The sequence below is a fragment of the Triticum aestivum genome, chromosome 1A, assembly GCF_018294505.1.
Source record: "Triticum aestivum cultivar Chinese Spring chromosome 1A, IWGSC CS RefSeq v2.1, whole genome shotgun sequence".
Lineage (NCBI taxonomy): Eukaryota > Viridiplantae > Streptophyta > Magnoliopsida > Poales > Poaceae > Triticum > Triticum aestivum.
In genome coordinates, this window is record NC_057794.1 from 239,454,579 (window position 1) to 239,526,667 (window position 72,089).

Here is a 72,089-nt window from a genome sequence, read left to right on the forward strand (position 1 = left end):
GAGAAAAACTTGTGTTGGAAGTTTCTATCCCTAAAAAACTTTATGATGAGTGGGAACCTACAATTAAAACAAAAATTAAATATCATGAATGCTATGCTTTGTGTGATTTGGGTGCTAGTGTTTCCACGATCCCAAAAACTTTGTGTGATTTGCTAGGTTTCCGCGAATTTGATGATTGTTCTTTAAACTTGCACCTTGCAGATTCCACCATTAAGAAACCTATGGGAAGAATTAATGATGTTCTTATTGTTGCAAATAGGAATTATGTGCCCGTAGATTTTATTGTTCTTGATATAGATTGCAATCCTTCATGTCCTATTATTCTTGGTAGACCTTTTCTTAGAACGATTGGTGCAATTATTGATATGAAGGAAGGGAATATTAGATTCCAATTTCCATTAAGGAAAGGCATGTAACACTTCCCTAGAAAGATAATTAAATTACCATATGAATCTATTATGAGAGCCACTTATGGATTACCTACCAAAGATGGCAATACCTAGATCTATCCTCACTTTTATGCCTAGCTAGGGGCGTTAAATGATAGCGCTTGTTGGGAGGCAACCCAATTTTATTTTTATTCCTTGCTTTTTGTTCCTGTTTAGTAATAATTATCTAGCCTCTATTTTGGTTGTGTTTTTTGTGTTTAATTAGTGTTTGTGCCAAGTAAAACCGTTGGGAAGACTTGGGGAAAGTCTTTTTGATCTTGCTGTAAAAAAAGAAACTTTAGCGCTCACGAGAGTTGCTGCCATTTTTTACTGGAGAGTTCTATTTAGTTAATTCTTTTTGAAGATGATTAATAGATAAATTCCTCACGTCCAGAAATTTATTTTAGAATTTTTGGGGTTCCAGAAGTATTCGAAACCTACAGATTACTACATACTGTTCTGTTTTTGACAGATTCTGTTTTTCGTGTGTTGTTTGTTTATTTTGATGAATCTATGGCTAGTAATAGAGTTTATGAACCATAGAAAAGTTGGAATACGGTAGGTTTAACACCAATATAAATAAAGAATGAGTTCATTACAGTACCTTGAAGTGGTGGTTTGTTTTCTTTTACTAACGGAGCTCACGAAGATTTTCTTTTAAGTTTTGTGTTGTGAAGTTTTCAAGTTTTGGGTAAAGATTTGATGGATTATGGAACAAGGAGTGGAAAGAGACTAAGCTTGGGGATGCCCAAGGCACCCCAAGGTAAAATCCAAGGACAACTGTCGGTGTCAAAACCGGCGGATCTCGAGTAGGGGGTCCCGAACTGTGCGTCTAGGCCGGATGGTAACATGAGGCAGGGGACACGATGTTTTACCCAGGTTCGGGCCCTCTTGATGGAGGTAAAACCCTACGTCCTGCTTGATTAATATTGGTGATGTGGGTAGTACAAGATTAGATCTACCACGAGATCGGAGAGGCTAAACCCTAGAAGCTAGCCTATGGTATGATTGTATGTTGTCGTTGTTGTCCTACGGACTAAAACCCTTCGGTTTATATAGACACCGGAGAGGGTTAGGGTTACACTAGGTCGGCTACAAAGGAGGAGATATCCATATCCGTATTGCCTAGCTTGCCTTCCACGCCAAGTAGAATCCCATCCGGACACGATACGAAGTCTTCAATCTTGTATCTTCATAGTCTAACAGTCCGGCTGTCTGGAGACCCCCTAATCCAGGACTCCCTCAGTAGCCCCTGAACTAGGCTTCAATGACGATGAGTCCAGCGTGCAGTATTGTCTTCGGCATTGCAAGGCGGGTTCCTTCTCCGACTACATCACAGAAGAATTTGAATACGAGGATAGTGTCCGACCCTGCAAAATAAGTTCCACATACCGCCATAGAGAGAATAATATTTTCGCAAATCCAATTTGCTGACTTGTTTTGGCAGCATGACGTTATGTCATGGCCCGGTGATTATTCGAACCGTTTTTCTTCAACCAGCTCCACACATAACGCGAGGCGGTTTCTTGACACGTCTTGCCAAAGCAGAGATCGTGTTCCCCCAATTACGGGATTCTCATTAATATGGTCGTGGGTAACCCAACCGTGTCTAGGACTCCTAGATTATAGGCAAGTCCTAAACGGCTACAGAGAGGACGCTTGATATTCATCCTCTTTATAAAGGGACAAGGTTTTCGCTTTTTCCCTCTCGTGCTCAATCGAACACCTCCCCCGCCTCGAGTTCTAGCACCCAAAGCCCAGGTTAGGTGCTCCGGATCTTCAATCATGTCCGGATCCAGCCTTCAAGGCCGATGGATGCCCTCCTCCATTACGGAAGAGGACATCAAGAAGTTGAGGGAGGCCAGATACCTGACCGCTGAGGTTTCGCATCGGCTGCCTGCTCAAGGGCAGGTCGTCCCTACTCCCGAACCCAACGAGAACGTCGTGTTTGTCTCCCACTTCCTCCGAGGCCTAGGCCTCACTCTGGATCCCTTCGTTAGGGGTTTGATGTTCTATTACAGGCTAGATTTTCACGATCTAGCTCCGGACTCCTTTCTCCACATCTCGACATTTATTGTCGTGTGTGAGGCCTTCCTCCGCATTACCCCTCACTTCGGCCTATGGCTCAAGACCTTTGAAGTGAAGCCGAAGATGATCGAGGGGCAACATGCAGCGTGCGGAGGCTCGTCAATAGGCAAGATGGCAGGAGCTCCATGGTCGAAAGGTTCCTTTCCAGAGGTGTCCGAATTATGGCAACGGGAGTGGTTTTCCGCGCGGGCCCCCCACCACAACTGATGTCATGGATTAGCAGAGGTCTGAGCTGGGGTCCAGCCAAGGACGTGCCTATACTGCAAAGCCGCATTCGAGATCTCTTCGAGGGAGAATTTAATTTGGTTGTGGTAATACAAGTTATGCTGGTTCGCCAAGTCCAGCCTTGCAAATGCCGGCCCCTTCGCTTGTGGGAGTTCAACCCAGAAGGACCGTGTGCCATTCGAAGTTTCCTCGGCCTGACGCACGAGGAGATGTACAAGTCATTCTTCGGACCTCAAATAGAGTGTCCGGATACTACCGAGGACGCGGGCCTGAGCAGTAACTGCGCCGCCGAACAAGTAAGAAATCCTCTAGCCGAACACACTGTCTTTTATTCATCATGAAGTTATTTCTGAGAGTTTGCTCTTTGACCAGGACTGGCTAACAAAGGCGAAGATGATTCGGTGTTTGGCCCCCCTCCCTGAGGGTTTGGAAAATCCGGTATTGGAAAAGATGCTCAAGCTCGCACCTTGCCCGGAGCCCTCGAAGGAAGATACAGGGGGGAATAATACGGGCGGACGCGGGCCCCCATCGCTGCCAGTTCCAAACTAGGGAATGAGCGCCTCCATGAAGGAGGCTAACCAGGGGAGGAAAAGGACTGCTTCCGAGGATCCGGAAGCCGAGGCCTCCAAACGGGAGAAGAAGTCTCCCACAGAGGGTCCTGCCTCGGGGGCTGCTCTTGCCGCACAAAGTACGCGGGGGGATCAGCCCTCCAACGAGTCATAAGTGATCCAAAAAAATACTTTAATAGTGAAGGTATACTATCTTTCTTCTGAGAAAATAACCGCTGCATATATCTTGCAGTTCGGGTCTTAGCCCTTATCAGCTGAGCTCGTCTTTGGGGGATCTTCTTCCGGAGATGATGGAGAGCGAAACGCCTCCCCTGGACTCCTCCACTCAAGAAGCGGGCGACCCCGAAGTGTCGTCATGGAGGGCCTCTCTGGATCCGGTGAGGCCAGAAGATAATCCCATAGACCCCCGAAGTCCCCAGCATCCGACTCTCGAAGAGAGCGAAGAAAAGATTCCGGCACCGTCTGGTATGCGGTCGGACGTTCTGAGGGAGCTGTTGGGGTGAGCGGCCATCTCAGAAGAACACCGTACACTGATGGGTACGGTGATGGAAAGAATTTCGTCCGCCGAAAGCGGATTACATGAAGCCTTTATGAGTCTACTGACAGGCTTTGAGGTACGTGAGATAATATGTGATAGTATAGCACATGTTAGGTGTGCCCTATGTAGATAGTAGCCCCTGAGACTCTGGTTGTCGTCGAGAACAGCGACGAACAGAGGATCATAGTCCCGGGCAATAACCAGACTGCCTTTATGTGCAGGTGGTGGAAGATCTGGTGCCTAGCCGAACTAGTGAGTTTGCCGAATTAAAACGGCAACTGGATGCGGCAGACGCCGACATCGAGCTTGTTAACAAGAGGCTTGACGAGGCACAGGGTAAGTGTTATTTTCTGGTGAATGCCACGTAGTAAGAACAACATGATGCCAGTATCTTTAATATGTTGTGACTGTAGATGGAGCTGCCACCGTGGGAACCTTGCGGGCAGAACTTGCCCGAGCCAAAGAACAAGCGAGGATTAGTAATGCGGCTGCTTTGAAGGCGACCGAAGAGTTGAAAGCCGAGAAGGCCGCACATTGCGAGAGCAAAGAGAAGATGGCCAAGATGGCCATAGAATTAAAAGACACTACCGACCGTTGCCGGCTCCTTGAAAGAGAAAATCGAGCGAAGGCAACGGACCTTGAGAAGTCCACGGTGGCGGACAAAGACACCTGCTCTGCTATGAGAGCGAAGGAGGAGCTGCGGGAAGCCGAGGATATTGCGGCTGGGAAGCCCTTCATGCTACGGAGGAAGTTCGGAGATCCACGGTATGCCCCTCTGGATCGGCTGTGGAGTTCAGCAGATGCATATATGGACTTGGCAGCGAGCGCTACCGATGCGGCCAAATACTTCCAAGGTCAAACAGATCGTGAGGTGGACAAGCTGTTCTGGTCGCAATTCAACGTTCCAGAGCATCTGCTTTCATTGACTGACCAGCTAGCCGAATGGGCTAAACTGAATAGGTTGTCCAGACTCGCCATGAGGTCTGTCGTGGATCAGCTATGGCCGGAAGATCCAAAGCCGAACAACTATTTCAGCTTAGTGCAGCAGGTCCTTGGTGCGGTGCCGCGCATTAATGCGATGAAGAGGTTGGCATGCATAGAAGGCGCGCGGATGGCCCTTGCCCGTGTTAAAGCATACTGGGCGGAGATGGACGCTACCATTGTTGCGGCGCAGGGTTCGGCCATAGACCGAGTGGCTGCCGAGCACTATTTCGAGGAGGTTCTCGAGGGTGCTCGTTTGATAGAGGCCCAGTGCTCGAAGAATATTATGTTTGAGTGACATGTATTCCCATTGTAAACACAATGTTTTTATGAAATTTTAAAATGCTGTGTTTATACTTTTGCCTGAAAGTAGTATGATGCCTCCTGTGCGGCCGTTTATGTATACATGTGTATAACCTGAAAGATTGCAGTCGCCGGCTTCAGCCCCCATGCATATAATGCGGAGGTGCTCGCAAAAAACGCGTGTTCACACTTAACCCAACGTCTTGGTCCTATTAAGGAGGTGATAGCGCAGCAAACGAGGCAACCGGACTATAATGCTTTAACACTTTCACTTAGCCATAGGAGTTTGACAGTGGGGCTACTAGATAGCCCCTGGTGGCTCCGCACTCTCCCGATCTCGGGGTGCGTACATGCCTGGCCGGAAAACGGCCCTTCGTTAAGGCGGAGGAATTCTAACATTCCGATAGGTCATCGAGTGGTTGACCAGTCTCACGCTATATCATGACAGTCAGTTTTCGGCTTTCTCTACTGAGGTGCTCGTCCGGATGAACCAGGGCACAATCGCAGTAGTTCTCCTGGTGCTGCCTTAGCCGATAAAGCGGAACGTAAGGCACCAAAACACAGGAGCCGGGCAAACCCAACATTTGACCAAAGACAATGATTCGGAGCTGATGCATATAAGGCCAAACTCGCGACGCCGAACACTCCCTAAGGTATTCGGTCTTTATGGTATAAACCGGGCCTAAATAGTGCCCTTTGTAAGAAGCCCCTTGTGTCCAGGTACGTGCATTATTCTGACGTGGCCACATGCCAAGACGTCAGCATCCTTCTCAATTGTGCTGAGAATTCGGTGGATGTGTATCAACAAGAGACAGTAAAAAAGGTTTACGCAGGGTCTTAATCTAAAAAGAATCCTTGGAGCGGGTCCCTGCTGCACGTCTGCGCCTGTGTCTCCGTTGTGCCGTATCCTGGACGGGTGTAGCACGATGGTCATCTGTAAAAGAGAGGAACTTAGGTGAAAAAGTTGTCGTGCAAAAAGATAGTTTTTTAAAGAAACCATGTATAACTAGAAATGAGTAGAAATTGCCACTTGTCTGCGCGCGTTGAGCCCCTTGTATTTGTAATAGGGGTGTGGCCATCAATCCGGTACAAATTACATATAGCAGCGCCGGACTCGTCTAACCGCGTCCGTGGTCTTGACGACCTATCAAATGCTTTAGTTGGTGAGGCCGTTTTTAGTGTGCGGCTACCAAGGCAGTCACATTCTCTTCGGCGCGCAAAGATCGCTTAATACTTCCGTTCACTGTAATGATGCCACGTGGACCGGGCATCTTGAGCGTGAGGGAAGCATAATGCGGTATTGCATTAAAGCGAGCAAAAGCTTCGCGTCCAAGTAGTGCTTGATAACCGCATTGGAACGGAGCAATGTGGAAGGTTAAATGTTCGCTACGGGAGTTATCGGGGAAGCCGAATATAACCTTTAGTAGCAGGGAGCCCGTGCAGTGAGCCCCTGGGCCTGGCGTTACTCCTTTAAAGGTAGTGTTGCTATGGCAAATTTTCGCTGGGTCTATCCCCATTTCACGGATTGTATCTTGGTATATCAGGTTTAAACTGCTGCCACTGTCCATCAGGACTTGTGCAAAGTGGTATCCATTAATTATTGGGTCTAATACCAGGGGAGCCCATCCTGCCCGCTGGATACTTGGTGAGTAATCACGATGGTCGAAAGTTGCTGGTCGAGACGACCAGTGGCAGGGTTTCACGGTGATAGGCCCTTGGGCATATTTATCTGGGAGGGCCGCTTTGCTTCCCTTGATCACGTGTAATACATTGACTGTTTTGACTTCTGATGGAAACTTCTTTTGTTCCCCAATGTCTTGCTTGAGAGGCTCATCCTCATCTTCGCTTGGTGTATCCTCCCCCTTGTGTACGGCGTTGAGCTTGCCAGACTGCTTGAAGACCCAACATTCTTTGTGGGTATGATCAGCGGGTTTACCAGGGGTGCTATGGATCTGACATACTTGGTCCAGAATTTTGTTCAGGCTGGACAGTTCATCTCTAGCGCCTTTAAAGGGCGGATTTTGCTGACCTGGCCGAGAGCTTCGGAATCCGGCGTGTACCGCCGTGCTCTTCGGGTTGTTTTCTTTATTTTGACGCTTATTATTTTTGCTGCGTCGGGATTTCCCGTTTTTGTCTCTAACTTCATATGTGCTTGGGTCACTGGTGCTGCATTTGGCTAGCCAGCTGTCCTCACCCGCGCAAAAGCGGGTCATGAGGCTTGTTAATGCTGCCATTGTTCTCGGCTTTTCTTGGTCGAGGTGTCTGGCAAGCCATTCGTCGCGGACGCTATGCTTAAAAGCTGCCAAGGCTTCAGCGTCCTGGCAGTCAACTATTTGGTTCTTCTTAATGAGAAACCTGTTCCAAAGCTTTCGGGCTGACTCTCCGGGTTGTTGAGTTATATGACTCAGATCGTCCGCATCCGAGGGTCGTACGTAAGTCCCTTGAAAATTTGCCCGAAAAGCGTCTTCGAGCTCTTCCCAGCTTCCAATGGAGTTTTCGGGGAGGCTTTTAAGCCAGTGCCGAGCTGGCCCTTTGAGCTTGAGGGGTAAGTACTTGATGGCATGGAGATCATCTCCTGAGCCATATGGATATGGAGGATATAGTCCTCAATCCAGACCCCAGGGTCTGTTGTTCCGTCGTATGCCTCTATGTTTACGGGTTTGAATCCCTCTAGAAATTCATGGTCCAGCACCTCATCGGTGAAACATAGGGGGTGTGCGGCACCCCTGTATCTGGGTGTACCGCGTTGTTCTGATGTTTGTTGTGTTACATCATATGCTGGGGCGCGCTTGCGTGGTCCATAGATGGATCTGGTTGCGCCGTCCTTTTGGTGCGAGCCCTCGTGTGGATCGCTTATTGGCTTGTGAGTGGAGTTGTTTGCCGCTCCATGTTGGCCGTGAGGTCGTCTATCCGGCCAGGTGGCCGTTTTGATTTTTGGTTGTGGGGGATCTAGGGCCTCCTCATCGAATTCGGGTAGCAACTTCCGCTTCGGGTAGCTCTTGGTGGGGCGATTACCACCATACTTTGCTGCTGTGTTGAGTACTTTACTCCATCTGATTTGGAGTGTGTCCTGCGCAGCCTTGAGCCTTTGCTTCTGCTTTTTCAGACTCCTCGCGGTGGCAACAAGCCTTTGACGGGCATTCTACTGCTCCGGGTGCCTGTCCGGCGTTATGTCATCCGGACTATTATCTTTGACAGAATTGGTTTGTTCGGTTTGATTCTCCGTATTGCCGTGGTCCGGCAGTGGTTCGCCCTGCTCCAACGCTGGGTCTGTATGATCATTATTTCTGCCGAGGCGGGATATGGGGCGGTGCTTACGTCACCGCTTTGACTGCTTCTTGAGGGGACTAGCCTTCGTTGCGTCCTTCCGTTCCTCGTCGTCTTCTTCTTTTGGTGTGTCCACCATGTATACGTCATATGATGAGGTGGACGTCCAGCGCCCTGTGGGTGGTGGTTCCTCTTTGCCTCCTACATCGTCGTCCATACCGTCGATGTTTTCGGAGTCGAAGTCGAGCATGCCGGTTGAGTCGCCGACAGTGGCTACCAAGTGGGTGGTGGGTGGGCCTCGAATTTCTTCGTCGTCCGCATCCCAGTCCTGCCGGACATAGTTCGGCCAGGATTCTCCTGACAAGGAGAGAGACCTTAATGAGTTCAGTATGTCACCAAAGAGCGAGCGCTGAAAAATATCCGCAGAGGTAAACTCCATGATCGGCGCCCAATCGGATTCGATAGGGACGGGCGCAGGCGGTTCGGAGTCCGTGGCCGGAGAAAGATCCAACAGTTTAACAACACGGCTCTCGTGCAAGGCAAGGTCGATGTTCGGCTCGATCGCCGCTGAGGGTAAGGCCTCCATGGCGGGGTCCATCCACCCGTCCGCGGTAGGCACGACTGGCTCCGAATTGAGGGTCGGAGCGGCTGCTGGTGCGATCTCCTTAACACTGTCCGATGGGAGAGCTAAGTCATGCTCATCACGACCGCGTGGCGCACGAGGCAGAGACTCGAATCTGTCGAAGATCAAATCTCCACGGATATCGGCCGTGTAGTTTAAGCTTCCAAACCTGACCAGGTGGCCAGGGGTGTAACTTTCCATCTGCTCCAGATGGCCAAGCGAATTGGCCCGCAGTGCAAAGCCGTCGAGCACGAAGATCTGTCTGGGGAGAAAAGTCTCACCCTGGACCACATCGCTAACGATGATAGTAGGAGCCATCAAGCCTAACAGCAGCGACACAGAGGAACTCTCAATGAAAGCACCAATGTCGGTGTCAAAACCGGCGGATCTCGGGTAGGGGGTCCCGAACTGTGCATCTAGGCCGGATGGTAACAGGAGGCAGGGGACACGATGTTTTACCCAGGTTCGTGCCCTCTTGATGGAGGTAAAACCCTACGTCCTACTTGATTAATATTGATGATATGGGTAGTACAAGAGTAGATCTACCACGAGATCGGAGAGGCTAAACCCTAGAAGCTAGCCTATGGTATGATTCTATGTTGTCGTTGTTGTCCTACGGACTAAAACCCTTCGGTTTATATAGACACCAGAGAGGGTTAGGGTTACACAAGGTCGGCTACAAAGGAGGAGATATCCATATCCGTATTTCCTAGCTTGCCTTCCACGCCAAGTAGAATCCCATCCGGACACGAGACGAAGTCTTCAATCTTGTATCTTCATAGTCTAACAGTCCGGCCAAAGGATATAGTCCGGCTGTCCGGAGACCCCCTAATCCAGGACTCCCTCAACAACCAAAAGCCTAAGCTTGGGGATGCCCTCGAAGGCATCCCTTCTTTCGTCTTCGTCCATCGGTAACTTTACTTGGAGCTATATTTTTATTCGCCACATGATATGTGTTTTGCTTGGAGCGCTTGTATGATTTGAGTCTTTGATTTTTAGTTTACCACAATCATCCTTGCTGTACACACCTTTTGGGAGAGACACACATGAATTGGAATTTATTAGAATACTCTATGTGCTTCACTTATATCTTTTGAGTTGGATAATTTTTGCTCTAGTGCTTCGCTTATATCTTTTAGAGCACGACGGTGGTTCTATTTTATAGAAATAGTTGATCTCTCATGCTTCACTTATATCATTTTGAGAGTCCTTTAGAACAGCATGGTAATTCACTTTGGTTATAAATTTTAAACGCTAAGAGAAGTTGGATGCTTGATAGATTATTTTGAGATGTAAAGGTGGTAATATTAGAGGTGTGCTAGTTGAGTAATTGTGAAATTGATGAATACTTGTGTTGAAGTTGGCAAGTCCCGTAGAATGCATGTATGGTAAACTTTATGTGACAAATTTGTAGCATGGGGTGTTCTTTGATTGCTTTCCTTATGAGTGGCGGTCGGGGACGAGTGATGGTCTTTTCCTACCAATCTATCCCCCTAGGAGCATGCACGTAGTGCTTGGTTTTGATGACTTGTAGATTTTTGCAATAAGTATGTGAGTTCTTTATGACTAATGTTGAGTCCATGGATTATACGCACTCTCACCCTTCCATCATTGCCAACCTCTTCGGTACCGTGCATTGCCCTTTCTCACCTTGAGAGTTGGTGCAAACTTCACCGGTGCATCCAAACCCCGTGATATGGTACGCTCTATCACACATAAGCCTCCTTATATCTTTCTCAAAACAGCCACCAAACCTACCAATTATGGCATTTCCATAGCCATTCCGAGATATATTGCCATGCAACTTTCCACCATTCCATTTATTATGACACGCATAATCATTGTCATATTGCCATGCATGATCATGTAGTTGACATCGTATTTGTGGCAAAGCCACCGTTCATAATCTTTTCATACATGTCACTCTTGATTCGTTGCATATCCCGGTACACCGCCGGAGGCATTCACATAGAGTCATATTTTGTTCTAAGTATTGAGTTGTAATTCTTGAGTTGTAAGTAAAAAGAAGTGTGATGATCATCATTATTAGAGCATTGTCCCAGTGAGTAAAGGATGATGGAGACTATGATTCCCCCACAAGTCGGGATGAGACTCCGGACGAAAAAAAGAAGAGAAAAGATGCCAAAATAAAAAAAGAAAGAAGGCCTAAATAAAAAAAGAGATAAAAAGAGAGAAGGGTCAATGTTACTATCCTTTTTGCACACTTGTGCTTCAAAGTAGCACCATGATCTTCATGATAGAGAGTCTCCTATGTTGTCACTCTCATAAACTAGTGGGAATTTTTCATTATAGAACTTGGCTTGTATATTCCAATGATGGGCTTCCTCAAATGCCCTAGGTCTTCGTGAGCAAGCGAGTTGGATGCACACCCACTTAGTTTCTTTGATGAGCTTTCATATATTTATAGCTCTAGTGCATCCGTTGCATGGAAATCCCTACTCCTTGCATTGACATCAATTGGTGGGCATCTCCATAGCCCATTGATTAGCTGCGTCAATGTGAGACTTTCTCCCTTTTTGTCTTCTCACACAAGCTCAATCATCATATTCTATTCCACCCATAGTGCTATTTCCATGGCTCGCGCTCATATATTGCGTAAAAGTTGAAAGAGTTTCAAAAGGCTAAGTATGAAACAATTGCTTGGCTTGTCATAGGGGTTGTGCATGATGAGAGCATTTTGTGTGACGAAAATGAAGCATGGCCAAACTATATGACTTTGTAGGGATAAGTTTTCTTTGGCTATGGTATTTTGGTAAGACATAATTGCTTGATTAGCATACTTGGAGTATTACTATTTTTATGTCAACAATAGACTTTTATCTTGAATCTTTCGGATCTGAACATTCATGCCATAATAGAGAAAAATACATTGAAGAATATTCTAGAAAGCATTCCACATCAAAAATTCTATTTTTATCATTTACCTACTCGAGGACGAGCCGGAATTAAGCTTGGGGATGCTTGATACGTCTCCAACGTATCTATAATTTTTGTTTGTTCCATGCTATTATATATTCTGTTTTGGATGCTTAATGGGCTTATTTATACACTTCTATATTATTTTTGGGACTAACCTATTAACCGGAGGCCCAACCCAAATTGCTGTTTTTTTGCCTATTTCAGTGTTTCGCAGAAAAGGAATATCAAACAGAGTCCAAACGGAATGAAACCTTCGGGAGTGTGATTTTTGGAACAAACATGATCCAGAGGACTTGGAGTGGACGTCAAGCAACCAACGAGGATGCCACGAGGCAGGGGGGGTGCCCCTCCACCCTCGTGGCTTCACCGACCTACTTCTTCCTCCTATATATACCTACGTACCCTGAAAACATCTAGGAGCACCACGAAACCCTATTTCCACCACCGCAACCTTCTATACCCAAGAGATCCCATATTGAGGCCTTTTCCGGAGCTCCGCCGGAGGGGGCATTGATCACGGAGGGCCTCTATATCAACTCCATGGCCCCTCTGATGATGTGTGAGTAGTTTACTTCAGACCTTCGAATTATCAGTTTGGTTTGGCCTACTAGATTGATCTTTCTTGCAATGGGAGAAGTGCTTAGGTTTGGGTTCAATCTTGCGGTGCTCGATCCCAGTGATAGTAGGGGAAATGACACGTATTGTATTGTTGCCATCGAGGATAAAAAGATGGGATTTATATTATATTGCGTGAGTTTATCCCTCTACATCATGTCATCTTGCTTAAATCGTTACTCCGTTCTTATGAACTTAATACTCTAGATGCATGCTGGATAGCGGTCGATGTGTGGAGTAATAGTAGTAGATGCAGGGAGGAGTCGGCCTACTTGTCACGGACGTGATGCCTATATACATGATCATACCTAGATATTCTCATAACTATGCTCAATTCTATCAATTGGTCGACAGTAATTTGTTCACCCACCATAATACTTATGCTATCTTGAGAGAAGCCACTAGTGAAACCTATGGCCCTCGGGTCTATTTTCCATCATACAAGTTTCCAATCTATTTTATTTTGCAATCTTTACTTTCAATTTATATCATAAAAATACCAAAAACATTTATCTTATTCTTATTATCTCTATCAGATCTCACTCTTGCAAGTGGCCGCGAAGGGATTGACAACCCCTTTATCGCATTGCTTGCGAGGTTCTTATTTGTTTGTGTAGGTACGAGGTGACTCGCGCGTGATCTCCTACTGGATTGATACCTTGGTTCCCAAAAACTGAGGGAAATACTTACGCTGCTTTGCTGCATCACCCTTTCTTCTTCAAGGGAAAACCAATGCATGCTCAAGAGGTAGCAGTCAACAAAAGTTATATTAGAACACCCAAACCCCCTGAGCAAATTAAAGTTGAACCTAGTATTGCTATGGTTAAAGATCTCTTGGTTGATAATATTGACGGGCATGTTATTTATTTCTATGATGAAGCTGCTAGAATTGCTAAACCCGATATGAAAGATTGTTAAAATAGGAGATCATTGTTATCATGGCTTATGTGATGTGGCTGCTAGTGTGAGTGCAATTCCTTATACCTTATATAAAGAAATTATGAATGATATTGCAGCTACTGAGATAGAAGATATTGATGTTACTATTAAGCTTGCTAATAGAGATACTATATCACCAATTGGGATTGTTAGAGATGTTGCAGTCTTGTGTGGGAAGATAAAATATCCTACTGACTTTCTTGTGCTTGCTTCCCCATAAGATAATTTTTGTCCCATTATATTTGGTAGACCCTTCTTGAATACTGTTAATTGTAAGATAGACTGCGAGAAAGATATTGTTACTGTTGGTTTAGGGGATATGTCTCATGATTTTAATTTCTCTAAATTTCGTAGACAACCCCATGATAAAGAATTGCCTGGTAAGGATGAAATTATTCGTCTTGCTTCTATTGTCGTGCCTCCTACAAATCCTGTAGAACAATATTTGCTAGACCATGAAAATGATATGTTTATGAATGAAAGAAGGGAAATAGATGAAGTATTCTTAATCAAGGGCCTATTTTGAAACACAATTTTCCTATTGAAATCCTTGGAGATCCTCCTCCACCTAAGGGTGATCCCGTGTTTGAGCTTAAACAATTACCTGATTCTCTGAAATATGCTTATCTTGATGAAAATAAGATATATCATGTTTGTCGGCATTCTGGGAATAGGGGTCCCCAGACTTGCCAGCCTGCGGCCTGCGGCGTGGCTCGAAAGGGGGCCCAGCACGGCCTATCTTCGTCAACACAGATCCAAGACCCTCGCGAGGGGCCAAACCTCGCGAGGCGGACAACACGAAGCTTCCTCAAGCACGGCCTCATCAGGCTGGCTCGCGAGGAGGCGGAGAGATCAAGGCGGGGTACCTCACGAGGTGCCCGTGATGCAAGCCATGACGACCAAAGGCGCCAGGAGGGCGCCACCCGCGCAGTGTCCTCCTTTCCCCTTTGGTGCAAAGGGGGCAAGCGCAGCCGCGGAGTACCGAGGCATCAGGCAAAGGTTGCCATTTCGGTGCAACAATACCAAAACCAGGAGGACTGCAAGATGGAGGTCATCGTGGAGCCCAAGATGGCGTCACCACCAGAGCTTTGTGCAGGCGAAGACTACTTTTGTCAGGATAGCTGGAACTAGCTGTCCCCCTTCAAATTAGCCCGCCATTGTTGGCTCCCTTCCCGCTCGATATTTGGGAAGAGGACCAGGGCCTCTATAAATAGGACCAGCCACCCACAGGGTAAGGGGGTTCGATCGATCGGCTAGAGATCGAAATCAGAGAGAGAATCAAGAAGAGAGAGAGAGAGAAGGGTGACTGAACTCCTCCTAGCAGTTCATCCCCCCAGTCAAGAACAGACCCTTGCAAGTCTGTTCTTCCTTGTATTGTTCATCATCATCAACCCAAGAGGCAATCCACCACACCACACACTGGAGTAGGGTATTACACCACAACGGTGGCCCGAACCAATATAAACCTTGTGTCTCTCGTGTTGTTCTTTCCATAGCTTAGATCTTAGCGAGGCGGAGGGGCGCAGGTAGGTAGAAGGCGAAATCTTCGCGCGCACCCCAGTGTTCGAACCTCAAGGGTCTGCCGGAACCCGAAATCCGACATTTGGCGCGCCAGGTAGGGGTGCGCCGGAATTCGTCTTCCACCGCCCCGTTCTCCTCCGACCATCGCGTCCATGTCTGATGCTCGTCGGGCCCGCGCCGAGCGCCGGGCCGCTCTCACTTCCCACGTCGCCCAAACGGCTCCTGTCGGCGGGCGTCCTCGCCGTTCCCCGTCACCTGCTGTCAACGCCGCCACCGGCCCGGCGGGGGACGAGCAGCAAGCGTCGTCTCAGCATCCGTCCGTGCGGCAAGACGGCCGCACCGCTACTCGCTCGCTCACCCCAGCTGGTTCTTCGTCCGGCGCGCTCCGCGCACCCATGGAGGCTCGAGCTGCGCTCATCGCGGCAAACGAGCTCATGTGCTACCGTCCCGTCGATGATGTCTACGAAGAATGGCTCGACCGCGTCGCCGAGCTCGTCCGCACCGCAGGGGGCTCTCCTGCGCCGTCCGTTCCGCTGCACCGCACCCCACCCCGCGCGGGCGACGAAGCTCCGGCGGCGCCCCGGCCGCCTCCTCCTCAAGAAGGCGCCATGGCTCCAAGGCGCGTGGCCCCTGGGCAGAACCCGCTCCGTCAGGTGCCAGCGCGGCAAGAGCAGAGCTGCCAAGAAGTCCCTCGCCCGCAAGAAGCTGCCCGGGCGCTCCCTGCTCCAGCGCGTCATGACCATGCTCCTACTCCCGCACATCAAGACCCCGCGCTGCTCCTAGCTGCAGCGCGTGGGGACATGCAATACCAAGCTCTCCGCCACCCAAGGCCTCCCGTGGCCACAGCAGGCTGCCGTGCCTTCACCGCCGAGCTACGCAATGTCGTGTGGCCCGGCAAGTTCAAGCCAGACTTGCCTCCTCGTTACGACAGCACGGCCGACCCTACGGAGTTCCTCCAGCTCTATGAGCTGGGCATCGAAGCTGCCAACGGAGACGAGAAGGTTACGGCGAAGGACGGGGCCCGAGTGTCGCTCAAGGACGGGGCCCGCACCTGGCTCCTGAACCTGGCTCCAGGCACGATCTCCTCCTGGGACGGGGCCCGCACCTGGCTCCTGAACCTGGCTCCAGGCACGATCTCCTCCTGGGACGAGATGCGCACCCGCTTCATCGCAAACTTCCAAGGTACTCGCGACTAGCCACCCGCCGTGAGCGACATGCGCCACATCAAGCAACAAGCTGGAGAGACCCTGCAGAAGTACATCCAGCGCTTCAACAACACACGCCTCAAGATCCCCAAGGTGACTGAGGAGGCCATCATCTCAGCCTTCTCAGATGGCGTGCGCGATGTCAAGATGAAGGAGGAGCTGGCGATGCATGAAGACCTGTGCACTTCATTGGAGATGTTCAACTTGGCAACCAAGTGCGCCAGGGCTGAGGAAGGGCGTCTCTCCCTCCTCGAGCTGCCTGCCGCAGACCCAGAAGAGAAGAAGCCCAAGGCCAAGGATGTGAAGCGCAAGGGGGCTTCCGTGCTCGCGACAGAACCAGACACCAAGCGGGGCAGAGATCGGCCCGAATCCAAGGGCAGTCGGTACTGTGTGTACCACGACCTCCACACCCACAACACCAACGAATGTCAAGAGCTCCGAGCCGTTCGAGAAGGAAGGATCAGCCGTCGCCCCGACCGCGGTGACCGGGGCTATGATCGAGGAGGAGGAAGGAATGCAGGACGCTGGGAAGACCGTGGCCCGCGCCAAGGGTGGCGCGATCAACCTCACGAGGATCGCTGGCAAGACCCGCCTCGCGAGGGAGACTGGAGGGATCAACCTCGCGAGGATCGCTCGCAAGGCAACATAGGCCTCCCTCCACTGCCGCCGCAGCAAGGAGAAACGAGGACCACCATCAGGACGAGGGGCTGGGGGCTTCCAGGAGCCGCGCGCGATCGCCTGCATCCTGGGCGGGGCTAAAGCCCCAGCCTCTCAACGCATCTTCAAGCAGTTCGCCTGCGAAGTGAATGCAGTCCTCCCCAAGCTCGAAGCCACGCGCCCTCTCAGGTGGTCGGCGTGCGCCATCACGTTCAGCTCAGTAGATCAGCTCAAGTGTGCGGCTACAGCCAGAGTCCTCCCGATGCTTTGTTCCCCAATCATCAGCAACGTGGTGGTCACCAGGACCCTCATCGACGGTGGGGCAGGGCTCAACATCCTGTCCGTGGAGACATTCAACAATCTCCAGGTGCCCTACAAACAGCTTCAGCCAACCAAGCCTTTCTCCAGAGTCACCAACGGCTCCACGGTCCCGATTGGGCAGGTCCGCCTCCCTGTCACCTTCGGGGCACGCGACAACTACCGCACCGAGCTCATCGACTTCGACGTCGCTCACATTCGCCTGCCGTACAATGCCATCCTTGGGTACCCAGTGCTGGCCAAGTTCATGGCCGTAACTCACCACGGCTACAACGTCCTCAAGATGCTAGGAAGTTGCGGGGTCATCACGGTGCCCTGTGAAGAGAAGGACGCGGTGTGTTCCCTGGAATGAGCCTTTCAGGCCGCGTCACTGGAGGACCCGGATCGCGGAAGCAGGAGGCTTCCTGAGACCGCCCCCAAGAAGAAGAAGACATCGTCAGGCGCGACCCCTCAGGAGGTAGGCCCCTCTGGGCCCATGCTTGCCCAGGGGGAACCTCCTTCCATCGCATAGGAAAGCGCACCCGGCGCCCTCCTCAGGCAGGGCTCGGTGGCTCTCCCCTGGAGGGCCACCGACCTGGCGAAGGTCACGAGGGAGGCGCTTGGGCACCACATGGAGGCGTGTTTCGAAGCATGTTTCCCTCAAGAAGGAGTAAGGCAAGGAGAGCTAGACCCTCAGGAGTTCGTCAGCAAGGCCATTCAGGAGGTACAGGAGTCAAGAGTCGTGAAAGGCGGCCGCCGCCTACCAACAGTGGCTCCCCATCCAGGCGAGGATGGTGGGCTGTGCGTCTGCATCGACATACCAGGGCTCAATCGAGTCACCTCTCTAGAGCGCCTCTGGCCCTCGCGAGTGGGGCACTGCGGAGGTCCACCCCACAACTACGTTCGCATGCCTTACGGCTTGCCGAACGCGGCTGCCACGTACCAGCGCCTCATGAGGGACATCGTGGAGGCTCAAGAGGACAGGCGTTCCGCAGCCCTGGCGATGATGGAGATGGTCCGCGAGGAGCCACCAGCACCTCCGGAGCCTCCCGAGGCCCCTGGGCCTGGGGGCTCGTGAGGATCGGCTTCCGCAGCCCACCGAGTCTGCTACACCAACACTCCTTCGTCCTCAACATCATCAGGTGACATCTTTCAAGTTTCATTTCCAGCTGGGAGCGCCCCCCAAGGCTGCATTATTCCCAAGCCGCGTGGGTCCGTCCCTGCGGCATGTACCCCCTTTTTATTTCATGTTGTTAGCTTACCTTGTTGGGGGAGCCCCTCGGGCTGCATCATCCCCAAGTCGCTCGGGCTAGACCCAGCGGCATGTATCCCTTTTGTGTTTATTTCCGGTTATGTGTTCGACCCGCCATGCTTGATTATTTGATGCCGGTCCATGGCACCTCTTCTTCTCCATGCCGACCACTTGCACGTTAAAGGGGGGGTACCTGAGCATCGCGACTCAGGGCTCTTACTGGCTCTCCAGCCCTCACCCTCTGGCCTTGTCCACGGCATCGCGACCTGGCATACCAGTGACGGCTGAGACCAGCTCGAGGGCCGGGACCCGAGGACGTAGAGTGCCGACATCTAACCAAATTTGCAGGAACACATCACAAGATAAGGCCCAGTGCCAGGCGCAACCCGCCTAGAGGTAGGGCCCCGTGAGTCCCGCGCTGGCTCACGGGTCCCCAGATACACCTCGCCAGGCCCTACTGTGCCAACCACGTGTCAGGGCGGGGCTGTACATGCTCCGAGGGCTCCTCCAAGAGGGGAGCCCCCTCCCACGTACCAGTGGAAGCACCATGCTCCGCGCTGGCTGACGACACTGCCGAGGAGCGGCTATGCCCGTACACATACAGAAGCGCTATGCTCCGCGCTGGTGATAAACAAGTAAGGGTGGCCCCCGGGCCACATCAACCTCAGGGAGCCCAGAGCTCAGTGTCTAGCCTCATCGTAACGCCTCCCCTCGGGAGTGCCGCGCGAAGGGGCTAGGCACGGGGGCTGCGCCTGGGTCACGCCCAGACGCACGCCACCCAGCCAGGCCCCCCGGGCCTAGTTCGTCACGCGTCTCTCCCCGAGCGGAGCCAAGGTACGAAGGCCGTTTGAGTGTCAAGGGGGACTCCTGAGCATGCGACTCAGGAGCCTAACTGGTCACGTAGCCCCTCACTCCTTAGTTCCGAAAGGCTAACGGCGGTTGAGGTATGCGCGCGGCCGGGCTCTGCAGACGTAGAACGGTAGACCCACCCACATCACACCTCCCTACTTGCTATTCATGCGCCAAGGGGGACTCCTGAGCATCGCGACTCAGGAGCCTAACTTGTCATGTAGCCCCTCACTCCTTGGCCCCGTCCTAGTTTCCGGTCGGGACTAACGCTGGGTGAGGTATGCGCGGGGCCGGGCTCTGCCGGCGTAGAACATAAGCAAGTAGGAAGGAAAACCGCAAATTTCAAGGAATTCAAAAGCAAATATTACAGTCCACACTGTTATGTCAATGCCAAATGCAAGTTTAAACGTCTCCCCGAGGCATGATACATGTGCAGGAATTAAAGGCAGGACAGGAGCCACAACGGAGTCACTTGTCGGCGGTGGAGCGGCGCGGAGTGGATTCACCTCATGGAGCAGCGGGGTCGGCAGCGCCTTGCTTCGGCTTGGTGCTGAAGGCCCGGAACTTCCCCAGTAGAGCCTCCGCGTGACCCTTCCTGGCCTCGGCAGCGGTAGCGGCACGCTCGCCGCTTACTGGCTCCAGCAGGCTGTCGAGGTCGACGCCAGGATCGTGAAGGTAGATGTGGGTGAGGACCCGCATCAGCGCTGCAGAAGACAGGACACGCGCCTCGGCCTCGGCCGTGGGGCCAATACCAAGGGCGACATCTTCAAGAGCGCAAACCAGGAAGGGAAGCAGCTTGGCGGGGCCGTCCTCGGTGCCAGCCAGCGGGCTCTCCAGGCCGCTGTCGTAGAGCATCCTCAGCGAGGAGCGAGCCTTCGCCTCCATCTCCGTGAAGGCCACGCGGTCCTCGACAAGAACCTGGGCCTTGTCGTCCAGCTCGGCCTTCCTCGCCCCCAACTCCTGCTCCAGCGCGCCTAGGCGGTCGCGGCGCTTCCTGAGCTTGACCTCCCTCTCCTTGACGGCCGCCTCGCGAGCCTTCACGCCTTCTTCCTGCTCTTGGCGAAGGCGGACCTCTTTCGCGAGCTGGTCCCGCAGGCCTTGCAGCTCGTCCTCCAGCGCCTTGCAGCGACCACGGACGTCGACCACCTCCCCCAGGGCTGCGTCACGAGCAGCCTTCGCCTTAAGGACGGCCTGCTTCTCCTCATCGCAAGCCGTCGAGGCCTGGACCAGCGCCGCCCGAATCGAAGCGTCGGAGCGAACCCATCCTGAAGCCAGCTCCAAGCGCTCGGCCACCAAGCGAGGGTCGGCGCCAAGAAGATCCTGCCGCAGTCGGTCCAGCTCAGCAGCAGCACGATCTAGAACGGTATGAGGAGTCGGAGAGACAGCAGCCGGTGGAGTAGGAGGAGAAGGCGGCAGCGCGGCCACAGCATCCTGAGGCAGAGCCTGCTACGCCCCAACGGCTGTAGTGGCGGCAGCACGCAAAAGGCACCTCGGGAGTCACTTGGGCCATGGGGGCTGAGCTCGCCCCAGCCGGCTCAGCCAGGCCTCGCGAGGACGACCGGGCAGGAGAAGCCCGTGCGTCGCGGTCACCTTCCTTCGCGGGCAGATGCGCTGCCACGGATGGAACCTCAGGAGCTCCCTTCGGCTTCTTTGCTGCGGGCGCCAGCCTATCCAAGAGATGCGGATGTCAAGCCTCAGAAGCAGAACAAGAAATAAAGACAAGAATCAAGCGCTTACGGGTCGTCGCCAATGAGCTCAAGCGGCCTCCGGCCAAATTTGAAGCCTGAAAGCCGGCTGGAAGGGTCAACCTCAAGAAGCTTGGAAGCGGAAGGCGCGTCTGTGGTCCGCCTCGGGGCCGGGGCAGACCCGCGGGAGATCAGCCCGGTCCTGTCCTTCTTTGGGATCAGGGGCAAGCTCCCGCCGTCCTACTCGTCATCATCCTCGTCGTCATCGCTTGGAGAGAGGCGGAGAACGCGGGACCTGCGCCGGGGGAGGGGAGCCCTCGACTCTCCGTCAGTCGCCTCGAAGTTAGGCCCTTTTTCCCGCTCCCCTCCTTCCTCCTCTTCGCTGGAGTCGTCGGAGGACACGTCCACCGATTCCCCGGGAGTTTCCATGGGCACGGGTCCGTCCCCGTTGAAGACGAGCATGGACTCCACTACCTGCTCCCAGTCGTCGCGGATGAACAAGGGCGTAGGAGCGCCCTCCAACCTCGCCACATCGCCCCCGACCAGAGATTGGAGGACCACGGCCAGATCTCCGTCGGCCAAGGCCATGGGGCTCGGATGGGGCCTCCACATCGGAAGCGAGTACTGCCGAAAAGGAGCCAGCTGGTGCTCCAGGAATTCCCTCAGCAGCGACACGCCAGTCAGCTTCGCCGCCGCCATGTTGGCCGGCCTCAGATCCGCGTCCATCTTCTCCAACACCAGCTTCGCGCGGGGGTCCGCAAGCTCCGCTCGACCCCAATCGCTGGAGCTCGTGGGTTGCTCCATGGGCAAGATCAGCTGAGGGTGGATGCATCCAGCATCTGCCAAGACCCACTTGCTCCTGAAGCCCTCAATCCTTTTCCCGGGGTTCGAAATGGCAATGGCGCCACCATACGCGATGAAGCTCGCGCATGCGGAAGCAGGACCGTGAGAGGTCCGGAGGTAGAAGTAGTGGCACAGCAAGGCCACTGAGGGCTGCACCCCTACGTGAGCCTCGCAGTAATAGGCGAAGATTGCCAGGAGAAGGACGGAGTTGGGGTGGAGATGCAGAGCCTGTAGCTTATAATGGCGGAGGACAGAGAAGAAGAACTCGGAGAAGGGATGCACCAGGCCAGCAGCAATGGCGCTTACGAAGAACAGATAGAAGGTGCTCCCTTGACCCTCAGGGGTGGCGGAGCCGGCCTTGAACACCTTCGCCCCGTCGATGCCCTGCGCCGCCGCCATCCGGGGCAACCGGGCGAGGCTCGCCTCCGACACGTTCGGCGAGTCCAAGGCAGACGAGTACCAAGCTACGGCCGGGGACTGACGAGGTGCCATGGCTTCCTAGGTCACGCGGTCGGAGTAGATCTGGAAATTTTGGAGGAAGGAAGGAGATGCACAAGAAAGGGGATCTGAGCAGTAACCGGAGAAAGCAAAAAGCAAAGCCTAGGCAGATGCCGCTCCTTCATCAACTCGCGCGGTTGCTGAGGCGCTCACGTCCAATCAACCGCCACGCGGCGCCCAAGGCCGCAGGCTGTTAGGGCCCGCGGCACTTCGCCCTTGCCCTTCCGCCTCCCTGCACGGCCAAGTCCGGGTGCGCCTTGGGCCCGGGGGCTACTGTCGGCGTTCTGGGAACGGGGGTCCCCAGACTTGCCTACTTGTGGCCTGCGGCGTGGCTCGAAAGGGGGCCCAGCACGGCCCATCTTCGTCAACACAGGCCCGAGACCCTCGTGAGGGGCCAAGCCTCGCAGGGCAGATGACACGGAGCTTCCTCAGGCACGGCCTCATCAGGCTGGCTCGCGAGGAGGCGGAGAGATCAAGGCGGGGTACCTCACGAGGTGCCCGTGACGCAAGCCATGATGACCAAAGGCGCCAGGCGGGCGCCACCCGTGCAGTGTCCTCCTTTCCCCTTCGGTGCAAAGGGGGCAAGCGCAGCCGCGGAGTACCGAGGCATCAGGCAAAGGTTGCCATTTTGGTGCAACAAGACCAAGACCAGGAGGACTGCAAGACGGAGGTCATCGTGGAGCCCAAGACGGCGTCACCACCAGAGCTTTGTGCAGGAGAAGACTACTTTTGTCAGGATAGCTGGTACTAGCTGTCCCCCTTCAAATTAGCCCGCCATTGTTGGCTCCCTTCCTGCAGGGCCTCTATAAATAGGACCAGCCACCCACAGGGCCTCTATAAATAGGACCAGCCACCCACAGGGTAAGGGGGTTCGATCAATCGGCTAGAGATCGAAATCAAAGAGAGGATCAAGAAGAGAGAGAGAGAGAGAGAGAAGGGTGACTGAACTCCTCCTAGCAGTTCATCCCCCCCAGTCAAGAACAGACCCTTGCGAGGCTGTTCTTCCTTGTATTGCTCATCATCATCAGCCCAAGAGGCAATCCACCACACCACACACTGGAGTAGGGTATTACACCACAACGGTGGCCCGAACCAGTATAAACCCTGTGTCTCTTGTGTTGTTCTTTCCATAGCTTAGATCTTAGCGAGGCGGAGGGGCGCAGGTAGGTAGAAGGCGAAATCTCCGCGCGCACCCCAGTATTCGAACCTCAAGGGTCTGTCGGAACCCGAAATCCGACAATGTTATTATTAGTGCTAACCTTTTAGAGCATGAAGAAAAGAAATTATTGAAAACTCTGAAGAAGCACCGTGCCGCTATTGGATATACACTTGATAATCTTAAGGGCATTAGTCCCACTCTATGTCAGCACAAAATTAAATTGGAGAAAGATGCTAAACCAGTTGTTGATCATCAACGACGGTTAAATCCTAAGATGAAAGAAGTGGTAAGAAATGAAATACTAAAGCTTCTGGAGGCAGGTATAATTTATCCTATTGTTGATAGTCAATGGGTAAGTCCTGTTTATTGTGTCCCTAAGAAGGGAGGTATTACCGTTGTTCCAAATGATAAGAATGAATTGATTCCTCAAAGAATTGTTACACGTTATAGAATGGTAATTGATTTTCACAAATTAAATAAAGCTACTAGAAAAGATCATTACCCTTTACCTTTTATTGATCAAATGCTAGAAAGATTATCCAAGGATACACATTTCTGCTTTCTAGATGGTTACTCTAGTTTCTCTCAAATACCTGTGTTAAAATATGATCAAGAGAAAACCACTTTTACTTGCCCTTTCAGTACCTTTGCTTATAGACATATGCCTTTTGGTTTATGCAATTCACCTGCTTCCTTTCAAAGATGTATGACTGCTATATTCGGTGACTTTTGTGAAAAGATTGTTCAGGTTTTCATGGATGATTTCTCCGTTTACGGAACTTCATTTGATGAGTGCTTAAACAACCTTGATCGAGTTTTGCATACATGTGAAGAAACTAATCTTGTATTGAATTAGGAGAAGTGCCACTTTATGGTTAATGAAGGTATTGTCCTGGGGCATAAAATTTCTGAAAGAGGTATTGAAGTTGATAAAGCTAAAGTAGATGCTATCGAAAAGATGTTGTTTCCTAAAGATATCAAAGGTATAAGAAGTTTCCTTGGTCATGTTGGTTTCTATAGGAGGTTTATTAAAGACTTCTCTAAAATTTCTAGGCCTCTCACTAATATCTTTCAAAAAGATATTCCTTTTGTTTTTATGATGATTGTGTAGAAGCATTTGAAATACTTAAGAAAGCCTTGATTTCTGCACCTATTGTTTAGCCACCTGATTGGAATTTACCCTTTGAAATTATGTGTGATGCTAGTGATTATGCTGTTGGTGTTGTTCTAGGACAAATAGTTGATAAGAAATTAAATGATATCCAGTATGCTAGTAAACTCTAGACAGTGCCCAAGGAAATTATGCTACTACTAAAAAAGAATTTTTAGTAGTTGTATTTGCATGTGATAAGTTCAGACCTTATATTGTTGATTCCAAAGTAACTGTTCACATTGATCATGCTGCTATTAAATATCTTATGGAAAAGAAAGATGCTAAACCTAGACTTATTAGATGGGTTCTCTTGCTACAAGAATTTGATTTGCATATTATTGATAGAAAGGGAGCTGAGAACCCCGTTTCAAACAACTTGTCTAGGTTAGAAATTGTTCTTGATGACCCACTGCCTATTAATGATAGATTTCCTGATGTAACATCCCAAAATTCTAAATATTTGGAATGTTCTATTAAATCAATATTTATATTTGTTGTTTGATTGTTGTGTGATTGATTGTGTGAAATTGAGTGGAATTTGAAACTTCTTTGAAAGTTGAATGAGAGGGAATAAGAGGACTTTCCCAAAAGTGTTTCCATCTAAAATGAATTGAAACCTCATTTGAAAGTAATGCAAACTTCATGCCACTCAAGGACTTTCAAGAGAGGATATGGAATGACTTCTCCAAAGTTTAAATGAAAGAGAGTGGGGAGTTAAACCACTTTTGAAATTCCATTTGGTATCCTTCCCATTTGAATAGTTTCAAATTCCTCTGACCCATTTCAAAATAAAGAGAGGAGCAATATGACACTCCAAACGAGGGGCAAATTTGAAATATATTTGAATGAGGAAAACATAAAAGATTTGGAAGTGGTTTGAATTTCAAGTTCAAAAAAAACTATTTAGGAGTTATTTGACATTTAATCAAATTATTTTTCACCTAAAAATAAATAGATGGATATAAGGGTAAAATGATTCCCTTCAATGGAAAATTAGGAGAAAATAATTTTAAAATAAGTTGGTATTTTAAAAATGATTTTTATTGGGTTTTATTGCAATAGCAACACTGTTTGACTTTTGTGATTTTTTGTGGATTTAATTTGAACTTGTAAAATAGTTCATATGTGAGAAATCTTTCTCTGAAAATTTTGATATATTATATGGGTACATAATATTTTGTATTTACTTTTGATTCTTTTTTGTCAAGTCTGTGCTTTATATATAAAAAAGAGGGGGCCGAAGCCACCGAGGCCCAACTCCCACCGAGGCCCATGGCCTCCCCCTCTCGCACCGAAGCGCTAAGCGCTTGTCGACCGCTCCTCTCGCTCGTTCCCTGCCACTGACTCACGGGCCCCGCATGTCATCCCCATCCTCTGACATTTTCTTTCGTGTTCATCACGGGAACAATATCCCGATGCAAATCCTCTCGATTCGATCCGTTCGTTGCCCCTCGCGCAAGACCGACTCCATATAAATATCCCCCTCCTCCTCGTCATCTGATTTCGCAAAAATTGGAAGGTTTCAATCTTGTTTCACCCCGATCCAATCTCGCAGGAGTTCCCCGTCGCCTAAAGGATGTTTCCGCTGCCACCGAAGGTTACTCGAGCCCTCTTTCTCCTCTGTTTCTTCATGACTCTCTACTACACACCTACCTGACTCCTTCTCCTTCGTAGACGCGTGCGGGAACAACTCCCCGACGCCTTTCAAATCTCGCATGTCGGCGTTCTGGGAATGGGGGTCCCCAGACTTGCCTGCTTGCGGCCTGCGGCGTGGCTCAAAGGGGGGCCCAGCGCGGCCCATCTTCACCAACACAAACCCAAGACCCTCGCGAAGGGCCAAGCCTCGCGGGGCGGACAACGCGGAGCTTCCTCAGGCACGGCCTAGTGAGGCTGGCTCATGAGGAGGCGAAGAGATCAAGGCGGGGTACCTCACGAGGTGCCCGTGACGCAAGCCATGACGACCAAGGGCACCAGGCGGGTGCCAACCCGCGCAGTGTCCTCCTTTCCCCTTTGGTGCAAAGGGGGCAAGCGCGGCCGCGGAGTACCAAGGCATCAGGCAAAGGTTGCCATTTCGGTGCAACGAGACCAAGACCAGGAGGACTACGAGATGGAGGTCACCGTGGAGCCCAAGATGGCGTCATCACCAGAGCTTTGCGCAGGCGAAGACTACTTTTGTCAGGATAGCTGATACTAGCTGTCCCCCTTCAAATTAGCCCGCCATTATTGGCTCCCTTCCCGCTCGATATTTGGGAAGAGGACCAGGGCCTCTATAAATAGGACCAGCCACCCACAGAGCAAGGGGGTTGGGAGGAGAGAAAAAGAAAGGATCAAAGAGAGAGAGGAGGGGTTCGAAGAAGGAGGCTCTTTAGAGAGAGGTTTCGATCAGAAATAGAGAGAGAGAGAAAGGTGACTGAACTCGTCCCAGCAGTTCATCGCCCCAGCCAAGAACAAACCCTCGTGAGGCTGTTCTTCCTTGTATTGTTCGTCATCATCAGCCCAAGAGGCAATCCACCACACCACACACTTGAGTAGGGTATTACACCACAACAGTGGCCCGAACCAGTATAAACCCTGTGTCTCTTGTGTTGTTCTTTCCGTAGTTTAGATCCTAGCAAGGCGGAGGAGTGCAGGTAGGTAGGAGGCGAAATCTCCGCGCGCACCCCAGTGTTCGAACCTCAAGGGTCTGTCGGAGCCCGAAATCCAACATTTGGCGCGCCAGGTAGGGGTGCGCCGGGATTCGTCTTCCACCACCCCGTTCTCCTCCGACCATCACGCCCATGTCTGACGCTCGTCGGGCCCGCGCCGAGCGCCGGGCCGCACTCGCTTCCCGCGTTGCCCAGACGGCCCCTGTCGGCGGGCGTCCTCGCCGTTCCCCATCACCTGCCGTCAACGCCGCCACCGGCCCGGCGGGGGACGAGCAGCAAGCATCGTCCCAGCATCCGTCCGTGCGGCAGGACGGCCGCACCACAACTCCCTCGCTTACCCCAGCTGGATCTTCGTCCCGCGTGCTCCGCGCGCCCATGGAGGCTCGGGTTGCACTCATCGCGGCAAACGAGCTCCTGCGCTACCGTCCCGTCGATGACGTTTACGAAGAATGGCTCGATCGCGTCGCCGAGCTCGTCCGTGCCGCAGGGGGCTCTCCTGCGCCGTCCGTTCCGCTGCACCGCACCCCGCCCCGCATGGGCGATGAAGCTCCGATGGCGCCCCGGCCACCTCCTCCTCAGGACGGCGCCATGCCTCCAAGGCGCGTGGCCCCTGGGCGGAACCCGCTCCGTCAGGCGCCAGCGCGGCAAGAGCAGAGCTGTCAAGAAGTCCCTCGCCCGCAAGAAGCTGCCCGGGCGCTCCCTACTCCAGCACGTCGTGACCATGCTCCTGCTCCCGCGTGTCAAGACCCCGCGCTGCTCCCAGCTGCAGCGCGTGGGGACATGCAAGACCAAGCTCCCCGTCATCCAAGGCCTCCCGTGGCCACAGCAGGCTGCCGCGCCTTCACCGCCGAGCTACGCAGCGTCGCGTGGCCCGACAAGTTCAAGCCGGACTTGCCTCCTCGCTACGACGGCACGGCCGACCCTGCGGAGTTCCTCCAGCTCTACGAGCTGGGCATCGAAGCTGCCAACGGAGACGAGAAGGTCATGGCGAACTGGTTCCCCATGGCACTCAAGGACGGGGCCCGCACCTGGCTCCTGAACCTGGCTCCAGGCACAATCTCCTCCTGGGACGAGATGCCAACCCGCTTCATCGCCAACTTCCAAGGCACTCGCGACCGGCCACCCGCCGTGAGCGACATGCGCCGCATCAAGCAACAGCCCGGGGAGACCCTGCAGAAGTACATCCAGCGCTTCAACAATGCGCGCCTCAAGATTCCCAAGGTGACTGAGGAGGCCATCATCTCGGCCTTCTCCGATGGTGTGCGCGACATCAAGATGAAGGAGGAGCTGGCGATGCATGAAGACATGTGCACTTCCTTGGAGCTGTTCAACCTGGCAACCAAGTGCACCAGGGCCGAGGAAGGGCGTCTCTCCCTCCTCGAGCTGCCTGCCGCAGACCCAGAAGAGAAGAAGCCCAAGGCCAAGGATGTGAAGCGCAAGGGGGCTGCCGTGCTCGCGGCAGAACCAGACACCAAGCAGGGCAGAGATCAGCCCGAACCTCCCAAGGGCAGCCGGTACTGTGTGTACCACGACCTCCACACCCTCAACACCTACGAATGTCAAGAGCTCCGAGCCGTGTGAGAAGGAATGATCAGCCGTCACCCTGACCGCAGTGACCGGGGCTACGGTCGAGGAGGAGGAAGGAACGCAGGACGCTGGGAAGACCGTGGCCCGCGCCAAGGGTGGCGCGATCAACCTCGCGAGGATTGCTGGCAAGACCCGCCTCGCGAGGGAGGCTGGAGGGATCAGCCTCGCGAGGGAGACTGGAGGGATCAGCCTCGCGAGAATCGCCCGCAAGGCAACGTAGGACTCCCACCGCTGCCGCCGCAACCAAGGAGAAACGAGGACCGCCACCAGGACGAGGGGGCTGGGGGCTTCCAGGAGCCGCACGTGATCGCCTGCATCCTGGGCGGTGCACAAGCCCCAGCCTCTCAGCGCATCTTCAAGTAGTTCGCCCGCGAAGTGAATGCAGTCCTCCCCAGGCTCAAAGCCACGCGCCCTCTCAGGTGGTCGGCGTGCACCATCACGTTCAGCTCAGCTGATCAGCTCAAGTGTGCGGCTACAGCCGGAGTTCTACCGATGCTTTGCTCCCCGATCGTCAGCAATGTGGTGGTCACCAAGACCCTCATTGATGGCGGGGCAGGGCTCAATGTCCCGTCCGTGGAGACGTTCAACAACCTCCAAGTGCCCTACAGCCAGTTTTAGCCAACCAAGCCTTTCTCTGGTATCACCGACAGCTCCATGGTCCCGATTGGGCAGGTCCGCCTCCCTGTCACCTTCGGGGCACGCGACAACTACCGCACCGAGCTCATCGACTTCGACGTCGCTCACATTCGCCTGCCGTACAACGCCATCCTTGGTACCCAGCGCTGGCCAAGTTCATGGCCGTAACTCACCACGGCTACAACGTCCTCAAGATGCCAGGAAGCGGCGGAGTCATCACGGTGCCGTGTGAAGAGAAGGACGCGGTGTGTTCCCTGGAACGAGCCTTTCAGGCCGCGTCACTGGAAGACCTGGATCGTGGTAGCAGGAGGCCTCCCGAGACCGCCCCTAAGAAGAAGAAGACATCGTCCGGCCCGACCACTCAGGAGGCAGGCCCCTCTGGGCCCGCGCCTGCCCAGGGAGAACCTCCTTCCATCGGATAGGAAAGCGCGCCCGGCGCCCTCCTCAGGCAGGGCTCGGGGGCTCTCCCCTGGAGGGCCACCGACCTAGCTAGGGTCACGAGGGAGGCGCTTGGGCACCACATGGAGGCGTGTTTCGAAGCACGTTTCCCTCAAGAAGGAGTAAGGCAAGGAGAGCTAGACCCTCAGGAGTTCGTCAGCAAGGCCATTCAGGAGCTACAAGAGTCAAGAGTCGTGAAAGGCGGCCGCCGCCTACCAGCAGTGGCTTCCCATCCAGGCAAGGATGGTGGGCTGCGCGTCTGCATCGACATACCAGGGCTCAACCGAGTCGCCTCTCTGGAGCGCCTCTAGCCCTCGCGAGTGGGGCGCTGCGGAGGCCCACCCCACAGCTACGTTCGCATGCCTTACGGCTTGCCGAACGCGGCTGACACGTACCAGCGCCTCATGAGGGGCATCACGGAGGCACGAGAGGCCAGGTGTTCCGCAGCCCTGGCAGGGATGGAGATGGCCCGCGAGGAGCCGCCAGCGCCTCCGGAGCCTCCCGAGGCCCCTGGGCCTGGGGGCTCGTGAGGATCGGCCCCTGCAGCCCACCGAGCCTGCTACATCAATGCTCCTTCGTCCTCAACATCATCAGGTGATATCTTTCGAGTCTTATTTCCAGCTAGGAGCGCCCCCAGGGCTGCATTATTCCCAGGCCGCGTGGGTCCGTCCCTGCGGCGTGTATCCCTTTTTTATTCCATGTTGTTAGCTTACCTTGTTGCGGGCGCCCCTCGGGCTGCATGATCCCCAAGCCGCTCGGGCCAGGCCCAACGGCATGTATCCCATTTGCGTTTATTTCCGATTATGCGTTAGACCCACCATGCTTGATTATTTGATGCCGGTCCACGGCACCTCTTCTTCTCCATGCCGACCACTTGCATGTTAAATGGGTGGTACCTGAGCATCGCGACTCAGGGCTTTTACTGGCTCTCCAGCCCTCACCCTCTGGCCTTGTCCATGGCATCGCGACCTGGCATACCAGCGACGGCTGAGACCAGCTCGAGGGCCGGGACCCGAGGACGTAGAGTGCCGACATCTAACCAAATTTGCAGGGACACATCACAAGATAAGGCCCAGTGCCAGGTGCAACCCGCCTAGAGGTAGGGCCCCGTGAGTCCCGCGCTGGCTCACGGGTGCCCAGATACACCTCGCCAGGCCCTACCGTGCCAGCCACGTGTCAAGGCGGGGCTGTACACGCCCCGGGGGCTACTCCCGGAGGGGGCCCCCCTCCCACGTACCAGTGGAAGCACCATGCTCCGCGCTGGCTGACGACACTGCCGAGGAGCGGCTATGCCCGTACACATACAGTAGCGCTATGCTCCGCGCTGGTGATAAACAACTGAGGGTGGCCCCCGGGCCGCACCAACCTCAGGGAGCCCAGAGCTTAGTGTCTAGCCTCATCGTAACGCCTCCCCTCGGGAGTGCCGCGCGAGGGGGCTGGGCACGGGGGCTGCGCCTGGGTCACACCCAGACGCACGCCGCCCAGCCAGGTCCCCCCGGGCCTGGTTCGTCGCGCGTCTCTCCCCGAGCGGAGCCAAGGTACGAAGGCCGTTTGAGCGTCAAGGGGGACTCCTGAGCATCGCGACTTAGGAGCCTAACTGGTCACGTAGCCCCTCACTCCGTGGCCCCGTCCTGGTTTCCGGTCGGGACCAACGATGGGTGAGGCACGCGCGCGGCCGGGCTCTGCAGACGTAGAACGGCAGATCCACCCGCATCACACCTCCATACTTGCTGTTCGTGCACCAAGGGGGACTCCTGAGCATCGCGACTCAGGAGCCTAACTTGTCACGTGGCCCCTCACTCCTTGGCCCCGTCCTGGTTTCTGGTCGGGACCAACACTGGGTGAGGCATGCGCGGGGCCGGGCTCTGCCAGCGTAGAACATAAGCAAGTAGGAAGGAAAGGAGCAAATTTCAAGGAATTCAAAAGCAAATATTACAGTCCACACTGTTATCTCAATGCCAAACGCAAGTTTAAACGCCTCCCCGAGGCATGATACATGTGCAGGAATTAAAGGCAGGACAGGAGTCGCGACGGAGTCACTTGTCGGCGATGGAGTAGCGCGGATTGGGTACGCCTCACGGAGAGGTGGGGTCGGCAGCGCCTTGCTTCGGCTTGGTGCTGAAGGCCCGGAACTTCCCTAGCAGGGCCTCTGCGCGACCCTTCACGGCCTCGGCAGCGGCAGCGGCACGCTCGCCGCTCACTGGCTCCAGCAGGCTGTCGAGGTTGACACCGGGATCACGAAGGTAGATCTGGGTGAGGACCCGCGTCAGTGCTGCAGAAGACAGGACACGCGCCTCGGCCTCGGCCGTGGGGCCAAGGCCAAGGGCGACATCTTCAAGAGCGTGAACCAGGAAGGGAAGCAGCTTGGCAGGGCCGTCCTCGACGCCAGCAGGTGGGCTCTCCAGGCCGCTGTCATAAAGCGTCCTCAGTGAGGAGTGAGCCCTCGCCTCCATCTCCGTGAAGGCCACGCGGTCCTCGGCAAGAACCAGGGCCTTGTCGTCCAGCTTGGCCTTCCTCGCCCCCAACTCCTGCTCCAGCGCGCCTAGGCGGTCGCGGCGTTTCTTGAGCTTGACCTCCCTCTCCTTGAGAGCCGCCTCGCGAGCCTTCACGCCTTCTTCCTGCTCTTGGCGAAGGCGGACCTCGTTCGCGAGCTGGTCCCGCAAATCTTGCAGTTCGCCCTCCAGCGCCTTGCAACGTCCACGGACGTCGACCACCTCCCCCAGGGCTACGTCACGAGCAGCCTTCGCCTCAAGGATGGCCTGCTTCTCCTTGTCGCATGCCGTCGAGGCCTGGACCAGCGCCGCCCGAATCGAAGCGTCGGAGCGAACCCATCCTGAAGCCAGCTCCAAGCGCCCGGCCACCAAGCGGGGGTCGGCGCCAAGAAGATCCTGACACAGTCGGTCCATCTCAGCAACAGCACGATCCAGAACGGCAGAAGGAGTCAGAGAGACAGCAGCCGGTGGAGTAGAAGGAGAAGGCGGCAGCGCGGCCACATCATCCTGAGGCGGAGTCTGCCGCGCCCCGACAGCTGTAGTGGCGGCGGCAGGCAAGAGCACCTCAGGAGCCACTTGGGCCGTGGGGGCTGAGCTCGCCCCAGCCGGCTCAGCCAGGCCTCGCAAGGACGACCGGGTAGGAGAAGCCTGTGTGTCGCGGTCACCCTCCTTCGCGGGTAGAAGCGCTGCCACGGATGGAACCTCGGGAGCTCCCTTCGGCTTCTTTGCTGCTGGCGCCAGCCTATCCAAGAGATACGGATGTCAAGCCTTAGAAGCAGAGCAAGAGATAAAGACAAGAATCGAATGCTTAGTGGTCGTTGCCAGTGAGCTCAAGCGGCCTCCGGCCAAATTTGAAGCCTGAAAGCCGGCTGGAAGGGTCAACCTCAGGAAGCTTGGAAGCGGAAGGTGCGTCTGCGGTCTGCCCCGGGGCCGGGGCAGACCCGCAGGAGATCAGCCCGGTCCTGTCCTTCTTCGGGATCGGGGGCAAGCTCCCACCGTCCTGCTCGTCGTTGTCCTTGTCGTCGTCTTCGTCGTCATCCTCGTCATCATCGCTCGGAGAGAGGCGGAGAACGCGGGACTTGCGCCGGGGGAGGGGAGCCCTCGACTCTCCGTCAGTCGCCTCGGAGTCAGGCCCTTTTCCCCGCTCCCCTCCTTCCTCCTCTTTGCTAGAGTCGTCGGAGGGTATGTCCACCGGTTCCTCGGGAGTTTCCACGGGCACGGGCCCATCCCCGTTGAAGATGGGCATGGACTCCACTACCTGCTCCCAGTCGTTGCGGAGGAACAAGGGCGTAGGAGCGCCCGCCAACCTCGCCACATCGCCCCCGACCAGAGATTGGAGGACCGCAGCCAGATCTCCATCGGCTAGGGCCGCGAGGCTCGGATGGGGCCTCCACATCGGAAGTGAGTACTGCCAAAGTGGAGCCAGCTGGTGCTCCAGGAATTCCTTCAGCAGCGACGTGCCGGTCAGCTTCGCCGCCGCCATATTGGCCAGCCTCAGATCCGCGTCCATCTTCTCCAACATCAGCTTCGCGCGGGGTTCCGTGAGCTCCGCTCGACCCCAATCGCTGGAGCTCGTGAGCTGCTCCATGGGCAAGATCAGCCGAGGGTGGATGCGCCTAGCATCCACCAAGACCCACTTGCTCCTGAAGCCCTCAATCCTTTTCCCGGGGTTCGAAATGGCAATGGCGCCACCGTACGCGACGAAGCTCGCGCACGCGGAAGCAGTACCATGAGAGGTCCGGAGGTAGAAGTAGTGGCGCAGCAAGGCCACTGAGGGCTGCACCCCTACGTGAGCCTCGCAATAATAGGCGAAGATTTCCAGGAGAAGGACGGAGTTGGGGTGGAGATGCAGGGCTTGCAGCTTATAGTGGCGGAGGACAGAGAAGAAGAACTCGGAGAAGGGAGGCACCAGGCCAGCAGTAATGGCACTTACGAAGAGCGGATAGAAGGTGCTCCCTCGACCCTCAGGGGTGGCGGAGCCGGCTTTAAACACCTTCGCCCCGTTGATGCCCCGCGCCGTCGCCATCCGGCGCAACCGGGCAAGGCTCGCCTCCGACACGTTCGGCGGGTCCAGGGCAGATGAGTACCAAGCTACGGCCGGGGGCTGACGAGGCGCCATGGCTTCCTAGGTCACATAGTCGGAGTGGATCTGGAAATTTTGGAGGAAGGAAGGAGAGACGCAAGAAAGGGGATCTGAGCAGCAACCGGGGAAAGCAAGAAGGAAAGCCTAGGTGGATGCCGCTCCTTTATAAACTCGCGCGGTTGCTAAGGCGCCCACGTCCAATCAATCGCCACGCGGCGCCCAAGGCCGCAGGCTGTTAGGGCCCGCGGCGCTTCGCTCTTGCCCTTCCGCCTCCCTGCACGGCCAAGTCCGGGCGCGCCTTGGGCCCGGGGGCTACTGTCGGTGTTCTGGAAACGGGGGTCCCCAGACTTGCCTGCCTGCGGCCTGCGGCGTGGCTCAAAGGGGGGCCCAGCGCGGCCCATCTTCACCAACACAAACCCAAGAACCTCGCGAGGGGCCAAGCCTCGCGGGGCGGACGACGCGGAGCTTCCTCAAGCACGGCCTCGTCAGGCTGGCTCACGAGGAGGCGGAGAGATCAAGGCGGGGTACCTCACGAGGTGCCCGTGACGCAAGCCATGACGACCAAGGGTGCCAGGCGGGTGCCAACCCGCGCAGTGTCCTCCTTTCCCCTTTGGTGCAAAGGGGGCAAGCGCAGCCGTGGAGTACCGAGGCATCAGGCAAAGGTTGCCATTTCGGTGCAACGAGACCAAGACCAGGAGGACTATGAGATGGAGGTCACCGTCGAGCCCAAGACGGCGTCATCACCAGAGCTTTGCGCAAGCGAAGACTACTTTTGTCAGGATAGCTGATACTAGCTGTCCCCCTTCAAATTAGCCCGCCATTGTTGGCTCCCTTCCCGCTCGATATTTGGAAAGAGGACCAGGGCCTCTATAAATAGGACCAGCCACCCACAGAGCAAGGGGGTTGGGAGGAGAGAAAAAGAAAGTATCAAAGAGAGAGCGGAGGGGTTCGAAGAAGGAGGCTCTTTAGAGAGAGGTTTCGATCAGAAAGAGAGAGAGAGAAAGGTGACTGAACTCCTCCCAGCAGTTCATCGCCCCAACCAAGAACAGACCCTCGCAAGGCTGTTCTTCCTTGTATTGTTCGTCATCATCAGCCCAAGAGGCAATCCACCACACCACACACTGGAGTAGGGTATTACACCACAACGGTGGCCCGAACCAGTATAAACCCTGTGTCTCTTGTGTTGTTCTTTCCGTAGTTTAGATCCTAGCAAGGCGGAGGAGTGCAGGTAGGTAGGAGGCGAAATCTCCGTGCGCACCGCAGTGTTCGAACCTCAAGGGTCTGCCGGAGCCCGAAATCCGACATTGTCGGAGTTCGCCTCGCTCCAGCCGCTCGCCTTCGTCACCACCGCAAGAACTCGACACCGCAGACGCTACCATCGCCATCATCGAGACGCGCCGGACCCCATCGTGTTCATCTCCAACCCCGAAGACCACTGGCATGAGCGCCATGACCACCACCCGAAGTCGCAGCACCATTGACGGCCGAGTCGCTCGAGCTCTGAGCTTCATCCCACGAGCCACTGCCCGACCTCGTTGCCCAGCACCGCCCGACGCTACGCTGGAGACGCCGCCCCTCGCCCCGTGACCCGCCGCCCCACCCTGCCTTCGCCTGCCTCGCTGGAGTCGCCGCCTGAGATGACGGCCATGCTTCTGTAAGCACCACCACCTCCCATGTGTCCTCCTCTCTTCTTTCCTGTTTTTTTGTTTGTTTGGTTCAACCAGTGAACGGTTTTTAGTTAGACTGAACGGTTATTACTTTACCATCGTCAGATCCAAAATCTAAGATCTAGATTAGATCTGTTTTTGTTTTTAGGCCAAAGCATTTTCTTCTAATTAGCGGTCATTCACTAGATTTGCTCCGCAGAGAACAGTTTCTATCCATTAGTATTGTGACACGTGTCCAAGGACCCAATTGTGGATAGAAGTTTCATAGATTAGTCCCTGGATTTTCCAGAACAGCCCCTGAACTTCAAAACCCTCCAACTTTTTATCCGTAACTCTGATTTAGGCGTTTCTTTTTGCAGAATACTCCTTGTGACATATACTTTCCAACAAAACAGTGGATTTTGGAGATTGAGCAAATCAAATTTATTCAACTTCAAATCTAGTTCAAACCTTCGTTCAATCGTAACTTTTGAACCGGAGCTTAGTTATTTATGAAACCAATGCCAAATTGTTCATCATGATTCCATCTATCTAGTGATCCTATCAAGTTATATTTTTATCACTTTCAAATATATATTTGACCAGATTCAAACTTCAACTTTGTTAGGACATAACTTTCAATCTATGAATCTGTTTGATTTGATTCTTTTTGGAAATTGAAGCCCTATATCCCTACTATCCTCTAGAACCATGACCACATGATTTTTGTACAATTAAAATGTCTTTGTCCAGAAAGCTTCATTTGGTTCTTTTGAGTTCATGAGTCTTTTACTTGTTTTTTTGAGTGATTGCTTATGTGTGATTATATATGTTGATTATATAGACTTTCTCGGAGTGGCGAATAGTTTTATGAAGTTTATGTAAGCGTTGTTATCTTCACCAACTAATACCAGGCAAGTTCACTTTGACCATGTTATTCATACCTATGTTTTATTGCATTTAGTATCACCTTACATAGTCCCTCCAGTATTGTTATTGGATCTTGTAATTGAGTAGAATGCATGAGGTAGGAACCCATCTCCCTGTTACCAAGCCCGGGACGTTATTTATTTTAATGCTACACTATAGTAGACGGGGTTGGTATGAGTGCTCGGGAGTGGTGTGAGAATTGAGGACTCTACGTCAATGACGACAACTTCATGATGGCATCGGCAAGGACTGCATCTTCACGACCTCAAGATTTCGAGACTCGAGACAAGAATTCAATACACACTACTAGGTGAAGGACGGTTGACGGGCACCCTGGAGAAACCAGTGGATGGCCGGGATGCATGGAGAAGCGCCATGACATCTTGCGGAAAGCTTCACCCAGACTCAAAGAGACGGAAGAATACTTCATGCCTGGAAGCTTACTTGTGCAACCGCAAGTCACTATGGGATCTGGCTTGGTTGACCTTAGTTGTGACTCTGGATGGGACAGTGCTAGCAGATGTAGAACTATGATAGGATTGGATGAGCACCGGACAGTGGTCAGGGGAACTCTTCGGAAGACCATGTTTCGGTCGTCTTGTTCTCAAACACCCCGAAGTGCGAGAACATAAAAAGAGGGATCGAATCTTGCAGGTAAAGAGTACAAACCTCTGCAGAGGGTTAAAACCTAATTGATTAGCTATGTCCCTGATTACGGACAATTTGAGCCTCTGGACTTGGATCTATCTCGGAACTCTCAACACCGGACTGATAATTTAATTGTGGGCAACTTATGAAGATTTTGGTGATGAGACATCGGTTGGCGGAACCATGTCATGATAGGAAGTTCTATAGTACAGACTCATGATATTCCTTTGATGTAGGGAAAAATAAAACCAGCTTTTATGCAAAAAGTCAGACCCAGAGCCACAAAGCCATATTGCATGTAGTATAGTTTGTCATCTGTTTTTTACAGTGATCTTGCCGGTACATTCAATGTACTGACCTACACGGCTGCAACATCTCATGTTGCAAATATGTTTCTTCCGATGAGTAAGAGTATGGTACAGGGTTACGGTCTACACTCAACCCACCGATGGCGTTGATGGGACTCCACACCCGATTGCTTGTTTCCGCTCAGACTTTGAGGTATATATAAATATATCAGTTTTTACATTATTTATACATGTGATTGCACTTTGATATATACATTGGTGTACTGTGTGTGCCAGCATATCGATCCAGGGATGGCACATATACACAGAGGCTTGACCATCTGAGGTCGGGTCGCTACAGATATGGTATCAGAGCACATGTTGACTATAGGACGTGACCCTAGAAATCGGAAAGCCCCTAGGACAGGAAATATCTAAAACTTTATTTTAAAAAGAATCCATTACTTCTCATCTTTTTTGATTTTATGAAATATCCTCTCCTACCTCAAATAGTTAGAATATACCCCTTTCCCTTTTGACCACACGGATGATCAACTGAAGCCGCTCCAAGAAGGACAAGATATCTGACAATCGATGACCATTTCAGAGTAAAGAGGATTTTACCATGCATTAGAAGAGTTGACGCTACAACAGTTGAAGACTCCGAAGACTTGAAAAACTTGAAGAATCTGAAGAATTATCTGACCCTTAGAAGATCAAACCACTGTTATATACTTACGTTAGATACGGCGATTTGTGAGTTGTCAATTGTTTGATGTTTTTCCGACAGCCACAAAAGAAAACCCGTTTCTTCAAAACTATTGTTTGTATTGCGTGTATCTCCCTATCTTCCGTATCTCATCCAAAACCCTTGGACCCAATAGATGACGAATGAAGATGGACGTGTATTTCCGAGATTGATGACACAGTCAGAGGTAGCATACTGGATACGGAACACGGAAGATCACATGAAGGAGCATTGTATTGAAGGAGAGCATATGATTCCATACACCCTACGACGGATCACACAAGGTGCTGCAAAATGGCAAGAGATACATCAAGCTATACAAGGATGGAATGGAGCCAACGCTTGGGATGAATTCAAGACGATTCTACTGAGGTCTCGTCTTATCCAAAAGCCATGTGACCCTAAAGAGAAGAAGCCTTGTGCATGCAAGATCTATGGAGAAATAGGACACACCCATGAAGAACACAATGATGGATGCCCTCATTGTGAAGAACATCACCCAGAGGAAGAATGCCCCACTAGGCAGCTGACTTGTTTCCTGTGTGAAGGAACTACGCATTACCCTGCTCAATGTTAGATTTACCCCAAGGTACAAGAAATTACCAAGCAGCAGAAAGGAGCCCTCAGGGAAAATTCCGGAGAACCTGTGATGAAGGAAGTTGTTGAAGACCCTGAAGAAGGCCTAATCAGATTTTACTCCAACACCTACTATTCATGTGGAGAGGAACGACATTTTTCACGGTATTTCAGAAAGGAAAGAGAAGAGTATCTCGGAGACTTCCCGATGGCAGAAGTGGAGTTTGACCCTCAGGAAATAGAAGCTCTGATCATTACGGAGAAATCCAGGAAGAGAAAACGAAGGCATCCCCAGAACAACCCAATTTCTACAGAGAAGGACCTCGGTCATATCACTTGTTACATGTGCAAGAATTTAGGTCATTACGCTGATAAATGTCCAGAAAAGAAGAAAAAAAAATCCAAGGAGCCTACATAATCACAAAGAAGCCCCGAGACATGTCGGAAGTCATTTGTTTTCGCTGCAAGAAAGCATGACATTTTGCAAGGGGATGTTTAGATCAAATGAAAGTTGGAGCTGAGTAGTTGAGATTTTGATATGGATAATAAGAGTAGTAGAAAGCAAATTTATTTTCATAAGTTTGATGAGTTGAATTATGTAATTGAAGCCTCAGGGTTTGTAATGGATTCATGAAATCAATAAATTTAAGGTGACATGTTTTCATATGTTGAATTGTATGAGTTGTTACTCTATGAACACAGATTTGGACCATTTTCGAGGATATGAGAAATATGGTCTATGGATGAAATTGTAAATTTCACTTTAAGGGTGGTAGTACCATGTGAGAACACCTGACCGATGGTAAGGAAAAATGTATCCCACGGAGTGGAGTTGGACGAATTAAGTTTAAGGATTTTATTTGATTACCTCAAGAGTATGAAGGAATGAAGTAATATTGGATTTAAAGGAGGTGCAATGTTGGAATATGGAACAATAGTAGCTCACATGATGAGTTAAAGTTGTGCGAGTATTGAAGTGGGCCCACAACCCACAGGCCCAGGAATTAATAAGGATCAAGTACTCCCTGCAAGAAGAAATTTTGGAAGAAGAAGCGATTTGATGAGCAGACATTCCTTAGGAGGTTACGAAACCTCGAAAGTTGTGAAGTGACGATAGATGTTTCATTTAGCTTGCAGAATCAATGGAATTATCCGAACTAAGTTCGTCGATAAGAGAAATCCTGCAATGCTTGTGATAATTCCCGAGTGTTAGAAATGCAAGATTCACTAAACCTTATACAGAGTAATGATTTGGGTGCGGAATGGATTGATCACCATACCGACTTACTCTCATCATTCGCTCTTGCTATTTGGAATGGTAAATCTGAGTGACTTACCCATAGTAGAGAGACGAAGATGTCAAACCTTGTTTAAACCCTAGAATGGTAGAACGATGAAACCCTATACAGGCAACCGTTGCCAATCGTAGGTTATACGGTGAGATTTAGCCCAGACCCATTTTCTGCAAAATAAACCATTAATTGTTGACCACCACAAGATTTTCGGTAGTTGTTTAGTACTGGCGACAGACCCGTCAACTTAGAAGACTCATCCTCGGAAGAACCTCACCATGATTGAGAGGACACAAGATTTTGAGAAAAAAGGTCATGCCCTGACCGGAAGAGCACCAGTGTAAGAGTTATTCCAGAGAATATGAGAAGACCGACACCGTCAACCCAAAGGATGGAGTACATGAATTTTGTCAGAACCATAACCCTGCTTTTAAGTGTGGTAGCACACTAGACCATTCCAATCAATGGCATTGCTAGAAGACCCCCGAACCTTAACCTTTTCTTGCTAGCCTCTTCGAATCTAGAGGACGAGATTCATTTTAAGTCTGGTAGGTTTGTAACATCCAAAAATTCTAAATTTTTGGAATGTTATATTAAGTCAATATTTATATTTGTTGTTTGATTGTTGTGTGATTGATTGTGTGAAATTGAGTGGAATTTGAAACTTCTTTGAAAGTTGAATGAGAGGGAATAAGAGGACTTTCCCAAAAGTGTTTTGATACGTCTCTGTCGTATCTACTTTTCCAAACACTTTTGCCCTTATTTTGGACTCTAACTTGTATGATTTGAATGGAACTAACCTGGACTGACGCTGTTTTCAGCAGAATTACCTTGGTGTTGTTTTATGTGCAGAAAGAAAATATTCTCGGGAAGTCCTGAAACTCCACGGAATACCTTAGAAAAAATAATAAAAAATCCTCGCCAAATATGAAGACCAGGGGGCCCACACCCTTTCCACGAGGGTGGGGGGCGCGCCCCCTACCTCGTGGGCCCCCTGTTGACCCTCCGACGCCAACTCCAACTCTATATATTTGCTTTCGGAGAGAAAAAAATGAGAGAGAAGAAATCATCGCGTTTTACAATACGGAGCCGCTGCCAAGCCCTAAAACCTCTCGGGAGGGCTGATCTGGAGTCCGTTCGGGGCTCCGGAGAGGGGGATTCGTCGCCGTCGTCATCATCAACCATCCTCCATCACCAATTTCATGATGCTCACCACCGTGCGTGAGTAATTCCATCATAGGCTTGCTGGACGGTGATGGGTTGGATGAGATTTATCATGTAATCGAGTTAGTTTTGTTAGGGTTTGATCCCTAGTATCCATTATGTTCTGAGATTGATGTTGCTATGACTTTGCTATGCTTAATGCTTGTCACTAGGGCCCGAGTGCCATGATTTCAGATCTGAACCTATTATGTTTTCATGAATATATGTGAGTTCTTGATCCTATCTTGCAAATCTATAGTCACCTACTATGTGTTATGATCCGGCAACCCCGAAGTGACAATAATCGGGACCACTCCCGGTGATGACCATAGTTTGAGGAGTTCATGTATTCACTATGTGCTAATGCTTTGTTCCGGTTCTCTATTAAAAGGAGGCCTTAATATCCCCTAGTTTCCAATAGGACCCCGCTGCCACGGGAGGGTAGGACAAAAGATGTCATGCAAGTTCTTTTCCATAAGCACATATGACTATATACGGAATACATGCCTACATTACATTGATGAATTGGAGCTAGTTCTGTGTCACCCTATGTTATGACTGTTACATGATGAACCGCATCTGGCATAATTATCCATCACTGATCCGGTGCCTACGAGTTTTCTATATACTGGTTTACGCTTATTTACTTTCCAGCTATTATTGTTACAATCACTACAAAATACCAAAAACATTACTTTTGCTGTCTTTACTTTTGTTGTCGTTACCACCACTATCATATTACTGTGCTACTAAACACTTTGCTGCAGATACTAAGTTTCCAGGTGTGGTTGAATTGACAACTCAGCTGCTAATACTTGAGAATATTCTTTGGCTCCCCTTGTGTCGAATCAATAAATTTGGGTTAAATACTCTACCCTCGAAAACTGTTGGACACTATGAAGAACTTGAGAGATCCAAAAACCAAGATCTATCCCTCAACTACGAGGGGAGGTAAGGAAATACCATCTAGCTCTGCACTTGATTCACCTTCTGTTATGAGTAAGTTAGCGACACCTACACCTTCTTCTGCTATTCGTTCCGATATGTCGCATGTTATTGATGATGCCACTTCTACTATGCATGATACTTATAATGAAACTGCTTTTATGCCTGATACTACTGTGCCCCTTAGTGAATTTCTTGAAGAACAAATTGCTAGGGCTAGAGAAAGAGAAATTGATGAAACTGAATACGATGATGATAGTGATGATGAAAATATGCCTGTTATTCCTGAAGGTTATCTTTTTGATAAAGATTCTTCTTTAGCTATTTTAGCCTGCAAAGATAGATATGAGCTTAAAAGGTTATTAATTAAATGGAACAAAGAATCACTTAGAGATAAAATGAAACCTGATCCTGCTTTTGCTAATTCACCTATATGTGTTCCTGATAAAGATTATGAATTCTCTGTTGGTCCTGATATAATTACTTTGGTTGAATCTGATCCGTTTTATGGCTATGAATCTGAAGCTGTTGTGGCACATCTTACTAAGTTAAATGATATAGCTGCCCTGTTCACTAATAATGAGAGATCACGTTACCTCTATTTACTCAAAATATTTCCGTTCTCATTAAAGGCCGATGCTAAGATATGGTTTAATTCTCTTGATCCTGGTTGTGTGTGTAGTCCCCGGGATATGATTTATTACTTCTCTGCTAAATATTTCCCCGCTCATAAGAAACAAGATGCTTTGAGGGAAATATACAATTTCGTGCAAATTAAAGAAGAGAGTCCCCCACAAGCTTGGGGGAGGCTTCTCAAGTTACTTAATGCTTTGCCTGATCATCCTCTTAAGAAACCTGAAATACTTGATATATTTTATAATGGACTAACCGATGCTTCCAGAGATTACCTAGATAGTTGTGCTGGTTCTCTTTTCAGGGGAAGAACACCGGATGAAGCTGAAATTCTATAGAATAATATGTTGACAAATGAAAATAATTGGGCACCTCCTGAGCCAGCTCCTGAGCCAGCTCCCGCTCCAATTAATGATCCTATTCCTAAACCAACTCCAAAGAAGAGAGGTGTTCTATTTCTCAGTCCCGAAGATATGCAAGAGGCAAAGAAATCTATGAAAGAAAAAGGTATTAAAGCTGAAGATGTTAAGAATTTACCTCCTATTGAAGAAATACATGGTCTTAATATACCGCCTGTTGATGAAGTATATGATCTTAATCCTTTATTCATTGAGGAACCTCCCGATATCCCGACACAGGTAGTAAATGTAAATTCTCTCTATAGATTTGATGAAGGTGATATCCCTCACTATAAGTCTGCTAGGCAATGCTTTGATGAGTTTGATAATTTTGTTGTCAAACAAGAAAATTTCAATGCTTATTTTGGTAGACAATTGAAATATGATTCCGATATAATTAAATACTTGGGTGATTATATGGCTAATATTAGAGGTGAACTTAAACTTGTTAGCAAACATGCTTCTATGGTTACCACTCAAGTAGAACAAGTACTTAAGGCTAAAAAAGAATTGCTCAATGAAATGAATAGTAAGAAAAATGATTATGCTGTTAGAGTGGCTACTAGAACTGGTAGAATGACTCAGGAACCTTTGTATCCTGAAGGCCACCCTAAGAGAATCGAGCAAGATTCTCAGAAAAATAATATTGATGCACCTAGTTCTTCTAAAAAGAAGAAAAGGAAAAATGATAGAACTGTGCAAACTTCTAGTGAACCTATTGCTGAACCACCTGATAATCCAAATGATATTTCCATGTCTGATGCTGAAACACAATCTGGTAATGAACATGAACCTAGTAAAAATATTAATGATGATGTTCATGATGATGCTCAACCTAGTAATGATAATGATGTAGAAATTGAACCTACTTTTGATCTTGATAACCCATAATCAAAGAATCAACGTTATGATAAAAGAGACTTTGTTGCTAGGAAACATGGGAAAGAAAGAGAACCTTGGGTTCAGAAACCCATGCCTTTTCCTCCGAAACCATCCAAGAAGAAGGATGATGAGGATTTTGAGCGCTTTGCTGAAATGATTAGGCCTATCTTTTTACGTATGCGATTGACTGATGTGCTCAAAATAAATCCTTATGCTAAATATATGAAGGGTATCATTACTAATAAAAGAAAGATACCGGAAGCTGAAATTTCCACCATGCTTGCTAATTATACTTTTTAAGGGTGGAATACCAAAGAAACTTGGAGATCTCGGAGTACCTACTATACCTTGCTCCATTAAAAGAAATTATATTAAAACTACTTTATGTGATCTTGGAGCCGGTGTTAGTGTTATGCCTCTCTCTTTATATCGTAGACTTGACTTGAATAAGCTGACACCTACTGAAATATCTTTGCAAATGGCTGATAAATCAACTGCTATACCTGTCGGTATTTGTGAGGACGTGCCTGTTGTGGTTGCAAACGTTACTGTATTAACGGACTTTGTTATTCTTGATATTCCCGAGGATGATAGTATGTCTATTATTCTTGGAAGACCTTTTCTTAATACTGCAGGGGCTGTTATTGATTGCAACAAAGGCAATGTCACTTTTCATGTTAATGGTAATGAGCATACGGTACACTTTCCGAGGAAACAACCTCAAGTTCATAGTATCAACTCCATTGGAAAAATTCCATCGATTATAATTGGAGGTTTTGAATTTCCTCTTCCTACGGTCCAAAAGAAATATGATATACTTATTATAGGGGATGTGCATATCCCCGTTGAGGTAACTTAGTGTTATTCGAAATTTCTCCGGTTTCATGATTATCGAAATGAGTTTGTTAACAAGACCTGATCAACCTTGTTAGTGGATTCTTTTTGATAAGCATGAGATGGATGAAACTAGAAGCACAAACTTATGTACCCTCTTTATATTTTCTGTAATTTAGTAGAAATAAAGTAAAAATAGTATTTTTTTCTGTCTGTTTCCTGACTTATCTGTGCAATATAAAAATATCCCGAAAATAAAAGTCCTCAGAAAGCCATGCCAATTTAATATGATTTTTTTGGGAATATTTGAGGATTTAATGTGCAACAATTACCGCGGGAGGAGCTGCCACCTGGCCACGAGGGTGGTGGGCGCGCCCCCCTCCCTAGGGCGCGTCCCCCTGCCTCGTGGGCCCACAGTGGCCCTCCTCCACTTATCCCAGCACCCATCTTCTTCCTCTGCCTCACACAAACCCGAAAAACCAACTCAAGCACGAGTTCCAACCACTTTTGCTGTGATTTTGATCTCCTTGCTTAAAGCACCTCTCGCAAAACTGCTTGGGGAGATTGTTCCTTGGTATGTGACTCCTCCATTGGTCCAATTAGTTTTTGTTCTAGTGCTTTATTCATTGCAAATTTATGCTGCATAGGTGACCATGTTCTTGAGCTTGCATGTCAAATTTATATGGTTCCAAGTAGTTTTGATGCATGATATAGGCTCTAGGCACTTGTGGGAGTAGTTGCTATCAGTTTTATTGAGTTTGGTTTACTTTTATTTTGAAGTTACTAAAAACTTCAGAATTTTTCAGAGAAAAGCAATATGCTTAGGAAGATGTTCCAAGGTGGTTCCTCTAAGAAGCAAGGACCCAGGATTGCTATGCGCGATGCTGACGAGGATCCACCAAGAGACGCTCCAGTACGGCCTTGCGAATGGCCGTCGGAAAATTTTATGGACCGTGCAGGAATTAAAGAAGAATTCAAACCATATTTGCGCAATGCCGGTCTTGAGGAATTTGAGGCCAACAAATGCCCTAGTATCATGATCTCACAAGTTCATTTGTGAGGAGATTTGAGTATTCATCTTCGCGTAATTCTCCTTCAGTCATGTTTGATCTTTATGATAAATCTTATAGAATGGACTTAGAGGATTTCACTCTTGCGTGCAAACTTCCATCATGGGGCAGTATTAGGGATCCCCCTAAATCTGAATTTAGAAACTTTCTTGCTAGTATAACTATGGGGGAATCCAGAGACATAACGCAGGCTACCATAGGGAGCATTCACCTTCCTGCTATACATTATTTTGCTCTCTTTATCGGTAGATGCATAAATGCTAAGGATGAAGCATGTCACATGTGTGTCCCTGATCTTAGCATTCTTAGGAGTGCTGTGTTAGGAGACCAATCTTATCATATGGGAGCCATTGTAGCTCGTAGGTTGCATCATAATAGACATAATGGAGATTTCTTTGGAGGAATTTACGCAACCCGCTTAGCTCATTTTCTTGAAATAGACATTCGTGAGGGTGATATGGAGTTGCCTCCTGCATATTTAGATTATAACTCTATGGCTTCGCACCAGTTTGTCGAGAGGCCTGAATCACCTCTCTTATATCGCTTAATTTTTGATAAACGATGTGTTTTCCGTATTACCCTCCCTGCTCCTGCCTTCTTTGATTCACACACAAAAGGAAGATATGTTATTACCAGAGAGGAGGCAGAAGAGTACGAGAGGAGAGCGGAGGCAGCTCGACTCCATGCTGCATCTCAGCAGGCGATAACCATTGCACAACAGTATGATCCCAACTATTCTTCCTCATCACAGTACGACCCCAACAACTATTATTATGGATATCCGCCAGGCCAGTCGTGGCCATAGACCAACTTAGGCCAAAAGCCTAAGCTTGGGGGAGTACGTATTTCTCACCGACATTACATTTATGTTCACACACACTCGTTGCTAGATGTCGGTGCTCATACTTTTTCACTGTAATATCCATGCTAGTTTATTTTCCTTTTCTTGCTTTCTTCTTGTTTGTTTGTTAAACCTTAAGAAAAACAAAAAAAAATAGTAGTAGTTTATTTATCTACTGTAGTAGTAATAATTAAAAAGAAAACCCAAAAAATATATTTCCCGTTCTTCTTTTGCTTGTTGGGAGCTTTCCCGTGTAAATAGTTTTATTTTCTTTTCTTTTCTTTGGGGGTCAGTAGGAGAAGACCATAATTAAATTGTTGAAGTGGCTCTTATATGCATTATTGTTGATTTAACCCAGAGCCCATATTGCCTTGTCTTCTCCTGTTTCTTGAATGCTCACAGATTCCAGCTTAGTCCAATGCATGTGCACTCTTATTATTATTCACACCGTTCGGTCGTGCAAGTGAAAGGCAATTATGATGATATATGATGGACTGACTGAGATGAGAAAAGCTGGTATGAACTCGACCTCTTTTGTTTTTGTAAATATGATGAGCCCATCGTTCTTGATTCAGCTTATTATGAATAAACATGTTTGCAATGACAATTAGATATCATAGTTGCTTGTGCCATGCTTGATTAGCTATGAGTTATAATGATTTACCTTGTGTGCCAACATGCCATTGAGATGACTATGATGTGGTATGATGGGGTGGTATCCTCTTTTGAATGATTTAAGTGACTTGACTTGGCACATGTTCACGCATGTAGTTGAAACAAAATCAACATAGCCTTCATGATATTTATGTTCATGGTGGATTATATCCTACTCATGCTTGCATCCAATTATTATTAATTTTAATGCATGTACATGGCTGTTGTCGCTCTCTAGTTGGTTGCTTCCCAGTCTTTTTCTATCCTTCACCTGTACTAAGCGGGAATACTGCTTGTGCATCCAATCCCTTAAACCCCAAAGTTATTCCAGATGAGTCCACTATACCTTCCTATATGTGGTATCTACCTGCCGTTCCAAGTAAATTTGTATGTGCCAAACTCCAAACCTTCAAATAAATATTCTGTTTTGTATGCTCGAATAGCTCATGTGTCAACCAAGGTTGTCCTTATCTTTCATGTTAGGCGGGTTATTCTCAAGAGGAGTGGACTCCGCTCCTCACTCACGAGAAAATGGCTGGTCACCGGGATGCCTAGTCCCATGCTTTATGCAAACTAAATCAAAATTAATTGCAAACAAGACTCCCCCTGGGACCTGATGTATGTTGGAGGCACTCGTTGTTTCGAGTAAGCCATGGATTGATGCTTGTTGGTGGAGGGGGAGTATAAACTTTACCATTCTGTTTGGGAACCGCCTATAATGTGTTTAGCCTGGAAGATATCGCCATCTCTTAGTTGTTATGTTGACAATGAAAGTATACCGCTCAAAATACAATTTATCTCTATTTCAAAACCGAGCTCTGGCACCTCTACAAATCCCTGCTTCCCTCTGCGAAGGGCCTATCCATTTACTTTTATGTTGAGTCATCACCCTCTTATTAAAGAGCACTAGCTGGAGAGCACAACTGTCATTTGCATTCATCACTATTAATCTATGTTGGGTATGACTATGATTGGATATCTTTTACCATGAATTACAATGTCTAGTCAGTCCTTGATCTTTAAAGGTGCTCTGCATTTATGTTTTGCAGTCTCAGAAAGGGCTACCAAGATACCATCTTGTTATATCATATTATGATTGTTTTGAGAAAGTGTTGTCATCCGAGATTTATTATTATGATTTGCTAGTTGATTATGCTATTGATACGAGTAATTATGAGACCTGAGGATTGTTGCAAATGTGGTTAGTTATGATCTATGCTGAAAACCTGAATGCTGGCTTGACATAGTTACAACAACAAGAGCAAACAGAGTTTGTAAAAGTTTTTCTTTCTTTCTTTCAGTTTGTCAACTGAATTGCTTGAGGACAAGCAAGGGTTTAAGCTTGGGGGAGTTGATACGTCTCCGTCGTATCTACTTTTCCAAACACTTTTGCCCTTGTTTTGGACTCTAACTTGTATGATTTGAATGGAACTAACCTGGACTGACGCTGTTTTCAGCAGAATTACCTTGGTGTTGTTTTATGTGCAGAAAGAAAATATTCTCGGGAAGTCCTGAAACTCCACGGAATACCTTAGAAAAAATAATAAAAAATCCTCGCCAAATATGAAGACCAGGGGGCTCACACCCTTTCCACAAGGGTGGGGGGCGCGCCCCCCTAGGGCGCGCCCCCTACCTCGTGGGCCCCCTGTTGACCCTCCGACGCCAACTCCAACTCTATATATTTGCTTTCGGAGAGAAAAAAACGAGAGAGAAGAAATCATCGTGTTTTACGATACGGAGCCGCCGCCAAGCCCTAAAACCTCTCGGAAGGGCTGATCTGGAGTCCGTTCGGGGCTCCGGAGAGGGGGATTCGTCGTCGTCGTCATCATCAACCATCCTCCATCACCAATTTCATGATGCTCACCACCGTGCGTGAGTAATTCCATCGTAGGCTTGCTTGACGGTGATGGGTTGGATGAGATTTATCATGTAATCGAGTTAGTTTTGTTAGGGTTTGATCCCTAGTATCCATTATGTTCTGAGATTGATGTTGCTATGACTTTGCTATGCTTAATGCTTGTCACTAGGGCCCGAGTGCCATGATTTCAGATCTGAACCTATTATGTTTTCATGAATATATGTGAGTTCTTGATCCTATCTTGCAAATCTATAGTCACCTACTATGTGTTATGATCCGGCAACCCCGAAGTGACAATAATCGGGACCACTCCCGGTGATGACCATAGTTTGAGGAGTTCATGTATTCACTATGTGCTAATGCTTTGTTCCGGTTCTCTATTAAAAGGAGGCCTTAATATCCCTTAGTTTCCAATAGGACCCCACTGCCACGGGAGGGTAGGACAAAAGATGTCATGCAAGTTCTTTTCCATAAGCACGTATGACTATATACGGAATACATGCCTACATTACATCGATGAATTGGAGCTAGTTCTGTGTCACCCTATGTTATGACTGTTACATGATGAACCGCATCTGGCATAATTATCCATCACTGATCCGGTGCCTACGAGTTTTCCATATACTGGTTTACGCTTATTTACTTTCCAGCTGTTATTGTTACAATCACTACAAAATACCAAAAACATTACTTTTGCTGTCTTTACTTTTGTTGCCGTTACCACCACTATCATATTACTGTACTACTAAACACTTTGCTGCAGATACTAAGTTTCCAGGTGTGGTTGAATTGACAACTCAGCTGCTAATACTTGAGAATATTCTTTGGCTCCCCTTGTGTTGAATCAATAAATTTGGGTTAAATACTCTACCCTCGAAAACTATTGCGATCCCCTATACTTATGGGTTATCATGTTTCCATCTGAAATGAATTGAAACCTCATTTGAAAGTAATGCAAACTTCATGCCACTCAAGGACTTTCAAGAGAGGAGATGAAATGACTTCTCCAAAGTTTAAATGACAGAGAGTGGGGAGTTAAACCACTTTTAAAATTCCATTTGGAATCCTTCCCATTTGAATAGTTTCAAATTCCTCTGACCCATTTCAAAATAAAGAGAGGAGCAATAGGACACTCCAAATGAGGGGCAAATTTGAAATATATTTGAATGAGGAAAACAGAAAAGATTTGGAAGTGATTTGAATTTCAAGTTCAAAAAAAACTATTTTGGAGTTATTTGACTTTTAATCAAATTATTTTTCTCCTAAAAAATAGATGGAAATAAGGGTAAAATGATTTCCTTCAATGGAAAATTAGGAGAAAATAATTTTAAAATAAGTTGGTATTTTAAAAATGATTTTTATTGGGTTTTATTGCAACAGCAGCACTGTTTGACTTTTGTGATTTTTTGTGGATTTAATTTGAACTTGTAAAATAGTTCCTATTGTGGTAAATCTTTCTCTGAAAATTTTGATATATTATATGGCTACATAATATTTTGTATTTACTTATGATTCTTTTTTGTCAAGTCTGTGCTTTATAAAAAAAGAGGGGGCCGAAGCCACCGAGGCCCAACTCCCTCCCTCTCTCTCCGTGGCCCAGCAGCGCCTTAGGCCCATGGCCTCCCCCTCTCGCACTGAAGCGCTAAGCGCTCGGTCGACCGCTCCTCTCGCTCGTTCCCTACCGCTGACTCACGGGCCTCGCATGTCATCCCCATCCTCTGTCATTTTCTTTCGTGTTCATCACGGGAACAATATCCCAATGCAAATCCTCTCGATTCGATCCGTTCGTTGCCCCTCGCGCAAGACCGACTCCATATAAATATCCCCCTCCTCCTCCTCATCCGATTTTCACAAAAATTGGAAGGATTCAATCTTGTTTCACCCCGAAGCAATCTCGCCGGAGTTCCCCGTCGCCTGATGGATGTTTCCGCTGCCACCGAAGGTTACTCGAGCCCACTTTCTCCTATGTTTCTTCATGCCTCTCTACTACACACCTACCCGACTCCTTCTCCTTCCTAGACGCGTGCGGGAACAACTCCCCGACGCCTTTCGAAACTTGCCGGAGCTCGCCTCGCTCCAGCTGCTCACCTTTGTCACCACCGCAAGAACTCGACACCGCAGACGCTACCATCGCCATCGCTGAGACGCGCCGGACCCCATCATGTTCCTCTCCAACCCCGAAGACCACTAGCCTGAGCGCCACGACCACCACCCGTAGTCGCAGCACCATTGACGGTCGAGTCGCTTGAGCTTTGAGCTCCGTCCCACGGGCCCCTGCCCGACTCCGTTGCCCAGTGCCGCCCGACGCCACGCCGGAGACACCGCCCCTCGCCCCGTGACCCGCCGCCCCACCCTGCCTTCGCCTGCCTCGCTGGAGTCGCCTCCTGAGATGACGGCCATGCTTCTGTAAGCGCCACCACCTCCCATGTGTCCTCCTCTCTTCTTTCATGTTTTTTTGTTTGTTTGGTTCAACCAGTGAACGGTTTTTAGTTAGACCGAACGATTATTACTTTACCATCGTCAGATCCAAAATCTAAGGTCTAGATTAGATATGTTTTTGTTTTTAGACCAAAGCATTTTCTTCAAATTAGCGGTCATTTGCTAGATTTTCTCCGCAGAGAACAGTTTCTATCCATTAGTATTGCGACATGTGTCCAGGGACTCAATTGCGGATAGAAGTTTCATAGATTAGTCCCTGGATTTTTCAAAACAGCCCCTGAACTTCAAAACCCTCCAACTTTTTATCCGTAACTCCAATTTAGGTGTTTATTTTTGCAGAATACTCCTTGTGACATATACTTTCCAACAAAAAAGTGGATTTTGGAGATTGAGCACATCAAATTTATTCAACTTCAAATCTAGTTCACACCTTCGTTTGATCGTAACTTTTGAACCGGAGCTTAGTTATTTATGAAACCAATGCCAAATTGTTCATCATGATTCCATCTATCTAGTGATCCTATCAAGTTATATTTTTATCACTTTCAAATTCAGATTTTACTAGATTCAAACTTCAACTTTGTTAGGACATAACTTTCAATCTATGACTCTGTTTGATTTGATTCTTTTTGGAAATTGAAGCCCTAGATCCCTACTATCCTCTAGAACCATGACCACATGATTTTTGTACAATTAAAATGTCTTTGTCCAGAAAGCTTCATTTGGTTATTTTGAGTTCATGAGTCTTTTACTTGTTTTTTTTGAGTGATTTCTTATGTGTGATTAGATATGTTGATTATATAGACTTTCTCGGAGTGGCGAATAGTTTTATGAAGTTTATGAAAGCGTTGTTATCTTCACCAACTAATACCAGGCAAGTTCACTTTGACCATGTTATTCATACCTATGTTTTATTGCATTTAGTATCACCATACATAGTCCCTCCAGTAGTGTTATTGGATCTTGTAATTGAGTAGAATGCATGAGGTAGGAACCCATCTCCCTATTACCAAGCCCGGGACGTTATTTATTTTAATGCTATGCTATAGTAGACGCGGTTGGTATGTGTGCTTGGGAGTGGTGTGAGAATGGAGGACTCTACGTCAATGACGACAACTTCATGATGGCATCGGCAAGGACTGCATCTTCATGACCTCAAGATTTCGAGACTCGAGACAAGAATTCAATACACACTACTGGGTGAAGGATGGTTGACGGGCACCCTGGAGAAACCAGTGGATGGCCAGGATGCATGGAGAAGCGCCATGACATCTTGTGGAAAGCTTCACCTAGACTCAAAGAGACGGAAGAATAGTTCATGTCTGGAAGCTTACTTGTGCAACCGCAAGTCACTATGGGCTCTGGCTTGGTTGACCTTAGTTGTGACTCTGGCTGGGACGGTGCTAGCAGATGTAGAACTACGGTAGGATTGGATGAGCACCGGACAGTGGTCAGGGGAACTCTTTGTAAGACCATGTTTCGGTCGTATTGTTCTCAAACACCCTGAAGTGCGAGAACGTAAGAAGAGGGATCGAATCTTGCGGGTAAAGTGTACAAACCTCTGCAGAGGGTTAAAACCTAATCAATTAGCCGTGTCCCCGGTTATGGACAATTTGAGCCTCTGGACTTGGATCTATCTCGGAACTCTCAACATCGGACTGATAATTTAATTGTGGGCAACTTATGAAGATTTGGGTGATGAGACATCGGTTGGCGGAACCATGTCATGATAGGAAGTTCTATAGTACATACTCCTGATATTCCTTTGATGTAGGGAAAAATTAAACCAGCTTTTATGCAAAAACTCAGACCCAGAGCCACAAAGCCATATTGCATGTAGTATAGTTTATCGTGTGTTTTTTACAGTGATCTTGCCGGTACATTCAATGTACTGACCTACATGGCTGCAACGTCTCATGTTGCAGATATGTTTGTTCCGACGAGTAAGAGTACAATACAGGGTTACGGTCTACACTCAACCTGCCGATGGTGTTGATGGGACTCCACACCCGATTGTTTGTTTCTGCTGAGACTTTGAGGTATATATCAGTTTTACGTTATTTATACATGTGATTGCACTTTGATATATACATTGATGTACTGTGTGTGCCAGCATACCGATCCAGGGATGGCACAGATACACAGAGGCTTGACCGTCTAGGGTCGGGTCGCTACATTTGATGAACAATTAAATGTCATAAATGCTTCTCATAATACTCCATGGTATGTTGATTATGCTAATTATATTGTTTCTAAATTTATACCACCTAGTTTCACATACCAGCAAAAGAAAATGTTTTTCTATGATTTGAGACATTACTTTTGGGATGACCCACATCTTTATAAAGAAGGAGTAGATGGTGTTATTAGACGTTGTGTACCTAAGCATGAACAAATCCTATGCAAGTGCCACTCTGAGTCTTACGGAGGACACCACACTGGAGATAGAACTACACATAAGGTATTGCAATCTGGTTATTATTGGCCTACTCTCTTCAAGGATGCTCGTAAGTTTGTCTTGTCTTGTGATGCATGCTAGAGAATTGGTAATATTAGTACACGTTAGGAAATGCCAATGAACTATTCACTTGTTATTGAACCATTTGATGTTTGGGGCTTTGATTATATGTGACTTTTCCTTCCTCTAATGGGTATACACATATTTTAGTTGCTGTTGATTACGTTGCCAAGTGGGTAGAAGCTATTCCAACTAGTAGTGCTGATCATAGCACTTCTATTGCGATGCTTAAAGAAGTTATTTTTTTGAGGTTTGGAGTCCCTAGATATTTAATGACTGATGGTGGTTCACATTTTATTCATGGTGATTTTCATAAAATGTTTGCTAAATATGATGTCAACCATAGAATTGCATCTCCATATCATCCTCAGTCTAGTGGTCAAGTAGAATTGAGTAATAGCGAGCTTAAATTAATTTTGCAAAAGACTGTTAATAGATCTAGAAAGAATTGGTCTAAGAAACTTGATGATGCATTGTGGGCTTATAGAACTGCTTATAAGAATCCTATGGGTATGTCTCCGTATAAAATGGTTTATGGAAAGGCATGTCACTTACCTCTCGAACTAGAACATAAGGCATATTGGGCTATTAAAGAGCTAAATTATGATTTCAAACTTTCTAGTGAGAAGAGGTTATTTAACATTAGCTCACTTGATGAATGGAGAGCCCAAGCCTATGAGAATGCCAAGTTGTTTCAAGAAATAGTTAAAAGATGGCATGATAAAAGGATACAAAAGCGTGAGTTTAATGTAGGTGATCATGTTTTGCTATACAACTCTCGTTTAAGATTTTTTGTAGGAAAGCTTCTCTCTAAATGGGAAGGTCCTTACATTATCGAGGAGGTCTATTGTTCCGCTGCCATAAAAATCAACAACGCCAAAGGCACAAATTCAAAGGTGGTAAACGGTCAAAGAATCAAACATTATATTTCAGGTACTCCCATAAATGTTGAGACCAATAAAATTAATACCATAACACCGGAGGAGTACATAAGGGATACTTTCCAGGATGTTTCAGACTCCGAAAAGGAATAGGTATGTGGTATGGTAAGTAAACCAACTCCAAAACTGTTTTAATAGCATTTTTTCTCCGTTTTGGAATATTTAAAAATTAGGAAAATTAAAAGTAGTCCAAAAGAGACACGAGGCCACCACAAGGGTGGAGGGCGCGCCCTACCCCCCTAGGCGTGCCCCCCGTCCTTGTGGCCACCTCGTGTGCCCTCCAGACTCTGTTTTCTTGCATGATACTTCTTTTGGTCGGTAAAAATTCATTATATAACTTCCCTAAGGTTTTGACCACCGTACCACGATGAAATCTCCTATTTTTGTTTTGACCTATTTTTCTGCCAGAGTTTTCAAGGCCAGGCATCATGTCGTCCCCCTCCTCCAACAACACGGGCGACGATGCGTGGCTAATGAAGATAGAGATGAAGAGAGAAGAACTTGGGGAAATCAACGAGGATGATAAAGATCAAGAAGGCCAGGGAAGATCAAGTTCCGGCAGCAGAAGAAGAAGACATTCTTCAACCTCACTACAATCATCTTACTCCAACTGAAATTGAAGCTTTCAAGATCATTGAACTAGTTCTTTTGCAAAACAAGTATCTCACTCGTGAAAAAATTCTGTTGCAAGAGCACATCACCGCACTCAAGGGCATTATTCGCAAATTGGAGCATCTCCTACGCTCGATGTGCGACACTACTTCATCAACAACTCCATCATCCCCACCTCCGAAGAAAGAGACATAATTACATGGGCATGGGCACTCCCCTTGGCAACTGCCAAGCTTGGGGGAGGTGCCCCAATATCGTATCACCATCACACCTTTGTCTTTATCGTTTTTCGTAGTTAGATCATTTTGGTTATATCTTGATCTGGTAGAATAAAGTATTTATATGATCTAGCTTTGAGTTTTGTTTTGATCTATATCTTTGTAATCAAGTTCATGAGTTATATATAATAAAGAGTAGTTTTTAGTTGAGGGCTTTGTTATCTTGCTATGATCTTGAGGGAATTAAATAAAAGAAATGATAAAAAATCATATATTGATCTTATGGATGGTAATGACTTCACATATAAAGAGTATGATGAATAAAAGTTGTTGAGAGTTGACAAACATAGTTTTGGTCATTGTTGCAATTAGTATAGGAAGTAATGAAGAAAGAGAGGCTTCACGTATAAATATATTATCTTGGACATCTTTTGTAATTGTGAGCACTCACTAAAATATGACATGCTAAAAAGTTGATGTTGGACAAGGAAGACAACATAATGGGTTATGTTTTCTTATATCCGAATAGAAGTTATATGGTCATGGATCATCCAACATGTTGAGCTTGCCTTTCCCTCTCATGCTAGCCAAATTCTTTGTACCAAGTAGAGATACTACTTGTGCTTCCAAACATCCCTAAGCCCAGTTTTGCCATGAGAGTCCACCATACCCACCTATGGATTGAGTAAGATCCATCAAGTAAGTTGTCATCGGTGCAAGCAATAAAAATTGCTCTCTAAATATGTATGATCTATTAGTGTGAATAAAACAAGCTTGATGCAAACTTGTGATACGGAAGAAATAAAAGCGACGAACTACATAATAAAGGTCCTTATCACAAACGTCAATATAAAGTGACGTTCTTTTGTATTAAGGTTTTGTGCATCCAACTATAAAAGCGCATGACAACCTCTGCTTCCCTCTGCAAAGGGCCTATCTTTTAATTTTATCTTCTACCCTTATATAAGTGCCATGGTGATCATCACCTTTCCTTTTTACACTTTTTTCTTTGGCAAGCACTATATGTTGGAGAGATCAGGATATATATATATATCCACTCAGATATAGGTTTTCATAAAGTATTATTGTTGACATTACCCTTGAGGTAAAAGGTTGGGAGGCGAAACTATAAGCCCCTATCTTTCTCAGTGTCCGATTGAAACTTTGAACCCATAAGTATGGCGTGAGTGTTAGCAATTGTGAAAGAGTAAATGATAGTTGAGTATGTGGACTTGCTGAAAAGCTCTTATATGATATCTTTTCGATGTTATGATAAATTGCAATTTCTTCAATGACTGAGATCATAGTTTATTACTTTTCAATGAAGTTTCTGATTCATACTTTACTTTGTGAACGAATGGTTACTTTAGCATAAGCAATTATATGGCATTGTATGTTGTTGTTCTAAAGATGACCATGATGTCCTCATGTCCGTATTTTAATTTATCGACACCTCCATCTCTAAACATGTGGACATATTTTTCGATATTGGCTTTCGCTTGAGGACAAGCAAGGTCTAAGCTTGGGGGAGTTGATACGTCCATTTTGCATCATGCTTTTATATTGATATTTATTGCATTATGGGCTGTTATTACACATCATATCATAATACTTATGCCTTTTCTCTCTTATATTTTGTAAGGTTTACATGAAGAGGGAGAATGCCAACAGCTGGAATTCTGGGCTTGAAAAGGAGCAAGTATTAGAGACCTATTATGTGCAACTCCAAAAGTCCTGAAACTTCATGGAGCATGTTTTTGGAATATATATAAAAAATTGGGCGAAGAAAGTACCAGAGGGGGGCCACCAGCCAGCCACAAGGGTGGAGGGCGCACCCTACCCCCTGGGCGCGCCTCCCGTCCTTATGGGCCCCCTGGCAGGCCTCTGGTGCCCATCTTTAGCTATATGGTGTGTTTTAACCTGGAAAAAATCATAGGGAAGCTTTCGAGACGAAGCGCCGCTGTCTCAAGGCGGAACCTGGGCAGAACCAATCTAGGGCTCCGGCGGAGCTGTTCTGCCGGGAAAACATCCCTCCGGGAGGGGGAAATTGAAGCCAACGTCAACATCAACGATCCTCTCATCGAGAGGGGGTCAATCTTCATGAACATCTTCACCAGCAGCATCTCCTCTCAAACCCTAGTTCATCTCTTGTATTTGATTTTGGTCCCAAAACCTCAGATTGGTACCTGTGGGTTGCTAGTAGTGTTGATTACTCCTTGTAGTTGATGCTAGTTGGTTTATCCGGTGGAAGATTATATTTCTAGATCCTTAATGATAATTAATACTCCTATGATCTTGATTATAAATATGTTTTGTGAGTAGTTACGTTTGTTCGTGAGGACATGGGAGAAGTCTTGTTATAAGTAATCATGTGAATTTGGCATTCGTTCAATATTTTGATGAAATGTATGTTGTCTCTCCTCTAGTGGTGTTATGTGAACGTCGACTACATGACACTTCACCATTATTTGGGCCTAGGGAAGGCATTGGGAAGTAATAAGTAGATGATGGGTTGTTAGAGTGACAGAAGCTTAAACCCTAGTTTATGTGTTGCTTCTTAAGGGGCTGATTTGGATCCATATGTTTCATGTTATGGTTAGGTTTACCTTAATTCTTCTTTCGTAGTTGTGGATGCTTGCAAGAGGGGTTAATCATAAGTGGGAGGCTTGTCCATGGAAGGGCAGCACCCAAGCATTGGTCCACCCACATATCAAATTATCATAGTAACAAACGTGAATCATATGAGCATGATGAAAACTAACTTGACAACAATTCCCATGTGTCCTCGGGAGCGCTTTGCATTATATAAGAGTTCGTCCAGGCTTGTCGTTTGCTACAAAAAGGATTGGGCCACCTTGCTGCACCTTGTTTACTTTTATTACTTGTTACCCGTTACAATTTGCCTTATCATAAAACTATTTGTTACAGATAATTTCAGTGCTTGCAGAGAATAACTTGCTGAAAACCACTTGTCATTTCCTTCTGCTCCTCGTTGGGTTCGACACTGTTACTTATCGAAAGGACTATGATAGATCCCATATACTTGGGGGCTATCAATACCCACCATCCTCAGTAGCAATCATCACATGCTTAGATGGGCATTCTCTCGCATAATGACCTCCACCCCTACAACAACGACAAATAATATCATGTGTTTGCCCTGTTGATGCCATGGATGAAGAAGAGTTCTGTGCAGGCCCAGAAGGTGTGCTCTTGGTAGATGTGTAACGCCCTCAATGCGGTTATATCTCCCATGTGTCGAAGCATGACTTAGAGGCATAACCGCATTGAAAGCAATGTCGCAAGTGAGGTAATCTTCACACAACCAATGTAATACATAAGGGAAAAAGATACATAGTTGGCTTACAATCGCCACTTCACACAATACATGAATAAAGCATTACATCATCCAGATACAATCAAGGTCTGACTACGAAACCAAATTAAAAGAAGACTACCCCAAAGCTACACAGATCCCCGATCGACCCCAACTGGGCTCCACTACCGATCAACTAGAACGAAACAACACAAAGGACAAGATCTTCATTGCGCTCCTCCTTGAGCTCGGTTGCATCACCTGCACGGTATCATCGGCACCTGCAAACTGGTTTTGGAAGTATCTGTGAGTCACAGGGACTCAGCAATCTCACACCCTCGCGATCAAGACTATTTAAGCTTATAGGTAGGGTAAAAGTATGAGGTGGAGCTTCAGCAAGCGACTAGCATATATGGTGGCTAACATACGCAAATGCGAGCGAGAAGACAAGGCAAAGGCACGGTTGATAAACTATGATCAAGAAGTGACCCTAGAACAACCTACATCAAGCATAACTCCAACACCGTGTTCACTTCCCGGACTACGCCGGAAAGAGACCATCACGGCAACACACACGGTTGATGTATTTTAATTAAGATCAACTTCAGGTTTTCTACAACAGGACATTAACAAATTCCCATCTTCCCATAACCGCGGGCACGGCTTTCGAAAGTTCAAATCCCTGCAGGGGTGTCCCAACTTAGCCCATCACAAGCTCTCACGGTCAACGAAGGATATTCCTTCTAGCGGGAAGACCCGATCAGACTCGGAATCCCGGTTACAAGACATCCTCGACAATGGTAAAACAAGTCCAGCAACACCGCCCGAATGTGCCGACAAATCCCGATAGGAGCTGCACATATCTCGTTCTCAGGGCACACTACGATGAGCAGTCCGTACAACTAAAACCAGCCCTCGAGTTTGTTGGGGAACGTAGCAGAAATTCAAAATTTTCCTACGTGTCACCAAGATCTATCTATGGAGAGACCAGCAATGAGGGGAAGGAGAGTGCATCTACATACCCTTGTAGATCGCTAAGTGGAAGCGTTCAAGTGAACGGGGTTGATGGAGTCGTACTCGTCGTGATCCAAATCACCGATGACCAAGTGCCGAACGGACGGCACCTCCGCGTTCAACACACGTACAGCCCGGTGACGTCTCCCACGCCTTCATCCAGCAAGGAGAGAGGGAGAGGTTGAGGAAGACTCCATCCAGCAGCAGCACAACGGCATGGTGGTGGTGGAGGAGCGTAGCAATCCTGCAGGGCTTCGCCAAGCACCACGGGAGAGGAGAAGGACTTGGGAGAAGGGGAGGGCTGCACCAGAACATTGGTATGGCTGCCTCCCACCCCCCACATATATATAAGGGCAAGGGGGAGGGGGGGAGGCGCAGCCTTGGCCCTTCCTCCAAGGAAGGGTGCGGCTAGGAGGAGTCCCTCCTCCCCAAGGCACCTCGGAGGTGCCTTCCCCTTTTAGGACTCTTCCTTTCCTTATCCTTTGGCGCATGGGCCTCTTGGGGCTGGTGCCCTTGGCCCATATAGGCCAAGGTGCACACCCCTACAGCCCATGTGGCCCCCCGGGGCAGGTGGCCCCACCCGGTGGACCCCCGGGACCCTTCCGGTGGTCCCGGTACAATACCAGTGACCCCGAAACTTGTCCGGTGACCAAAACAGGACTTCCCATATATAAATATTTACCTCCGGACCATTCTGGAACTCCTCGTGACGTCCGGGATCTCATCCGGGACTCCGAACAACATTCGGTAACCACATACAAGCTTCCTTTATAACCCTAGCGTCATCGAACCTTAAGTTTGTAGACCCTACGGGTTCGGGAGACATGCAGACATGACCGAGATGACTCTCCGGTCAATAACCAACAGCGGGATCTGGATACCCATGTTGGCTCCCACATGTTCCACGATGATCTCATCGGATGAACCACAATGTCGAGGACTTAATCAATCCCGTATACAATTCCCTTTGTCTATCGGTACGACACTTGCCCGAGATTCGATCGTCGGTATCACGATACCTTGTTCAATCTCGTTACAGGCAAGTCTCTTTACTCGTTCCGTAACACATCATCCCGTGATCAACTCCTTGATCACATTGTGCACATTATGATGATGTCCTACCGAGTGGGCCCAGAGATACCTCTCCGTTTACACGGAGTGACAAATCCCAGTCTCGATTCGTGCCAACCCAACAGACACTTTCAGAGATACCTGTAGTGTACCTTTATAGCCACCCAGTTACGTTGTGACGTTTGGCACACCCAAAGCACTCCTACGGTATCCGGGAGTTGCACAATCTCATGGTCTAAGGAAATGATACTTGACATTAGAAAAGCTTTAGCATACGAACTACACGATCTAGTGCTATGCTTAGGATTGGGTCTTGTCCATCACATCATTCTCCTAATGATGTGATCCCGTTATCAATGACATCCAATGTCCATGGTCAGGAAACCGTAACCATCTATTGATCAACGAGCTAGTACACTATAGGCTTACTAGGGACATGGTGTTGTCTATGTATCCACACATGTATATGAGTTTCCTATCAATACAATTATAGCATGGATAATAAACGATTATCATGAACAAGGAAATATAATAATAACTAATTTATTATTGCCTCTAGGGCATATTTCCAATAGTCTCCCACTTGCACTAGAGTCAATAATCTAGTTCACATCGCCATGTGATTAACACTCACATGTCACATCGCCATGTAACCAACATCCAAAGAGTTTACTAGAGTCAATAATCTAGTTCACATCACTATGTGATTAACACTCAATGAGTTCTGGGTTTGATCATGTTGCTTGTGAGAGAGGTTTTAGTCAACGGATCTGAACCTTTCAGATCCGTGTGTGCTTTACAAATCTTTATGTCATCTCCTAGATGCAGCTACCATGCTCTATTTGGAGCCATTTCAAATAACTGCTCTACTTGGAGTTATTCTAAATTGTTGCTCCATTATACGTATCCGGTATCTCTACTCAGAGCTATCCGGATAGGTGTTAAGCTTGCATCGTCGTAACTCTTTACGTTGAACTCTTCATCACCTCCATAACCGAGAAAATTCCTTAGTCCACTAGTTACTAAGGATAACTTTGACCGCTGTCCTGTGATCCATTCTTGGATCACTCTTGTACCCCTTGACTGACTCATGGCAAGGCACACTTCAGGTGCGGTACATAGCATAGCATACTATGGAGCCTATGTCTAAGCATAGGGGACGACCTTCGTCCTTTCTCTCTGTTCTGCCGTGGTCGAGCTTTAAGTCTTAACTTTGTACCTTACAACTCAGGCAAGAACTCCTTCTTTGACTGATCCATCTTGAACACCTTCAAGATCATGTCAAGGTATGTGCTCATTTGAAAGTACCACTAAGAGTTTTGATCTATCCTCATAGATCTTGATGCTCAATGTTCAAGTAGCTTAATCCAGGCCTTCCATTGAAAAACACTTTCCAAATAACCCTATATGCTTTCCAGAAATTCTACATCATTTCTGAACCATAATATGTCAACAACATATACTCATCAGAAATTCTATAGTGCTCCCACTCACTTCTTTGGAAATACAAGTTTCTCATAAACTTTGTATACACCCAAAATCTTTGATCATCTCATCAAAGCATACATTCCAACTCTGAGATGCTTACTCCAGTCCTTAGAAGGATTGCTGGAGCTTTGCATACTTATTAGCATATTTCAGGATTGACAAAACCTTCCGGTTGTATCACATACAACCTTTCCTCAAGAAAATTGTCGAGGAAACAATGTTTTGACATCCTATCTGCAAGATTTCATAAATAATGCAGTAATCGCGAATATAATTCCAACAGACTCTTAGCATCGCTACGAGTGAGAAAGTCGTAGTCAACTCCTTGAACTTGTCGGAAAACATCTTAATGACAAGTCGAGCTTTCTTAATGGTGACATTTACCATCATTGTCCGTCTTCCTTTTAAAATCCATCTGCACTCAACAGCCTTACGACCATCGAGCTGTTCTGCCAAAGTCTACACTTGGTTTTCATACATGGATCCTCTCTCGGATTTTATGGCCTCGAGCCATTTTGGAATCCAGGCCCACCATCGCTTCTCCATAGCTCGTAGGTTCATTGTTGTCTAGCAACATGACTTCCAAGACAGGATTACGTACCACTCTGAAGTAGTACACATCCTTGTCATCCCACGAGGTTTGGTAGTGACTTGATCTGAAGTTTCATGATCACTATCATAAACTTCCACTTCAATTGGTGTAGGTGCCACAGGAACAACTCTTTGTGCCCTGCTATACACTAGTTGAAGTGACGGTTCAATAACCTCATCAAGTCTTCACCATCCTCCCACTCAATTCTTTCGAGAGAAACTTTTCCTCGAGAAAGGACCCGATTCTAGAAACAATCCCTTATTGCTTTCGGATCTGAGACAGGAGGTATACCCAACTGTTTTGGGTGTCCTATCAAGATGCATTTATCCGCTTTGGGTTCGAGCTTATCAGCCTAAAACTTTTTCACATAAGCGTCGCAGCCCCAAACTTCTAAGAAATGACAGCTTAGGTTTCTCTAAACCATAGTTCATATGGTGTCATCTCATCGGAATTACGTGGTGCCTTATTTAAAGTGAATGTGGTTGTCTCTAATGCCTAACCCATAAACTATTGTGGTAATTCGATAAGAGACATCATGGTATGCATCATATCCAATAGGGTGCAGTTATGATGTTCGGACACACCATCACACTATGGTGTTCCAGGTTGTATTAGTTGTGAAACAATTTCCACAATGTCTTAATTCTGTGCCAAACTCGTAATTAAGATATTCATCTCTATGATCATATCATAGATATTTTATCCTCTTGTCACGACGATCTTCAACTTCACCCTGAAATTACTTGAACCTTTCAATAATTCAGACTCGTGATTCATCAAGTAAATATACTTAGCATCTACTCAAATCATCTGTGAAGTAAGAATATAACGATATCCACTACATGCCTCGGCACTCATTGGACTGCACACATCAAAATGTATTACTTCCAACAAGTAGCTTTCTAGTTCCATTTTACTGAAACCGAGGCTTTTAGTCATCTTGCCCATGTGGTATCATTTGCATGTCTCAAGTGATTCAAAACCAAGTGAGTCTAAACAGTCCATTTGCATGGAGTTTCTTCATGCAAATACACCAATAGACATGGTTCGCATGTCTCAAACTTTTCAAAAATGAGTGAGTCCAAAGATCCATCAACATGGAGCTTCTTCATGCGTTTTATACCGATATGACTTAAGTGGCAGTGCCACAAGTAGGTGGTACTATCATTACTATCTTTTGGCATGAACATGTGTATCACTACGATCGAGATTCAATGAACCATTCATTTTAGGTGCAAGACCATTGAGGTATTATTCAAATAAACAGAGTAACCGTTATTCTCCTTAAATGAATAACCGTATTGCGATAGACATAATCCAATCATGTCTATGCTCAACGCAAACACCAATCTCGATGGTAGAGGGAGCGTGCGATGCTTGATCAACACTTCCAACACATATCGTCAGCTCACCTTTAGCTAGTCTCCGTTTATTCCGTAGCTTTTATTTCGAGTTACTAACACTTAGCAACCGAACCGGTATCTAATACCCTGGTGCTACTAGGAGTACTAGTAAAGTACACATCAACATAATGTATATCCAATATACTTCTATCGACCTTGCCAGCCTTCTCATCTACCAAGTATCTAGGGTAATTCTGCTCCAGTGGTTGTTCCCCTTATTACAGAAGCACTCAGTCTCGGGTTTGGGTTCAACCTTGGGTTTCTTCACTAGAGCAGCAGCTGAATTGTCGTTTCATGAAGTATCCCTTTGTTCCCTTGCCCTTCTTGAAACTAGTGGTTTCATCAACCATCAACAATTGATGCTCCTTCTTGATTTCTACTTTCGCGGTGTCAAACATCGCGAATATCTCAAGGATCATCATATATGTCCCTGATATATCATAGTTCATCATGAAGCTCTAGCAGCTTGGTGGTAATAACTTCGGAGAACCATCACTATTTCATCTGGAAGATCAACTCCCACTCGATTCAAGCGATTGTTGTACTCAGACAATCTGAGCACAAGTTCAACAATTGAGCTTTTCTCCCTTAGTTTGCAGGCTAAGAAAATCGTCGGAGGTCTTATACCTCTTGACGTGGGCACGAGCCTGAAATCCCAATTTCAGCCCTCGAAACATCTCATATGTTCCGCGACGTTTCAAAAAACATCTCTGGTGCCTCAATTCTAAACCATTTAGCATTACGCACTGAACTATCATGTAGTCATCAAAACATGTATGTCAGATGTTCGCAACATCCATAGACAACGTTCGAGGTTCAGCACACTGAGCGGTGCATTAAGGACATAAGCCTTCTATGAAGCAATGAGGACAATCCTCAGTTTACGGACCTAGTCCGCATAATTGCTACTATCAACTTTCAACTAAAATTTTCTCTAGGAACATATCTAAAACGTAGAACTGAAGCGCGAGCTACGACATAATTTGCAAAATCCTTTTGACTATGTTCAAGATAATTAAGTTCATCTTATGAACTCCCACTCAGATAGACATCCCTCTAGTCATCTAAGTGATTACATGATCCGAGTCAACTAGGCCGTGTCCGATCATCACGTGAGACGGACTAGTCATCATCGGTGAACATCTTCATGTTCATTGTATCTACCATACGACTCATGCTCGACCTTTCGGTCTTCTGTGTTCCGAGGCCATGTCTATGCACATGCTAGGCTCGTCAAGTTAACCCTAAGTGTTTTGCATGTGTAAAACTGTCTTACACCCGTTGTATGTGAACTTAAGGATCTATCACACCCGATCATCACGTGGTGCTTCGAAACGACGAACTTTAGCAACGGTGCACAGTTAGGGGAGAACACATTCTTGAAATTGTTATGAGGGATCATCTTATTTACTACCATCGTTCTAAGTAAGCAAGATGTATAAACATGATAAACATCACATGCAATCAAATAATAGTGACATGATATGGCCAATATCATATAGCTCCTTTGATCTCCATCTTGGGGCTCCATGATCATCTTGTCACCGGCATGACACCATGATCTCCATCATCATGATCTCCATCATCGTGTCTTCTTGAAGTTGTCTCGTCATCTATTACTTCTACTACTATGGCTAACGCTTTAGCAATAAAGTAAAGTAATTACATGACGTTTAAGTTGACACGCAGGTCATAAATAAATAAAGACAACTCCTATGGCTCCTGCCGGTTGTCATACTCATCGACATGCAAGTCGTGATACCTATTACAAGAACATGATCAATCTCATACACCACATATATCATTCATCACATCCTTTGGCCATATCACATCACATAGCATACCCTGCAAAAATAAGTTAGACGTCCTCTAATTGTTGTTTGCATGTTTTACGTGGCTGCTATGGGTTTCTAGCAAGAACGTTTCTTACCTACGCAAAGACCACAACATGATATGCCAATTGCTATTTACCCTTCATAAGGACCCTGTCCATCGAATCCGATCCGACTAAAGTGGGAGAGACAGACACCCGCCAGCCACCTTATGCAACTAGTGCATGTTTGTCGGTGGAACCGGTCTCACGTAAGCGTACGTGTAAGGTTGGTCCGGGCCGCTTCATCCCACGATGCCGCCAAATCAAGATAAGACTAGTAACGGCAAGCATATTGAACAAAATCAACGCCCACAACTACTTTGTGTTCTACTCGTGCATAGAATCTATGCAATAGACCTAGCTCATGATGCCACTGTTCGGGAACATAGCAGAAATTCAAAATTTTCCTACGTGTCACCAAGATCTATCTATGGAGAGACCAGCAACGAGGGGAAGGAGAGTGCATCTACATACCCTTGTAGATCGCTAAGCGGAAGCGTTCAAGTGAACGGGGTTGATGGAATCGTACTCGTCGTGATCCAAATCACCGATGACCAAGTGCCGAACGGACGGCACCTCCGCGTTCAACACACGTACAGCCCGGAGATATCTCCCACGCCTTGATCCAGCAAGGAGAGAGGGAGAGGTTGAGGAAGACTCCATCCAGCAGCAGCACAACGGCATGGTGGTGGTGGAGGAGCGTAGCAATCCTGCAGGGCTTCGCCAAGCACCACGGGAGAGGAGAAGGACTTGGGAGAAGGGGAGGGCTGCACCAGAACATTGGTATGGCTGCCCTCCCACCCCCCACATATATATAGGGGCAAGGGAGAGGGGGGGAGGCGCAGCCTTGGCCCTTCCTCCAAGGAAGGGTGCGGCTAGGAGGAGTCCCTCCTCCCCAAGGCACCTCGGAGGTGCCTTCCCCTTTTAGGACTCTTCCTTTCCTTATCCTTTGGCGCATGGGCCTCTTGGGGCTGGTGCCCTTGGCCCATATAGGCCAAGGTGCACACCCCTACAGCCCATGTCCCCCCGGGGAAGGTGGCCCCACCCGGTGGACCCCCGGGACCCTTCCGGTGGTCCCGGTACAATACCAGTGACCCCGAAACTTGTCCGGTGACCAAAACAGGACTTCCCATATATAAATCTTTACCTCCGGACCATTCCGGAACTCCTCGTGACGTCCGGGATCTCATTCGGGACTCCGAACAACATTCGGTAACCACATACAAGCTTCCTTTATAACCCTAGCATCATCGAACCTTAAGTGTGTAGACCCTACGGGTTCGGGAGACATGCAGACATGACCGAGATGACTCTCCGGTCAATAACCAACAGCGGGATCTGGATACCCATGTTGGCTCCCACATGTTCCACGATGATCTCATTGGATGAACCACAATGTCGAGGACTTAATCAATCCCGTATACAATTCCCTTTGTCTATCGGTACGACACTTGCCCGAGATTCGATCGTCGGTATCCCGATACCTTGTTCAATCTCGTTACAGGCAAGTCTCTTTACTCGTTCCATAACACATCATCCCGTGATCAACTCCTTGATCACATTGTGCACATTATGATGATGTCCTACCGAGTGGGCCCAGAGATACCTCTCCGTTTACACGGAGTGACAAATCCCAGTCTCGATTCGTGCCAACCCAACAGACACTTTCGGAGATACCTGTAGTGTACCTTTATAGCCACCCAGTTACGTTGTGACGTTTGGCACACCCAAAGCACTCCTACGGTATCCGGGAGTTGCACAATCTCATGGTCTAAGGAAATGATACTTGACATTAGAAAAGCTTTAGCATACGAACTACACGATCTAGTGCTATGCTTAGGATTGGGTCTTGTCCATCACATCATTCTCCTAATGATGTGATCCCGTTATCAATGACATCCAATGTCCATGGTCAGGAAACCGTAACCATCTATTAATCAACGAGCTAGTCAACTAGAGGCTTACTAGGGACATGGTGTTGTCTATGTATCCACACATGTATATGAGTTTCCTATCAATACAATTATAGCATGGATAATAAACGATTATCATGAACAAGGAAATATAATAATAACTAATTTATTATTGCCTCTAGGGCATATTTCCAACAGAGTTTCCCTGAGGTGGCGCTACAAGGGGCTCCAGTTTAGACCAACACTCAGAGGAGCACTGGCCTGGGGGGGGGGGTAAAATAATGATGACCCTCGGGATGCGCGACTCCCAAGGGAAAAAGGCTAGGTGGCGAATGGTAAAACCAAGGTTGGGCCTTGCTGGAGGAGTTTTATTCAAAGCGAACTGTCAAGGGGTTCCCATTATAACCCAACCGCGTAAGGAACGCAAATTCCGGGAACATAACACCGATATGACGGAAACTAGGGCGGCAAGAGTGGAACAAAACACCAGGCATAAGGCCGAGCCTTCCACCCTTTACCAAGTATATAGATGCATTAATTAAATAAGAGATATTGTGATATCCCAACAAAATAACCATGTTCCAAACATGGAACAAACTCCAATCTTCACCTGCAACTAACAATGCTATAAGAGGGGCTGAGCAAAGCGGTAACATAGCCAAACAACGGTTTGCTAGGACAAGGTGGGTTAGAGACTTGGCTTAACAATATGGGAGGCATGATAAGCAAGTGGTAGGTATCACAGCATAGGCATAGCGAAAGAGCGAGCAACTCGCAAGCAAAGATAGAAGTGATTTCGAGGGTATGGTCATCTTGCCTGAAATCCCGCAAGGAAGAAGAACGAGTCCATGAAGAAGGCAAACGGACCTAGTCGAACAGATCCTCACAAACACGACGTTATCGGAACCAACCCAAAGAAGCAACACCGGAAAGGAGCAAACAACATAGTAAACAACCAACACATGAACATGGCATGATGCACAATCAAGTATGATGCATGTCCGGTATAATGAAGCATGGCATGGCAAAGTGCACAAACAATCCTACAAATTAAGTGGAGCTCAACATGCAACTCCGTTGCATATTGACGAAACACCACATGACTTATTTAGTTCTCTCTCGTTTATGTACCCAACAAGATTAAATGTTGTTAGCATGGCAAGAGGTGAAACATAATGAAACTACCTTTCTAGGCAAGTTTAAATGAGGCCGGAACAACAAAACAACAAGTCCGAAAACTCCTCATGTGCATATTTTAGGTTTGGTACTGATCTGCCCTAAACACAATTTTTAGAGTTGTTAAACATGCAAAGTGATGCCACCATGTTAAACTAGGCCTTATTCTCCCCACTTACATATAAAGTTTATTAAATTTGGAGCTACGGTTATTTAGTTATGAAATAAACCATTTTAGCATGGCATAAGAGTAAAATTACACAAACAACAATTTAAACATTTTAAACATGGGTGAAAGTGACAAATTATTAATCTACACAAAATTCTAAGCAAGTTTCATATATAATGTAACATCCCAAAATTCTAAATTTTGGAATGTTATAATAAATAGATAGATTGATTATTTGTTTGATTGTTGTGTGATTGATTGAGTGAAATTCGAAACTTTTTGAAAGTTAATGAGAGGGAATAAAAGGACTTTCCCAAACCTTCACCTTTTGTATTTTGATCACCGTGAATTCAAAGTCTTTTCAAATACAGAACCCTAGAGAGAAGATGACATGACTTCTTCCATTTCAATAAATGAAAGGGGTGTTTGAAAATATTTGAATTTCATTTGGAAAATATTTTCCAATTTAGAAAATTTATGCAACTCAATGATTTTCACGAGAGAAGATAAAATGACTTCTTCGAAACATATGAAATATGAGTTGGGAGTTTCAAAGAAACTAAAATTTAAAATCCATTTGAAATAATTATTTTTCAATTTGGGTTATTTGAGTTTTATTCAAATTATTTTTCGCCAAAAACAAAATACATGGAAAATAGGGTAACATGATTCCCTACAAGATAAAATTGGAGAAAAATTTATTTGAAATCATTTTGGTATTTTTAAAATGATTTTTATTGGATTTTACTAGACCAGTAGCACTCTTTGAATTATCTAAATTTGTGTGTATTTTATTTGGCATTATAAAAATGTCCATGTTGTAGAAAATCTTTTTCTGCAAATTTTGGTATATTATATGCCTATATAAAAAATTTATTTTTATTTTTTTTCTGTTGCCTGGAAAATCTTTATAAAAAATAAAATTAAAAAAAATCTGCCGACTGGGCCGGCCCAGCTCCCAGCCAGGCCACGGCCCAGCCCACGCCGCCGCCATCCCCGAGCTCCCGAGCGGGAGATCCGCCGCCGCGCTGTGACCGCCTCGGCCTTCGTGCCCCCTCCTCCGTGCCTCGACCTCCCCTCTTCCTTTATAAGCGCCGCCCGGATCCCTCTCTCTCCTCTTTCGCCGCCTGCTGCCGCATCGCCGTCGCCGACGCTCGCATCTCGCCGCCGCCGGCGAGATTCGCCACACTGCACCAACGCCGCTGCATCGCTGCCTTGCCGCTGCACCCCCACTGCTCGCCTGTGCGCCGCCCGCGCCTTGCCCCGCGCCCGAAGCCGAGCCGCCGCGCCGGAGCCACCTCGCCTCGCCGCCGCCCGATCCGCCGCCCCTTGCCGGACTCCCACCACCGCGGTAAACCGCCGCCAGCGTCGAACCCGTTGCGAACC